General features: G+C 35.5%; 4 protein-coding genes across 11 annotated transcripts; all 4 read right to left on the reverse strand.

The window, feature by feature from the left end:
* Positions 1 to 16,578: 16,578 nt before the first annotated feature.
* LOC142506228 (transcription initiation factor TFIID subunit 4b-like) lies at positions 16,579 to 24,582 on the reverse strand. 3 transcript variants are annotated; one of them, XM_075619416.1, is made up of 17 exons: positions 24,440 to 24,582; positions 24,281 to 24,362; positions 24,036 to 24,144; positions 22,301 to 23,067; positions 22,089 to 22,184; positions 21,913 to 21,997; positions 21,727 to 21,803; positions 21,211 to 21,654; positions 19,785 to 19,897; positions 19,607 to 19,694; positions 19,342 to 19,477; positions 19,175 to 19,230; positions 19,035 to 19,091; positions 18,760 to 18,900; positions 18,598 to 18,663; positions 18,280 to 18,526; positions 16,579 to 17,318 (listed from the first exon to the last, which is right to left on the reverse strand). In XM_075619416.1, exons 2-17 carry the CDS (start codon positions 24,317 to 24,319, stop codon positions 17,149 to 17,151), a joined length of 2,691 nt encoding a protein of 896 aa, XP_075475531.1. In that variant the 5' UTR covers positions 24,320 to 24,362; positions 24,440 to 24,582; the 3' UTR covers positions 16,579 to 17,148. The 3 variants fall into 3 exon arrangements, with proteins under 3 accessions (XP_075475531.1, XP_075475529.1, XP_075475530.1); XM_075619414.1 differs by having other exon boundaries at positions 19,785 to 19,903; XM_075619415.1 differs by having other exon boundaries at positions 19,785 to 19,903; positions 24,281 to 24,348; positions 24,440 to 24,569.
* A 1,306-nt stretch (positions 24,583 to 25,888) lies between these two features.
* On the reverse strand, positions 25,889 to 35,519 carry LOC142504834 (methyl-CpG-binding domain-containing protein 2-like). Of its 6 annotated transcripts, none has more exons than XM_075617668.1 (6): positions 35,384 to 35,497; positions 33,711 to 33,890; positions 32,965 to 33,619; positions 26,977 to 27,030; positions 26,681 to 26,853; positions 25,889 to 26,258 (listed from the first exon to the last, which is right to left on the reverse strand). In XM_075617668.1, the coding sequence occupies exons 3-6, from the start codon at positions 33,609 to 33,611 to the stop codon at positions 26,029 to 26,031; spliced, it is 1,104 nt and encodes a 367-aa protein (XP_075473783.1). In that variant the 5' UTR covers positions 33,612 to 33,619; positions 33,711 to 33,890; positions 35,384 to 35,497; the 3' UTR covers positions 25,889 to 26,028. The 6 variants fall into 6 exon arrangements, with proteins under 6 accessions (XP_075473783.1, XP_075473782.1, XP_075473781.1 ...); XM_075617667.1 differs by having other exon boundaries at positions 33,696 to 33,890; XM_075617666.1 differs by having other exon boundaries at positions 32,965 to 33,649; positions 33,696 to 33,890.
* Positions 35,520 to 43,644: 8,125 nt separating this feature from the next.
* LOC142506177 (uncharacterized) lies at positions 43,645 to 56,570 on the reverse strand. Its single transcript, XM_075619347.1, has 5 exons — positions 56,476 to 56,570; positions 56,019 to 56,371; positions 44,477 to 45,040; positions 44,178 to 44,403; positions 43,645 to 44,073 (listed from the first exon to the last, which is right to left on the reverse strand). The coding sequence occupies exons 3-5, from the start codon at positions 44,546 to 44,548 to the stop codon at positions 44,060 to 44,062; spliced, it is 312 nt and encodes a 103-aa protein (XP_075475462.1). The 5' UTR covers positions 44,549 to 45,040; positions 56,019 to 56,371; positions 56,476 to 56,570; the 3' UTR covers positions 43,645 to 44,059.
* On the reverse strand, positions 56,541 to 58,811 carry LOC142506178 (uncharacterized). Its single transcript, XM_075619348.1, has 2 exons — positions 58,668 to 58,811; positions 56,541 to 57,039 (listed from the first exon to the last, which is right to left on the reverse strand). Exon 2 carries the CDS (start codon positions 56,976 to 56,978, stop codon positions 56,706 to 56,708), a length of 273 nt encoding a protein of 90 aa, XP_075475463.1. The 5' UTR covers positions 56,979 to 57,039; positions 58,668 to 58,811; the 3' UTR covers positions 56,541 to 56,705.
* Positions 58,812 to 72,089: the final 13,278 nt, after the last annotated feature.

Here is a 72,089-nt window from a genome sequence, read left to right on the forward strand (position 1 = left end):
CGTTAAATCATAAAATTCATAAACATTTTAAAAATGACAGTTTAACATATACATATCCATGAACATTTAAAATAATCATATTGTCATATAAAACAGCATTTAGAGCACTGCCGTGACATTTACTAATTTTTAGATGTAAAATGATCGTTTTACTCCTGGACGTAAAATTTCACGTTTTTGATATTTTCTTAATTTCATTGACTCTAACATGTCCCAAATAATTATTTAAGCTTACATTAATTTTATCATATTTTTATTTATCTTAAATCGAGGACTTTTAAATTAATTTTTAAATGTGACATTTTAATGCGTTTTATTCTCGAATTAAACCAAACCTTAATATAAAATTCCCAAATAAAAAATTTAGCCTTTTAATAATTATTTAAGCTTAAATATAATTTTCCATAATTTTATTCCGCTTAAAAATGGGCTTTTCAATTAATTCTTTAATTAGCGTTTCGTGCGGCGATTAAATCCCGGATAAATCCAAAACTTGTTATTTTGATTTATTCTACCCTTCCAAGTCATGAGCCACACCCGTGGACCCATGGATTCAATTTTAGCCTTTTAATTTCGTTTTTGACATATAATCGAACCACCGGAGCCATCTCCCAATTTACCCGAGCCACGCCCGAGCCACCTCGAGCCAAACCCAAGCCAACCAACCTAGGGACCCTACTAACCAAGCCTAGCCCAAAGAACCAGCCCTGGCCCACACAAAAACCTCCTGCCCGTGACCCTATTGCATGCACGTGTGTAAGTGTGAATCATAGTTGCTCTAGGACTCCTAGTTAGCCTAGGACTCTTCCAGCTGAGCCACCACCGAGCCCACCTTACCCTAACCTTCCTTGGACCATGCCTAGAACCTGCCCAGATCAGCCCAAGCCCCTGGACCAGCGCACAAGCCACCTGAAGAAGGCAACAACATATGCATGACTCTATGATGCAACCCTCACGTTTTCTGTTGCTAGTCACCCAACCATCGAGCCACCCCTTGAATCAGCCCCCCAATAACTCTCCTAGGACCCTAGGGACCTAACTAGCCCAGCCCAAAGCCCCTGGCTGAGCCCACAATCCTTCTGCGCGAGCTGTCCACCTGCGCCTCTCTTAGCTGCTCTCGGGTGGAGTCCTTGTTGGCAAGGACTCCTCCCAGCCCCTGTTTTTCGAGTCCTAGCATGGCTAGGACTCTTCCACTTACCCATAACAGACCCTAGCCAAGCCCTGGCACCAGCCGAACCCAAGCCCAGCCACCCTAGCCCTTAAACCTTGCCCCTCAAAAACCATGACAGTAAGGTGATTCCAGCTTGTGTTCTATTTCGTTTGCAGCGTTTTGTGTGTGTCTAAGACCCTTTAAAACGTGTAAAAACATTCTCTAACAATTCCTAATCATGGCAGCCCCTTTGACAACATAACAAACATGTTTTTGGATGAAAAATCAAGAGTTTAGATCACATATATGCATAGTTACGAAAATATCAAGTTGTGTGCCTTGTTTTCTTTCAAAACATGTTCCAATAAATATTATGATGTGATTGATGTTTGAAGGAAAGAAATATGATGTATCTTTGCGTTTTAAATGCACGAATTCTCGTTGACGTTTGCGAAGAACGGGGCAAGAATCTAGGCTTGAAACTCCCTTTGAAGCTCACGATTTTCTCTTGAATTTTGTGATGTGTGTGTGCCGTGTTGGAGAGAATTTTGGTGTGCTAAAATTCTGAAAAGTGGGCGTGTGTATGTGTTGGGTTTGGGGTGATTTTACATATTATATAGTAAGGTATTTTATTAACAAGGCTTTAGGCCTACTAAGAATTATTTAGGCACATTAATGCTTAATTAGAATTTAATTAAAATATTTAAAATAGCTTTGTAAAAATAAGTTTGTGAATTTAATATCCGGGTTGCCAAAAAATTCGTATTTTTGTTGAAAAACCAACACCGATAAAATTTACGTCCCAACGTATAAAATCACTTCAAACTTCCTTATTTTCAAAAATATGAAAAACTATCAACCATATTTTAAACAATTAAAATTAATTATTTAATAAAAACAGTTTACGTTTTTCAGCCCTCGGTCTGCGTTCCTCGATCGCAACTTGAATATCCTTTAAAAATATATTTTAATGCAATCATGTGAAAAAATATATTTTAAACATGCCAACACTTTAAGAATCTAGGTATTTAAGCTTGGAGGTCTTGGGTTCAAGTGTTGGGGAAGGCGAAAGAAATCACTTTTCAGGAGTGGGATATTCTATGAGTGGCGGTGCATGGGCATGAGCCTCGACCATCCTAACGACCCATGATCAGTATTGGTGCATGAGTATGGGCCGAGGCCCATGTTGGTTCAGCCTAACGGCCCATGATCGTTACATCGACGCAAAAATATCATAGCTTTTGCTTTTTTGTGATGATGAAATAACATTTTCTTTAATTGTCTCATTTAGCCCTAATGTCTCAAGATGCATTTCTACATCGAGAGTCAATGTCATATAATTCTTTCCTGTAATGTCGAGCGCAACGAATTCGAGCTTTGTCAAATTTGACATGGTAGTACTGTTAAAATAACAATGCATTTTATTAGTTAAGTTCTAAATCTATTAAATGTCAATACAAAGTAACGGATAAATTATAAGTACAAGCATTCTTAAAAATAAAGAAAACATGCGAGACAGATATTCTCCGATAAATACAAAACTAGTCAGCTTAATAACTAAAATAATTATGCAAAATAACCTTGAAAGAACCATCTTCTTCTTCGAAAAATCGATGAAAAAAAATTTTAGGGAGGAAAAGTAAGTTTGGATTGATTGAATGTGTTTGTGAAATCATATTTATAGGGTAAAAACTAACTATTTATTACCGTTTACAAAATCTTAAAAAAATAAATGTATGTATATGTATAATTTTATGGTAATAATACGATATATATAATGTTAATCATGTTAAATAATTATATATATCACATTACATTATTATAATGAGGTGTCAGAGACTCCTTTTATATAATACTGTGACATTATACAAATATATATATAACACAATAAAAATATTTAAGCAGTGAAATAATCACATCACATTATTATAATGAGGTGTCATAGCCCCTTTCAGGTTCTGAGTTTCAATTTTTATTTGAACAACAAAAAATATATAATTCATCGATTTAATTTCCACAAAGTTGAAAAAGGTAACAATTGCTTTATTGAACTAGTCCATAATTGATTCACTCCCCAAATGGACCAACGCCAATTCGGGAAAAATATCCATAACTTGTGTTTTGTCACAACAAGTCAATAATGGAAACACATGGACCTTCCAACGCTAAAATCATCTTGAGCTTCGCAAATCACAACGTAAATAATCAAACAATAATAAAAAAAGCAATAAAATTTTAATTTTATTGAAATTCTATTCCTTTCCCCAAGCTCGGAATCATCGATAGGTTTACTTCGAAATTAATAGCCTTTTGGATTCAAGATACTTTATACTTGTTGTTAAGAAAATATTATTCTTAAGAATTTTGGTGTATGACAAAAACAAATATTCAACTGCGGTTCTTATATCAGATATACAGCAGTTCAACCGCTCAGCTGACTGATCAAAGCTCAAAGCAGTTTCAACCGCTCACTTCAGACCGTTATCAGAACCGATCATTAAAGAAAACTAGTTATTACTCAAAGACATTCTCTGACCGGCTTAAATACATTCAAGTATTTACACCGCTTTGAAGTCAACAAATTCTTACATCAGTTCCAAGATTGATCTACATTTAATTATCTTTCTCAGAAAAAGGAAGACCAAGCATAGACCTAAAGTTCTGTTGCCAAAAATAGTTTTCTTAAAAGGAACTCCTCAAGAAAAGCGCTTCAGACTTAAACTGAGCAAAATGAACGTTTAAATGCATCAACAAATGCTCATTAGGGCGACAGCAACACATCTATTCAGGAGGATCAGGTTTACATTAATTGTCCTTCCCGACAGTTAAGTCATTCGGCTATATCAACAGAGAAGAATGCAAGTCAGAGACAAGCAAGCATTACTAATCGCTCTCACAGCTGAAAAACTTTTAGCTTGCATACCTGAAGATCTCAGAGCGCTCAAAAAGATTCATACACTCTCTTCGCTCTATCAGCACGCCTTGAACAGAAATATATTCGATCATCTCAGGATCATTTTTGTGCTACTCAAACAAAATCACCTTTACATATCAATAACCTGTTGGTTATTTGAATAAGTCGTGGTGTCTGGTGAACTAAGTGTTCTTAATATCCAGAAGTGTAAAGTGAACACTAAGAGTTCCAATACAGGCAGTGTGATAAGTCCTGGTTGGAGTGGGCTGTTGCAAATATTTTGTAAAGTCAAAGTCTTTTAGTGGAATCCTTCCTGAAAGAGGAAGAAGGGGTGACGTAGGAGTATTCAATCTCCGAACATTCATAAAAATTCTGTGTCATTTACTTCCCACATATTCATATCTTTTCAACCGCATTTTTTATTCAAGTTTGCTATAGTGTGTGAACTGTCATTCGAGAACTGTGAACCTTTTTCCGCACTTATTAGTGGTTCACGTTTTCGACCGTTTGAGAAAGAATTTTTCAACCGTCTGAAAACGGTTGAAAACAAATTTTAAAACAAGAAAATTTGAAAGAGTTCATTCACCCCCCTCTAAACTCTTTTCCGATCCCAACAAGTGGTATCAGAGCGGGGTTTTTCTCAAACATTGACATCTGTTAAATACTCATGGCATCTTTCAACAAAATTCTCATGTTCTCTAAAGAAGATTATGATGATTTGAAAATTCGCATGCAGGCACCTCTAGCAGCTCATGATGACGATATGTGGTTAGTAATTACTGACGGACCAATGAAAATCATGAAAGTAAACATAGCCGTCGCCACAACCGAAGGTGCTCCTCAAATGATAGAAAAGCACAGATCTGAATGGACGGCTGAGGATAAAAAGAAAGCAAATCTTGATAACGTTGTAAAAGATATCCTCTATAAGACATTGAATAAGAACATGTTCACCAAAATCAAGACATGCACCACCGCGAAGGAGATAAAGGAGAAACTTACTCAACTATGCGAAGAGAATGATCAGACTAAGGAAAACAAGCTGACCGTGGCTATTCAAAAGTTTGATAACGCAAAGATGAAGCCAGGAGAAACTCTTGCAGAATTTGATGAGCGGTTCAGTAGTATCATCATCGAGCTCATTTCACTTGGAAAAGAATATTCTAACAGAGAAATTGCTTTGAAGGTTTTGCGAGCTCTTCCCAGAGAATGGGATGTGAAGACTATAGCAATGCGAGAATTCAAAGATCTAAACAAACTAGAACTTCACGATCTCTTTGCTGACCTCAAAGCATATGAGTTCGAGCTTGGCATACGAACTGTAGAAGATCCACCCACCTCTCAGCAGACGAAGGCACTGCCAGCTACTATAGTGACTCTTCCGGTCGAAGAGTCATCAAGTAAGAAATCGGTCGAGCAATTAAGCAATGAAGTCATGTCTTTATTCGTTAAAAAATTTAGTAAATTCATGCGTAAAAATCAATCACAGATGAATAAACCTCACTTCAACAAGGACCATGCTGATGATGGTCAATCTTGTTTTAACTGTGGAAAGAAAGGACACTTTATTGCAGAATGCAACAGGCCAAAGAAAGATGAAAAGAAATCAAGTGATAAAAGATGATTTAAAAACAACAAAAGATACATCAAAAAGAAAAATCAGCAAGTCCTAGTTGCAGAAGAAGATAAAGGCAAATGGGCTGATTCAGAATCAGAAAAATCTATTTCTAAAGAATCTTCAAGTGAAAGCGAAGATGAGAAAGTAGAGTGTCTCATGGCCAAAGAAGATTACGAATCTACTGATGAAGTGGTATTTGACTTTAACTTTGATGAATTCACACGAGAAGATCTTATCACTGCACTTCACGATATGGTAGATGAGTTTAAGAGGCTATCACAGCAGTTCAATGAAGCCAAAACAGAAAAACAAAAATTGGAAAACAAGTTAACTTTTTCTAGCTGTTCACAGCAAAAAGAGGTTAACGGTTTGAAAGTGAAGTTAAGTCTGCTAACGGCTGAGAACGATGATCTGCGAAGATTGTTCCATGCTACTTTGAAAGAAAACAAACGGTTGATTAATATAGTCAACACTTGGAACAAGTCCTCTCTTTCTCTTAACAAGATGCATGAAATGCAGAAACCAGCCGGAGACAAAACCGAAATAAGCTATAGCATTAATGAATGCAGTATTTCCGGAGTATCAACTCAACCGCTACTAGAGAAAGACAGTTTAAAACCAATTAAATTTGTCAGATCTAGTATGGTATATGAACATGATAAGCCTAAAGTTCAGGGCACTCATAATGTGAATCTTGAGAACAATGGTAGGCGGCGTGGTTTGGGTTATGTCGAAGTTCAGAGTGATAAATCCAACCGGTATTGGCGCAAACCCAGGCCAAATTCAACCGTTCACAGCGGTTCTCACAGAAGGTCATGTTCAACTGGATATCACTCAAAAACTAGACCTAACCGTTACTACAACAGCCGACCTGTTCAAAAGAGGTACATATTGATTGACAGTGACCAAAGGCCGAAACAACATGTATCGTATACACAATCTGATTATGCACCTAATCATGCTCACCTTGGGACACGCCATGAAAAATACTTTAGGATAATTCAGGTGTGGATTCCTAAGGGTCTAATCAATTCAGGACCCAAATAGAAAAGGGTACCAATTTCTTATTTCAATAATTTCAGGTATTAAAGAAGAAGAGCTTGGGAGAATCAACCTGTTTTCTGGATAGCGGATGCTCTAGACAGATGACTGGAAATAAAGATCATTTATCAGATGTAGTCAACTTCAGAGGACCGACAATCACCTTTGGTGACAATTCTAAAGGTAAAGCTGTGGGTAAAAGTAAAATTATCCACGGCAAAATTATTATTAGAGATGTACTTCTTGTGGAAAATCTGTGTTATAACCTGATAAGCATAAGTCAGTTTTGTGACAATGGTTACACCGTGGAATTTTAAAAACATATATGCACTGTCAAAACCACCGCAGGTAATATCATGTTAATTGGTCACAAAGAGAAAATTACATACAAAGTTAAATGGAATTATGAATGTCTCAGTGCACCTACTTGTTTCGTCGCATTAAATGGAAACAAAAATTGGCTTTGGCATAAGCGTCTCAATCATCTAAATTTCAAATCCATTTCTACTATTAGTAAGCTTAATTTGGTATCTGGATTGCCTAACATTGACTTTGCCAAAGATAGAATATGCAATGCGTGACAACTAGGTAAACAGGTCCGCTCAACAGTCAAAAACAAGGGAAGAAAATCATCAGCAAGGTGTCTGGAACTTCTTATGGATTTGTTTGGACCTATACCGGTAATGAGCTTAGGGGGAAGGAAATACACCCTTGTGGTAATTGATAATTTCTCCAGATTTACATTGGTATCTTTCCTAAGCTCCAAAGATCAAACCGCTGGTCAACTAATCAAGCTGCTCAAAAGACTTCAAAACGAGAAAGGGGTAGCAATTGACAGAATCAGGAGTGACAGAGGAACTGAATTTCTGAACCAATACCTGTCATCTTATCTTGAAGATCATGGCATAAAGCATGAGTTGTCAACTGCAAGATCTCCTCAACAAAACGGAGTGGCTGAAGGAAGAAACCACACACTGAAAGAAGCAGCTAGAACCATGCTAGCAGAATCAAGTATCTCACAACGATTTTGGGCTGAAGCTATCAACACAGCTTGTTATATTCAAAACTGGTCCATGATCAATAAGAATCATGAAAAGACTCCATATGAAATCTGGACCGGCAAACAGCCCGAAGTCGGATATTTTCGCTTATTTGGTTGTAAGTGTTTCATTCATATAAATGGTAAGACACATCTTACTGCATTTGATGCAAAAGCTGAAAATGACATATTTCTGGGATATTCAGCAGTGAGCAAAGCATACAGAATTTACAATAAAAAAACACTCACTTTTGAATAATCCATACATGTTGTGTTTGATGAATCATCTATATGTCATGATTATAGTAATAGTAGCATGCATGATTTAATAAATAATCTTAAAGCTGCTAACCTTGAAGCTAGCAGTGATGATGAGATAGATCTCAGAAGAACAGGTGAAATCATCTCCAAAGAAAATCCAATCGGACAAGAACAAAGTCAACAGATGAATGAACCGGAAGACAATCATCAACCGCCGAATGTACAAATGGAAGAAGAAGCACTGGAACAAGAAGAAGACACTAATCAACCAACTGAGCCAAATCCATATGGACCGTGTCTCCGGTGGAAAAAGGATCATCCACTCAAGATGGTCATCGGTAACCCTACTGCTCCTCTTAGAACAAGAAATCAAATGATAAATGAATTTATGCATGCTGCGTTTGTCTCTCAGATAGAACCTAAGAAAATCGATGATGCACTACTTGACACAAATTGGATAGAACCCATGCAGGAGGAACTTAATCAGTTTGAAAGAAGTAAGGTCTGGCATCTAGTTCCTCGGCCAAATAACACTCATGTAATTAGAACTAGAAGGGTATTCAGAAACAAGATGGATGAAAGTGGTTTAATTATTAGAAACAAGGCTAGACTAGTAGCTCAGGGTTATAGACAAGAAGAAGGTATAGACTTTGAAGAATCCTTTGCCCCTGTGGCCAGGCTAGAGGCCATTAGAATATTTTTAGCATTTGCAGCATTTAAAGATTTCAAAGTATATCAAATGGATGTTAAATCTGCTTTCTTGAATGGTTTGTTGAATGAGAAAGTTCATGTAGAACAACCACCTGACTTTATTAATCACACCTTCCCTGAGTATGTTTATAAACTTGACAAAGCTCAATATGGACTAAACCAGGCCCCGAGAGCATGGTATGACACATTAACCAATTTCTTGCTTGATCATGGTTTCACAATCGGAACGGTTGATAAAACGTTGTTTAAATTCTCAAAAAAAATGATCACTCACTGTTTGTACAAATATATGTGGATGACATTATTTTTGGATCAACTAACCCTAAGTTGTGTGAAAGATTTTCCAAGATAATGCAGGAGCAATTTGAGATGAGCATAATGGGCGAATTAAATTACTTTTTAGGACTGCAAGTCAAGCAGTCCGAAGACGGTATATTTATCAATCAAGCCAAATACACTCGAGATATGCTAAAGAAATTTGGCATGGAAAATTGATCTCCAGCTTCCACCCCAATGAGTTCATCAATTAAGCTGGATAAAGACGAAGGGGGAATCTCTGTTGACACAAAAATGTACAGAGGATTGATTGGTTCTTTGCTATACCTAACTGCCAGTCGACCAGACATTATGTTTGCGGTTTGTTTATGTGCACGGTTTCAAGCTAAACCTACGCAATCTCATTTTACTGCTTCTAAACGTATACTTAAATATTTGAAAGGTACTGCTAATGTGGGTCTTTGGTATCCCAAATATTCAAGTTTTAACCTTGTAGGGTACTCAGACGCAGATTATGCTGGATGCAAGATTGATCGAAAAAGCACGAGCGGTTCATGTCAATTTTTGGGTGATCAACTAATATCATGGGCCAGCAAGAAACAAACGTCAATTGCTACATCAACTGCTGAAGCTGAATACTTAGCGGCTGGAAATTGTTGCGCTCAGATGCTATGGATACAGCAGCAATTAAAAGATTATGGAATTCAAGTTACTGAATCTCCTATATTTTGCGACAACACTAGCGCAATAGCTATCACATACAACCATGTCATGCACCCTCGGACCAAACACATTGATATCAGACACCATTTCATCCGAGAACATGTCTTGAAAAAGGAAATACGGCTGGAATATGTTCATACAGATCAACAGACGACCTATATTTTTACAAAACCACTACCCGAGGCTAAGTTCTCTCATTTTCGTAATACGCTTGGTTTGATTGACTTATCGTGATAAGGATATTTCTTGTGTATGCTCAGTTTTACTTTGCAGGAAATAAAAGAAAAGAGTAAGAGACAATTGGCAATACAAAATAAGTTATTTCATTAATATATTAAAAGAGGCGGGGTAGTACATTCTTAATTTCTTCATCAACGTACCCCCTCCAGAGTGCCAACCAGCCGGTCAGCCCTCCAGTGGAGGTACGTAAAAACTCCTCTGAGGTGGCAATCCTCCTCAGAATGCTCCTCTCCTTATAGAGCATGAGGAGATAAACGCCGTTGTCAGAAAAGACGTCAGCATTATCGGCAACACGAAGACGTCGCCGATATCTCCTCAGTACTGCCATCTTGCTGGAGGAAGCACCTAGTCCGCCCTCAAGGACGGACTGGAGTTTTTGGACCTTAGTCCACACGGCCAGCGTCTTCTCCAACACCTTGTCCTCCATAGCTGATTTGCGGGAAGCCACCGCTGCCTTCATGAACTCCTCCGCTAAGTCTGGACTGTTATCTCTCTCCATTCTTCTTATCTGATTCGCTTATGTGTTTCAAAGTGACTAAATCGCTAACCTATCTGCCTGTATTTATAGATAAAGAACCAAGTTCCGAAGTGTATGTAATCATGACTGCAGCAGGGAATGTGAAGCGTTATGTGTTAAGCAACCAACGTTTCATTTTCCAAAATTGTCAATTATGCATTTATTTAGGGGGAACAGTGGTTAAGAATAATTAATATATTCTTTAACCGGCTCCTTCCTAATCATATTACTTATCCGGTTCAAATTCTGTGGACATAATACCTCCACGTCATTTTCGTAAACATTACTCCAACTTTTCGACTGCTTTAGTCTGACGTGACGGATATCTCTTTGAAATTCGAAAATACTCATTTTACCGCCGTCCATATTTTTTCAAAATTTTAGAAAAACCCTCCACTAACAGTCCTCCACGTGGACTGACTGGTGCGTAATTGAACCGCACATACATACTCTACATTTGAAACAGCACTAAGCTTACTTTGTTTTTGCAACTCGATCGCACTCTCATCTAACTTGCAGGTGCTGAATTCAAACTCTCTCAGTAAATCAAGACAATGGCTGCCTCTATCACTCAGAACACTATCGCAGTTAACTTCGCATCCATCTTTGTCATGCCCAACAAATCAATGAAAGCTATGTTTCGAGATATAGAACACTCTGGGCTTCGCTCATATCTGGGCTGCAGCTATAAATATTCCGACACACTGCTGAAGGAGTTCTTCGAGTCAGCACACATGAAGAACGGCGAAATTATATGTGTCGTCCAAAACAAAAATCTTTTGTTCACACAGAAGATGTTTGCTGAATTGTTCAGCCTACCCACTGAAGGAGTGACTGATTTCTCCACACTGCCAAATGGAAATATTGATATCTGTCGCAATACTTTCTCAGATACAGACTCTCCAATCTCTCATCCAACTTGTCAAAAACGGAACTTAAAGATTGAATTCAGACTTCTGGCAGATATCGTTGCCAAAGGATTGCTCGCCAAAGCTGGAGCTTATGATAAAATCACCCTGGAAAAATTTCTCGTTATGGCTACTATCTCCGCCAAATTACTAGTAAACTGGTCTGACGTTCTTTTTCAGATATTGGTGGCCATGATCAACAAGGAAAATCAATCGCAAGGTTTTGCGGTTCAAATATGCCATATGTTGACTGATGCCGGGATTCAACCGGTTGATATGATAGATGTTGGCAAAACTAAACTCTTCACCTGGGTGTCGGTTGAAAATTTCATTAAAAAGAATCGGCCGACAGATGAAGTGTTGGTCTCAATCAAGACGGAATCCGGGGAAGATTTTGTGAAATAAAAGAAATCATCAAAAATCGGTTCGACCGCCAAGGCAACTAAAAGGAAGCTGGTTCTAAAGACCAGCTCTGATGAAGAGTCCACAGATAACGTTCCAGTTGCTCAGGTCTTTAAGAAAAAGAGAACTACACAACTAGCTAAGATCAAGCTGGTCAAGCATCTTTCGGCACCATTAGTCCCTGCCCCAATTCCTGCAATCGCAATCACTGAAGGGAATTCAAATTGCAGAACCAGAAATTCGGTCATCTTATTCTGGAATCCCAATCATTCTATCCTCAGACAAGGGCAAATAGGTCTTGATTGAAAATCCATTGCAAAACAATGCAGTTCATTCAACCATAGTGCTCGCAAGCGAGCGTGTAAATGAGGTTGTTCAGAAAAAGATCAAGATGTTTGATACATGGGTTCAGTACCGGACGGCTGTAACTTTTGATTCGCTACTTAAATCTGGAAAAATAAAAGCAGCCGCTAAACTTGAGCAGTCCATTTTGGAATGGGCAGAAACGGCTGATATTCAAACCGCTCTTCATCGACGAGACTCTCTGAAACTTCAAATGAAGGAAAGCACTCTCCGAATCATTATTCAGCTGAAAAGGCAAAATTTTGATCCTGTTAGCCCTACTGCCATGGATGATTCTGCAGTAATATCTCAACTTGATATGGATGCTTTGGCACTTTCTATGAGAGTCGCTCAGATGCGTCAGGATCTCAATCTTCCAACTACTGCAGATCAGGGCAAGTTTGATTCTGTGATGCAAATTAATGACGAATTGAGTTCAGAACAGTTTCAAACCATCCCTTCCAAAAAGAGTTCTTCATCTAAATCTCCCGGTACAAAACCCTCTTCACCAGTACTTACAATGTCAGCTCAACCGGGTGATGAAGAAACCACTGAACCTCCTTCTGAAAAACCCACGTCTGAAGATTTATTAAGCACTGAATTGCAGAGCCATCTGATTGACATTGATATTCCATCTAAGTCTCCAACTGTCTCTGTCATGGATATGTCTTCCCAACTGTCTCAGCCTGATTTTTCAGCTGCTCAAATTTTTTCTACTGATGAGGCAGAAAAGTTTTTATTCGACTTTGATCAAGTTGTAAATTTTCAGGATCAAACAGTTTCTCCACCAAGCTTTCCCACCAAAAATGATTCAACAATTCTTCAAGAACAATTGTTGACCTCTCCAACAGTAGTACAGAACATCGAGCTGATCACATCTTCACTGCCTGCTCAATCCTCTCCAACCAGTCCTTCATCAACAAAACCTGATCAACCAATTGTAACAAGCTACAAAACCTCGACTTTCACTGATGATATTGATAAAATCATTGAGAACATCACTGCTGAACTTCATGAGCCTGAACAATCAAACATTGCTTAGAAGCACTCTTTCCTCTGAACTGATTCTTCTCAAAGACAGATCACTATCAGAAGAAGGACATCTTGAAGAAGAAGAAGATCTAGAAACAAATCGTCAACAACAAATTTTGACTAAGTTGAGTACTATGGATCAATCAATTTTGGCTCTCACTCAAAGACAACTTGATCTCAAAGAAGACCTTCGATCAGTCAAGTTGGCTCTCTGAAATGATATCTCCACCATGGAAACCGGTTTCTCGATCAAGCAAGCTCAACACAATGCTAAACATATTAACATGTGCCTTGGCCTCTCGGAGCAAATGGCCAGTCTTCAGACAAATTTAGAACAACGCCTCGATGTCCAAGGTGCTCAGCTTGCGGAAATCATGACTTTCCTCGTACATGGTGATGTCAAAAAGGAGGAAAGAGAGCGTCAAAAGGCTATTCAAGCTGCTGAAATATCGATCATGAAGGAATTGCACAAGTTAAAAGAACAGGGAGATGAGGCGAAAAGCAGTGGAACGAAGTAAAAGGTCCATAGTAACTTTTCTTGCACATTTACGGCCAGTTACTCTGTTAATTATAATTTCATTCACTTAATGAAATACAATTTTTCTCGCTCTTATATATCTTCGTCTATATCTTAATGTTTCCTGAGCCATACAGCTTAGTTTTGTCATCACCAAAAAAGAGGAAATTGTTAAGAAAATATTATTCCCAAGAATTTTGGTGTATGACAAAAACAAATATTCAACTGCGGTTCGTATATCAGATATACAGCAGTTCAACCGCTCAGCTGACTGATCAAAGCTCAAAGCAGTTTCAACCGCTCACTTCAGACGTTATCAGAACCGATCATTAAAGAAAACTAGTTATTACTCAAAGACATTCTCTGACCGGCTTAAATACATTCAAGTATTTACACCGCTTTGAAGTCAACAAATTCTTACATTAGTTCCAAGATTGATCTACATTTAATTATCTTTCTCAGAAAAAGGAAGACCAAGCATAGACCTAAAGTTCTGTTGCCCAAAACAGTTTCCTTAAAAGGAACTCATCAAGAAAAGCGCTTCAGACTTATGCTGAGCAAAAGGAACGTTTAAATGCATCAATAAATGCTCAAACGTTTAAATGCATCAATAGATGCTCATTAAGGCGACAACGACACATCTATTCAGGAGGATCAGGTTTACGTTAATTGTCGTTCCCGACCGTTTAGTCATTCGGCTATATCAACAGAGAAGAATGCAAGTCAGAGACAAGCAAGCATTACTAATCTCTCTCACAGCTGAAAAAAACTTTTAGCTTGCATACCTGAAGATCTCAGAGCGCTCAAAAAGATTCATACACTCTCTTCGCTCTATCAGCATGCCTTGAACAAAAATACATTCGATCATCTCAGGATCATTTTTGTGCTACTCAAACAAAATCACCTTTACATATCAGTAACCTGTTGGTTATTTGATTAAGTCGTGGTGTCTGGTGGAACTAAGTGTTCTTAATATCCAGAAGTGTAAAGTGATCACTAAGAGTTCCAATACAGGCAGTGTGATAAGTCCTGGTTGGAGTGGGCTGTTGCAAATATTTTGTAAAATCAAAGTCTTTTAGTGGAATCCTTCCTGAAAGAGGAAGAAGGGATGACGTAGGAGTATTCAATCTCCGAACAACCATAAAAATTTTGTGTCATTTACTTCCCGCATATTTTATATCTTTTCAACCGTATTTTGTTGTCAAGTTTGCTATAGTGTGTGAACTGTCATTCGAGAACTGTGAACCGTTTTCCGCACTTATTATTGGTTCACGTTTTCGACCGTTTGAGAAAGAATTTTTCAACCGCCTGAAAACGGTTGAAAACAAATTTTAAAACAAGAAATTTGAAAGAAAAAGTGTAATTTTGGTTTGTTGTTTTGTGAATTTTATCTTCTATGTTGTTCGATTTTAGTTTTAATCACGTACTTTCAATTTTTGACAATTTTAATTTTTTTTTAATCGGAAATGTTTATGTCAGTACTTCGATGTTCCCGGAAATATAGCAAGACTATAAATATGTTGTGAAATCTCTAGGAGCTTCAATTTTTTATTTGAACAAAAAAATAACAAACAAAATCTCATCCATCAAATTAAATTCGGTAAAATATTAATTTTAGGTATACATTGAGGTATGATATTTTAAGTCATGTATATTTCGTTGAAACAATTATAGTCATGCAAATATGTTTTTGACGATCAATTTTAGTCTTCCTAGTCAAAATCATGTAATTAATTAACCAATTTCATTGTTAATTTTTTATATTATGTTTTAAACACATACATGTTACGAGAGATTTTTTTAACTATAACTATAAAATTTAATATGATATTAATTATTTAATCACCCGATTTAGATGAGAATAATTAAAATTGATCATTGAAATATAGTACAGAACTATAATCAATTAAATAAAATATATATGACTAAAAATGTCACACACCTATACATACACATCTAAAATTGACATTGTCATTAAATTCCTTTAAGTTGAAAAAGATAAATGTTTCATCAAATTAGTTGATTAATCACAATGTTGGAAAATTCGATGCCAATATCCAAAGACCAACATCCATGACTCGTGTTTTCTCACGACCTGCCATGCATGGGGCCTTCCAACGCACCTACAGAAACTAACATCAAGATTACCCTGATATAGAATTGAAATGATAAAAATCACACACAAATAAATGTGGTCATCAAATTAAAATGAAAAGAATCAATACAATAAAAAGAAAAGGCACTAATATTTGTTGAAAAATAAACCCTCACGATAGGTATACTTCAAAATTACCCGTCTTCAAAGTTTTGGATTCAAGATATTTGTACATGCAACTGCACATGCGATATGTAAAGATATAAATGTTGTATTTGAAGATTAGATTGTTTTTCACCGGACAAAAACTTGTGTGAGACAGACTCACAGGTCGTATTTTGTGAGACGGATATCTTATTTAGGTCATCCATGAAAAAATATTACTTTTCATGCAAAGAATATTACTTTTTATTGTGAATATCGATAGGGTTGAATCGTCCCACAGATAAAAATTCGTGAGGCAGTATCACAAGAGATATACTCTTTTCACTCTTCGGTTTTTGGGCCTTAATAACCTTTCGACTGATCTTTATCAGTGATGTTTAAAAGAGAAATACAAGAAGAAACGAGCAGTTCTTATGCTGGATTATTTTATTTCCAAGAATGATGTAATAATATGCGGGACACCCGATTACTAATGCAACCAAATATTATTTTTAAGCGAGGTATAACTTCTAGGAGTTATAAAAATGTGAGTGTAAACCATAGCGCAAGGAAAGACTTGGCCTGCAAAAACCAGTATTGGAGAAGAAACCAATCCAGCTTACCAATAACAGAAGCAGTGACCCTAAGGAAGGTAAGGACGACTTGATTTGCATTCACAGAAACAAAGCTACAATTCAGTGAATCCAAATACTAGGATTTCACAATCATCCATGATCAATCTGAAACTAGAAGAACCTGAATTACAATCATGATGAGCAACAACTACTTGAGCATCAATTTCTACAACCACATTCTATACTCGCAGACCTTTGAGCCAACTAATAAGTTCACGAATTCCCAAAACTTTTGCAATGGCAGTGACCGAGTGTATTTACTACCATGCATTACCTAGAGAATATTTGAGGATGCAAGCGTGAGGAGGGTTTGAATAGTTAGATCATAATACAAACATATGCACCTATAGCTTGAGCATTTTCGTATATTCTTTTCACGTACTTCGTTATCTACAAGGACCCCCACAAATGAATCACCCACAGACAAGTGCAAAAAAGAAAGTAAATCGTTTGACACGTCAAACCTCACAGCATCGTGGTTGCTATCATCATTTGAATGTCAGTGAAATACCAGGGCAGACTTTCATATTGGCACATTTTAGTTCCAAGACATCTTTGCGGCTGAAAAAATAAGCAAATTCGATCATTCGATGACAGCAGCATCAACACCAATCTTGTCATACAATCGGTATATCAGAGTAGATTTTGACATTTGAGGCTCCCTTTCTAAGACGGCAATCACGTCTTTAAGTGAAATGGTCCGAGCCACCTGAGGCACGATGATTCGATTTCTAGCAACTTTTCTAACAGATGCTGCATGTAAAAGACCTGTCAACAATCAAGGAGAGAACCGGTAATACAGCAATCAGTAATATCATATAACAAGCCTTCAAAGAACCACAGCCGGCCTACGGCATAAATTTAATTAATTCCCTTTATTTTGGAAAGTAAAGGAATCACCTCAAGAGATAATAATATAAGATGCTAAATAATCATAAAGCGACAATCACGATATATCTCGTCTGCCAAAAAATTTAATCGCAATTAAACCAGATAGAAATTTGCCAGAAAATGTTACAGATTTATAAATCCAAATAGATGCCTACAAAAGTGAAGGATGTTGTCTATGTCATTGCTGAAACAGATTTTTTGAACCTGCTGCCATGGATTCAAATTGTTGGTATAAAATTCAATGTCTTGTCATTCTATTACTTGAGAAATGGCTAATCCACTTCTCCCACTTCTCACCTAAAAGAAATTATCCGATGCTCTACAATATCTTTCAATCAAATGTCATTTCTACATTTCAACAAAAGACAATGCTTCGTATAAAAAGCACTCCGCTCTTCCTCTCTGAATATTAGTAACTTTTGAGGTATATGAATTTCTCCAAATTCAAGAACCAATGGTTTGATATACAAAAATGGAAAAAGTAAAATAAATCATGTCCCCAAAAACCGCAACTAAATCACAGGGTTCCATGAAGATTCTCTTCAGATTTATGGACATGTAAAACAATGCAAACCCCATACATTGACAAAACGGTATGCAAGTAGAAGAAACAACATAGCGATGGAAAATTTCTTAAGATAAATCAGAGGTATAGGCTCTTTCCTAAAACAGCACGCTAATTATTGTTTTTGAAGATGAGTTCCTTCAACTTCTCTGATACATTTCCACTACTTTGCTCTACTTATAGATTGAAACGAAGAAATGGCAACTTTGTAATTAGAGTATAAACAGTGTTTATTTCGTAATTATAGAGCCAACATACCAGGGGTGCTCTGATCTCGTTTTTCTGCTTCTTGATTTTCCCTGGTGTTTCTTGTGGATGTAGGTATAGGCATCCGTGTCATATCTTTACCAGGTTGGGAACCAGATCGCGTTTCAGTTCCTCCCAGTTTCTGCTTGGCCTCAATCATCAACTGCCATCTCGACAACATGTCACCAACTCCAGTAGCAGCTCGAACAGCAACATTTGCAGCTGTAGCACGCATTTTATCATCTTCATCCTTGTTAGCCTGCAGATAATAGAAAACTTATATATAAACCAGTAATTTCATATGTTAGGGGAAAAAATAATTGTCATTACCTTCGCTGATCTTAGTCGGCTTTCATCCTTATCCTTGTCACCATCAACACCAGAATCACTTTCTGTCTACATTCCACATAATAAAAATGATCATCAGTCAGTTTTTCATATATAAGAGTCAGAATCGACATAAAATTGATAACAAGTGTTCTGGAAGCTTACTTCATTCAGTTTTTGAGATTTTTCAGTTTCCGCCTGTTTTTTCTCCCATTCCTCACGAGCTTTCCGGTTGATAGTTGTAATTTTTTGCCGAATGTCCGAGGTGACAATGGTTCTATGCCTCAACTTCTCCATATCAACACGCTACATTATTAATTAAATCGTAGAAAAATATGACTGAAATTTTTAATTGAAATAGGAAAAACCTCCACACAACAAATGATAGAAGAGGAGGAAAAAATGGACACGGCAAATAAAATAAAGGCATGAAAATTAACCTGTTTTGACAGTCTGATTAGATTAGCTATAATTCCGCGCATTCTCTCTTCCACACACTAAGTTGACAAAATTCAACCAGAAATAATAAATAAAAAGACAAGCTTTTACAAAAAAGCAGTAATGGAGAATTTGATTTCACCAAGGACAGGCATCGCTCCACATCGCTGTTCATATTCTTTAAACCACATTTCGCCACTGCCAGAGAGTAGACAAGACACCCAAATTTTAACTTTTACGAGACCAGTACGTACACAAAATAAGATTTAAAAGATATTCTAAGCAAAGATCATTATAGAAAATACTGACTTATTTCCATCACTTGCTTCTGAAGTGGAATCTTATTCAAAATCAGCCTTTCTTCCTCTTCTTGAACAACCCGCCGAGATGCTTCTGAAACCCGGCTGTCTTCCTTGGAGCCCGAAAAAAGTTGTTCTTCCTCCTCCTATTCATGAATTCAGTTCATAGGAACCTTTAATCAATGGTTATACACACAAGGAGGGGAGGGGAGGGGAGGGGGAGGGATTGTGAGTGGATGAAAAAAATAAAAAAATTCCAAACAGTATGGAGTTACCCTGAGATTAACCCCGCTTACTGCAGTAACATCATTCAGTTGTTCAATGCTTTGATCCAAAAAGGCTCCAGACACCTTTTGCTTCTTACTGCTAAATATTTTACAACTCAGTTCTAGATATGCTCAAGCATTTTACTTTCAAGCAGATTTTCTAATGTATATCAATAAATGCCATAACCTTGATGGAGGAGAAGAACCGGGGGGTTCAATTTGCTTCTTCTGGCCAACCAGAGGCTTTTTGAGGGGGGCCTTGTAGTTTCCTGACCCAACAGGAGTGGTTGGGGAAGACATCTGAGACTGGTAGAATTAGAAAGGGAAAAAAGACAGAGAAAGATGTAAAAGCCAACATTTTATAACATTTTGAAACATGATAACAATGATGAAATCTTAGAGATAAAATTTATCAGAAGGAAAGCTTATCTTGCTCGAGGAATTAAATTTCCCCAAGAAGAAAGAAACCAAAAAAATCAGCAGAAAATTACATGACATGGGCAAACAGTTGTGCAGCTGAGAGTGCATTTGGTAGGCCAAATGAAAATTTCAACAAGTAGGGTGTATAGTCACTCCAAGCATAAATTTCACCCTAACTCCTAAGCTAGCAAATTGTTGCACAAAAGAGTTGTAAAGCTCTATTTATTTTCAAAAAATTAGCAAAGTTTTCCGATACGGATTAAAAAATGATTTCTCCAGCTGCACCACTCTATGAGATCAGGTAACTTTTGCAGCACAAGTTACATTGACTCTCTCCATTGACTGCTTGGAAATAAGTCCTCAATTTAACATCCATCTCACATATTTCCATTTATCATGAAGCGAGGAGGAAGAGATGAACAACAAGGATTAAACCAAAAACTTAGAGTCTCAACAGCATAAAGCATGTTTGTTTGGAGGGAGGCGGAATTTGAAATTTTACGGGGAGATTCATAGCATTAAGAATGAAATACGATATAAATAACATTAAACTTTTCATTAAGTGAACAATGAATAATCTTGTGAGACACAAGCAACTTTCATTCTTTAGGCAGAAGCACCAATTTTGGTCGAGAGAATTATTTTTACAAAGCAAAAAAGACTCTGGAGGTCAATTTAACTTCTTAGGAATGGATAGACTATTCAAGAAACTAAAAGAACACTACAAGAAATCACATTTAGTTCTCTTTTTTCACATCTGATGCAAGAACAAAAGATAACATGCAACAAAAGGTGAATTAATTTAACACATTGACTTGATAAGCATTAACCACTAACAAGTCAAATGTGATCACACCTTGAAAAACTGCTCAATAACTAACAGTAAATGCTACCGCTTTTGAGATGCCACAAACACCATTTTCAAGGGTTCAGCAAGCTATCTACAATTTAAACCAATTAGATTTTCATGTTACTGTTATTTCTTGATTTTGAATGCATCCGACTGTGACCGCCAAGTCCAAAACCATGAGTTCTTTATGTAAATTGGCATATAAGCTCGCACGAAGCAGGTCTGAAAGCCGAACGTCAACAAAGTATGATAGAGAAACGAGAGAGGCTCATAATATTTAAAGGTCACTAAAATATTAGGCCCATCAAACTTGGATAAATGAGGACATCAAGCTTGTAATTACCATGCTTTGCGCAGAAGACAAATTTGATAACCCCTGTGAGGAATTCAACTGGGCTTTGTGTTGTAGTTCACTTGATTGATCAACTGGTTCCTGCTTTGCGTAGGGTATTGACGATGAAACACCAGTGGATGATGCCCATTCCGCTAGATTATGTGGAGTTGATGTCCTTGCCTGCATTTTATTAGGATCGCTGAAAGGTGGCCTCTCAAACTTCGACAAGTTCATCACATTTGTATTCTGGGTTGTTGGCCTCAAGTGATTAGATGTCATGTTCTGATGAGCTGGAGCCTGCCTCATCTGTGAATCGTGAAGCTGTGGTCGGATAGATGTTGAAGAACTGAGATTTGTAGCAGAGAAAGGCGAATAATTACTCCCAGAACTTCCATATGTTTGAAAAGATGTTTGCGAGAAGTGTGGATGCTGCTGCTGCTGCTTATCAAGTCCCTGTATGGGAAATGCAAGATTCTTATATTATTGATTTAAAGCACCCAGACATGAAGTTCATAATTGAATTACTTGTAATCCTTGTGAATCCACTTGGCTTCCCACCACATGTGATTTAATTGTATTACTATCGCTGCTTGTTCTTAAATCTGCGGACATTTGTAATGGGAAAAAAAAGAAGAGAAAAGGAGTTTAGTCAGCAGAAATCATTCAGGTTAATGAATTGATAAACAAGTAGGGTCTCATCAAAAAATTCACCAATTGATGGCACTTGCAGTTCCCGTCCTGCCACTGGTGGCTGCAACTGCTGCTGATTAAGGGGAGTCTGCAAATTCTTGGCAGCCTGATTTCCATATCCTCAACTCAATCAAAACTCAAGTAAAAGAGTTTCGAAGTGAAAACATAAGTACATTTAACATTACAGTACAACATACCTGCGTCTGCAATTTATACACAGCCATCTTTAACATCTGATCCCCGACAAGGCTTCTCATATTTTGGACAAATTTGTCTTTAGAGATCTCATTTTTCTGGCAAAAAATGTCATTGCTATATGATATGAATAAAAAATTAGTATATTTTAAGAACCATGGTAAACATTCTTAAAAGGCTGCTGTTTAACAAGTGAAGAGCAACTGAAAACCACCCTAAGCTTGAAGTAAAGAGTCTGAAGTTGCACGGCTCTGTCATTGTCCAGTTGTGGCTGTATAATAGGAAGCAACATGCCAAAAGGAACTTGTTTGTTCAACTTCACTGTGGTACCTGATTGTTGATTGCTACTTGTCATAGACTGTTGATTACTCATACCCGAGGACATGGCCTGTTGGCTGTTCATCCCAGTTTCCATAGAATGCTGATTCATCGACGCCATGGCCTGTTCATTACTGACTCCCATACTAGATGTTTGTTGATTTCCTATTCCTGTAGGCAAGGCTTGTGGATCGTTCACTTCCGGTGCCAAGGGCACTTGATTATTTGATCCCATTGCAATGGATTGTTGACTACTCCCATCTTGTAATTTGTACAACTGTGATTCCCTTTCTGTGTATGACTCACTGTCGGGTTGGGACTCGGGCCCATGGACATGGATAAGATTTTCTCCAGATGTCATCATACGCATAGGTCGGGATACAGGTACAGTGTTATCGTCATCTCGTGGTTGAGGAGACCCATCAGTAGATGGCGAATCAAAGCTTTTAAACTCATGGGCTGAGTCATCTTTCTTTTTGTGGCTTTTGGAATAAGACTCATCCTGTTGCAACTCCAATGGAGATGGTTGCTGATCCTTTGGCTCCATAGACAAGATGTCTTTCCCACTTTGGAAATTAACGGTTTCGTCATGGCCAGATGATTGCAACTGCTGAAGATATTGACTTGCTGTATGACTGTTTCCCTGAGACAAGGCTGCTGCACCTGTTGAATTACATGCATTATGGAAATTACAGTGTACCTGGATATACTGAGAATCTTAACAAAGAAATTGGTTGCCAGAGCATATGAAATAAACTCTTATCGATACATTTAGATGTTAGCTCTCACGTAACTAATAAAACTTAAGGAGAGTTATGAATACTTCACAGGTAAAATATTCAAAGACGGCAGTTGGAAAAGCAGTTTCGATTCTATGTCTGTTGGAGGTTAAACTTGAGTTTGGCCCATTGTTATAAATGGGCTAGTCCTAAAAGCATCCCATTCCTACATAGTTGTATCAGATCCAGTTTGATTTCTTTCTAGAGAGATGACAGACAGCAGTAAAGTATCCTTCCAAGTCCCGAATATAGTTTCTCTCTATCTCCTTAGTCTTTGGCTAGTTCTAAATGGGTTCCTTATTCCTAAAATGTCCACTCACCACTGAATCAACATATTGTAAAAAAATAAATTGCCTCCATAGATAATTCCCATTACATTCAAAGACGACCAAAATCCATAACAAAATACATTTAACTGGCATACTATTTGGAGCAAACTTAGATGTCTCCAAATCCAAATATCAGTCCCTCTGTTCTTTTGACGAATTGGTTTTTTTTTCCCACAGAGTAATTTAGGAATAGAATGATACCATAAGACTTGAACTTCACTAAACCCAAAAACTTTGGCTCTCGTTTTTTACATGCTTAAGAAGCATAACTTTATTCCCCACTATAACTGATATTTGACCTATTTCATTTCAACCATTTCTTTCTTCTCAATTAGACCTCGAAAAAGATTATGCACGCATTCATGTAGTAACTCACCATATATCCATGGGTGATGGGACCAAAGGAAAAGAGTTGAAAATTCTAAAAGCAATGTTTTTTAAAATCCCAAAGGCAATTCAAATTTAAATAAAGGACCTGCTACAAATAAATACAAAAGAGCCACAAATGGGGAAAAACGATTACCTCTATCGGTATCAGAATTTTGCTGCGAAGTGGACGCATTTCCTTCGATGTCTCTGTTTAATTCAGCCGTGAATGCCTCCACATCAGCCCCAGAATGCATTGTTTCATCCTGGGAAACCGTCCAAGTAGGAAATCGAAAACAAAAATCATAAAAAAGAAGAAGCTCTTGCAAAAACTCCAAGATCACAGCATAAATGGACAAAGAAATAAAGGAAAGAAAATTGTGCACAGAGATTGCGGGAAACCTCGTCTTCTTCAAGTAATTTCATGATGTTAGGATCCATCAAAATCAGCTGCTACAGCCCTAGTATCTCTATAAGAAAGATACTACAAAAAAAAAACGATCAGTTTAGGGCTGGATTATGAGAATTTATGAGATGAAAACAGAATCAACGCGAGATTACCACAAAAAATGTAATCGATAAGCAGCAATAATCGAATTCAAGGATTTGATCGGGGTAAAATCTTCAATGCAGTAAGAGGAAACCATATAGAATCGGGCCCCTTACCGCTTTGATACTTCACAGCAGAAGTGTACGTAATTTCATTGGCCCCCTTCCACTATTTGTATTTTCACGGACCCCCCCTTCTTGCTTAGATTGTATATTATGCATGTGCACACACCATATTAAGAATGATTACTAATTAGTTTATGATTACTATTAAAAAGAATTTAATTCAAATTACATATTTATTTAGGGAAAATTTTATTAAAACCATTGTGGAAACCGAAAAAAATTTATAAATCAAAGATATTTTAAAATCCATGATTTTAAAAATCAAATGTAAAACCCACTGCGTATTTGCACGTTTGCCTAAATTTCAAAATACAGGGTTTTATAAAAAAGTAATTTTATATCGAGAATTTTACGTTTCTTTTTTTTAAAAAAATATTTGACCTCTGGTAAATAAAATATACTTTTAAAATTTTATTATAATATTTTAAATCTGGTAAATTAATCTATTCTATTTTATTGAAATTGAGAACATGATAATAACCACCTAAAAAACACACCAAATTTTTACCCTTATATTCTAATATTACATTTTTTTGTTTGTTTTTTTTTTTAAATTTCAACACTATTTTTTTAATTTTTTATTTCAACAATTCAAATATAAATTTAACACCTCCATAATTTGTCAACTTTCACTTTAATAGATTAATAATGATAAAAAAAATTATACAATCATCGCGTATGCAGAGTAACTAGTTATTATCAAAATTCTGACCCATTTCTTTTGCAATTTTCATTTAAATATTGTTTGAAAAAAAGAATTGGGATGGGCTATTGGGGCACAACTTATTATACTAACTGGATTGGATAAGCCCACAAACAGGGCTAATATTTTTAAAGTCCAATCCATTCAGGTCAGGCTAAATTTGATTGAAAACCCCGACCCGTGACACCACTTCTGTTCATCTCATCTCCTCTGCCTAGAGAACTAAATATCTGTTTGCCTTCCCTAAGGCTTGAAAAGAAGAAATTCTTTTCCAGGGATTTCTGTTTCAAGAATTTTGATTCTTCAGAACCACTACCACCTACATAGTAATCTCCCTCGGCATTGACATGAACATAACATGTTATGCATGGCGTATTTTGTATCTTCAGGGATTTCGTGTTGGCAGAATAATATATATGCCATGAAAAACGACATAGGGAGAGGAATGTGCAGTTCAGTCAAGACACCTTAGTATATCCAAGAAAGAAAAGTGAAACCAAGCCAAGATAAAACAGTAATCTTAAATTTGTATCTACCTACAAACCATGGCAACTAGCATGTCAAGTATAACTCAGACAAGATTGTGTGCTTTAAGTTATAGTTAAAGTGCAGTTTTAGTTAAAGGCATATAGTTCAAACATAAAGTTCATACATCTCATACCAACCATGAAAATATACCTCCCCAAAACGATATGTGAGTTCAAAAAGTTGCAAAAGTTTAGCAAAACAAGGGTTCTCAGTATGGTGGCTGCACAAGAGTAAAATGGGGGAATTACGGGCAACCAGACTGAGGCATATGTGTCTCATCAACGTTGACCCCGTTTCGATTATAAACAATTAAACAACCACTGCCCCTTCTTTTAGCAGGCAATTTCCTTTTCTTTTTTGATGGTTGAATTTCAGGGTTCAAACCAGGAGCCTCAAAATTGGGCGTCGAAAGCTTTGGTCCACTCAGATGCAACTCTGTGCCGACATCGGACTTTCTCCATTCTATGGCCTTAACTGCAAAGAATGATAGACCTGTATTATTAGTTAACTGCGAGCTCTGTCTTTCGAACAAACAACCAGTAAATTTTCACCGAATCAAGAAATAATTCAAGAGCACGAGAAATTTTATAATCACTAAAAAACTTAAAAATATATGGGTGCATACATCCATTGAGTATGTTTTGTAAACACGTCTGAAAATGAAGCAAGTCTACTAAGTTCATTTAATAGAAAAGCTTTCCAGTGACTGGGCTATATTAATGGCGGAACAGTCAAAAACTTCAATTATTCTGTGCACAACAAATATAAGGTCTCAAAGAAAATAGAATTTCATGATTGACAAAAACCACTGAAGTTTAACCAAAAGACTCCTTTCGTATTTTGATTCAATGCAAAAACTGTGAAATCTAAATGCTGTGAAAATTAAAATCTCACACCTTCTGAGGGATCGAGAGATCCTGGCATGCTAGGATCACCACCACCATTTGGAGGTGCAGGACGAGTAGGCCGCTTTCTCACATAGTTCTCTTGCAAAGGTTTTGGAATTTGAAATGAAAACTGTGACAACCGAACCCCTTCTTCTACACACTTGGGATGCTCATTAAGATACCTTGAAAGATAGTGTCACAAGACAGAACAAAGGCATGTAGGAAAACAATAAATCAACACTCTAAAATAGTAGACACCAGCATTTTTATACATCAAGTTTATACTGGCGCAGAAAAAATTGTACCTCTGAATTTCCACCGTCGACCGTAGCCTCTTGCCAGATGGTGCAACATAATATCTGTAAAGAATGGTGATAGAAGAAAATACAATAAGAGCGTCGTTTCTTAAACATAGTTAAAGTTAGAATAACTACTTAAATAGAATTATAAGTAACATTGATGCTGACAACAAAAAATAAAGCCTCTCCAAGTGAGCTATTCAAGTAGGCAATCAATTTGAAAAATATTTGTCTAAACTCCTCTTCTCCTCCTTGAAGAACTCTTCCATATCTATTCGGTAAGTGCCATCCCTGGTGCAAACTTCCACAACAAGCAGAGTGCAGATTCTGCCACAGAGGAATTAATTCAAAGGCTAAAAATTTTCTCTTTATTTACATGTATTCATTACACTTTTCGTTTTTGGTTGGGAAACTATTTGTAACATTTAATGCTTCAAAATGCCCACAGGAATTCCAAATCAGGATGAATTCAACACCATATTTGAAATTTCTACATCAATTGACCACACCTCTAATTTTTATTCTCTCACCAACATAACTACCAAAAATTCTTGTCCCGTAATTCCCATGTGCAAAATAAATCAGTTATATAGTATGTTTATGTAACTATTTCCACATAATATACAAGTTGGGTCATGATTGGAAGGAAAAGAAAATTAAATAAATATTTGAAGCACCAGATTAAGATGAATCTGAAGTTTGATTGAGCTCCGAAATCTATTTTTAAGGATAAAAAATAATGATTGGAAATTTTTTTGGTAGGAAACTATATTATATTTATTAATTAGAAAAAATAATTACAGAAAACGGACAAGTGATACACACTGAAAGAGAGAAAAAAGAAAGCTCTGGTCCGATCAATAACATATATAACTCCAATTCCTCAATAAGTTTGAAATCGAGAAGTTCTTAAACTCTATGTGCTTCACAATCCAGCTAGAAGCACGACTCTTAATCTTGACGTAACATTTTTAACCGACTCTTCTATACTGTCAAATATCCGTCTATTTCGCTCCAACTAAACTGAGTAGCAAATATAATGAACTGTTACTATCCAAAAAATTCTACCCTTCCCACCAAGATCGCGTCCAAGATCTGCGGCAAATAGTCCGTGCGAAGATCTTGGAACTACCCAAATCAATCTATCTCCTCCAAAGATTTGAATTAAAGACAACTCATGAAGAAACAATGAAAAAGTAGATGATCCAGATTCTCTACATCATCCAGCACAACACACCAATTCGAACAAAGAGCACACGAAAGCTTTTTTTTTTTTTTTGCATCGTCTCACAACTAAAAAAACTTACTCAGCACCGCGGTCCACGAGAAGATTTGAACCTTTGGTGGAATCAAAACTTTTCAAATAACATGAAAGAGAGAAAATAAAGGAAAACCACTTGCTAGAACGAAAGACTCATGGAAGGATTTGACTGAGAACACTCCAGAAGGGTCATCGTCTCAAATCCTGATATTATCAACCCCCTCAACCAATCTGACCCTCTCTAAAGATCCTAACAAAGAGCTCAACTGGTTTTCACTTCCTCATCCCCCAGATCCCTCCGCAGATGTAAGTCCCAAGATAAAGGCAAAGAGGACGAATAATCCTCCAACCGGACAAAATGAGAATTGGTGTATTATGAACCGACGAAAACTGAAATAAAATAGGATAATGATAGGAGATTAAGAAATAAAAAAATAAAATTTGGACCGATTATCCAGTTTGAACATCCAAAGGTCATTTGGTTGGGTCAAAAGGACGTCTATTTGGTCAAATGGTCATCTCGTTTGGGCAAATAGACTTCCGTTAGGTCAATAGTACATCCATTCTGATGAATAGTATCATCATTCACAGGGCAAACGTGGTGTTTCGGCGTCTAACGGCTATGCCTCTTCAAAAAAAGCCACGGGAACAATATAGAACCATCCTAAAACCTTTGGATAGATATAAATGCATGACCGATGATTCAAATGATAGAAGTGTTGAGTTCAAGATCAAAGCAAGTTTTCGACAAATAATTTGCTTGAACTTGTGCTATCACTTTTTCTTTCTATTTTTATAGTATCGGGCTTTTAGGTGAAATCTTGCTTTAACAATTTGAAGGAGTGTAGTGTTTGAATTTTGTGTGTAGGCATTGGAGCCTAGAGATTAAATTTCCCAAACCTATTAAAACGAGGTGGAAGAATTTTAATATCTTAACATTTTCGCAACTTTCTATTGAATCTTTTACATTCAAGTATTGTTATTTTCACTTAGCTTTATTTGAACCCTCCATTAGCTACATTGATGCAGCACAAGTTTATTAGATTTCATATTATTCATTTCCTATTTTAAAATTATTATATTTTTCGTATTAGGATTTTTATAGTTTAGTTGTTTCCATATTTTAGTTGAATGAGAACGTCATGTAAGTCTATTACTTGTATCCAAATATAGAATTCGACATTAATAATATTTCAGTTTCATAGTATTTTCTCTCCATTGAGTTGGATTTAATTGTTTCATTTGAAACTCCTCTCCCATTGCACCAAAATTGGCAATAGAGACCAGGATTTTCACCTAAATTTGATGGCCGAGGATGGTTCTAATGGAAAGCAACCAGTCGACGACAAACTACAGATTGACACAGTCGAACGACAAATCAACAGAGCCAAAATACGATTCGGTGGCATTGACGAAACACTTCGCAATCTCATGCAGATGATGACCGCGTTGATTGAAGAAGTGAGGCATGGACGTAGAGAGAAGCTGCCAGATGCAGAAAAATAATTGCATGGAGAAAAGCAACTCCGAGAAAGATGACGACGAGGCGATTGGCTGCCTAGAAAAATCTATGCACGTAGATCCAAATTTGCAAAATCCTAGTGGCGATGGTCGCTTAGATCTATAGTCTCCGCAATTGAGTTAAATTTAAATAGCGTACCACAATGTTCTACCAAAAATGCATTTTCCGAAGTTGTCTGCAGTAGTGCTCCGAAGCATACCACGGATTTGGTTCATTCTCCTACCGATGTTGGTCATGATGAAGAGGAATTTTCAGAGCCTATCCAAGGGGTTAATAATGAGTTGGAGAAAATTTTAAAGGAGGTTAATATTCAACAAAAGTTAACAACTAACAAACATGGCCTTGAGAAGTTTTTTAATAAAGGAAATTCGGGTTTGGTGGATTTGTGCAACAGATTTCCAATTAGCATTTATAACAAGCTCAAGTACAAGAAAATTGGTTCTGTTAGAGTTCTAATGAAGATTGGTGATAATGCTTATAAAGTTGATCTTCAAAATTACATGAATATCTCCAATATTTTGAGAAAAAACGACTTTGATCTTTTCAACTACTTTCCGCGAGGCTAGTAAACTCAAGGACAGGTATTTTTCAAGAGGAGGAGATTGATGCAGCACAAGTTTTAGAGTTTCATATTATTTATTTCTTATTTTATGATTAATCTGCATTTGGCATTAGGAATTTTTTATTTTAGTTGTTTCCATATTTTAGTTGAATTAAAACTCTATGTAAGTTATTACTTGTAACCAAACATAGAATTCAACATTACTAATATTTCATTTTCATAGTATTTTCTGTCAACTGAATTGAGTTTTATTATTTTGTTAGAAACACCCATTCCGCTGAACCATACATTGAGATTATATACACAATATTCGGCAACGGAATAGTCTCAACAACCATTCAAAGGACCAAGTCCGCAAGATAACGTAGTATCAGCTCCTTGTAGCAGCAGAATCAAATGGAGGCTCCATCTTGATATTTATTCAAAAGCTACCTGACAGGTATTACTCCATTGCTAATTAGAGTTTTCATACACTCCGTTAGTTTATTGCAGTGTTTTAAATAGCACGTGCTATAGCGCATTCTAGAGAGCGAGCGCTACATATCGCTCGTTCCTTTGTGTTTTACATGAATAGTGTGCGCTATTCGTCGGCGAGGCGTGCCTTTGCGCCAATAGCGTGCTATTTACGCCAAAAATTAAAAGCCCGATCCTCTTATCTTGATTTCTCGGTGAATGGGATCCTGATGCATATAGATACAAATGGTCCAATGGGAGCAAGAATTTCCAAGAAGATTTGGAACATTTCAGGAACCAGCGCGACTCTTCTCTTCTCAAGAATCCATACATATCTTATATGTGAATGAACAGCTATCTCTCGAGTACAGGTTCGGCCTCAATGGAAAAAGAAAATGGAGCACCTAACAACACATCCTCACAGACCAAGAACTACTAAGAGCCCTGGCTCCTCCCACTGCTTGGGAGCTTACGGTTTCATGTTCTATTTCACTCCCCGATGGGGGTTCTTTTCACCCTTCCTTATTAGATACCGAAGTAAATGGTATTTAATAAGTTTTTTGACCCACCCTCCCTAAAATATTATATTGATTTTTTATTTAATTTTGGAATTCTGTTGTATCAAAATTGGATTTTGTTTGATTGAATTCACTCGACAAAATCAAATCTAAAAACGATTTAGAAACATAACTTATTTTGATTATTAGAACGAACCAAATAGTTATGAAATCATATTGACAACCTCTACTCTTGCCCTAGCCCTGCAACTCAATTCAAACAAGTAACCAATTAAACTACTAGATTCAATTCATCGGATATATCAAATGATTTCGAAAGCCAAAAATTAAACGTCCAAGCTACGACACCAAGCTCCTCAAGGGAAGAACTCGGCCTCTAAGTATTCAGGGCCGATTTCAGACTCGAGAGGTGTGCCTTCCGTTTTCCAGAGCACGCGAAATTGGAACCCTAGATCCGATTTGGTTATTTCGATTGACTTATTTTGGCATGGCATGTAAAGATGAATTATTATGGTTTCATGGCTGATTATCTCACTTATTTACTTATATAAGTATATTTCTACTTTTTAAATTAAATAAATTAAATAATTGACTTGCACGAATAACTTACGCTATGCAATGCGCTATTACGCTACGCTATGACAGGACAAAAATGCTCAGGCCAACACTACGCTTTTTAAAACATGGTTTATAGTAAGACAAACCAATTGGCATATTTTGGTGTTCTTAGTTGTAATAAGGAGTCAGATCCATCTTGGTGAATCAGAATGAAAGGTTTCACTTTCAGTAAAATAGTCCAACCAGTATCAAAGAACACTTTAAAACTCTTCATCACCTTGCTAAAACAATGATGCTACATTGCAACTGTTCATCCAATAAATTAATGCTTTAAACAACAAATTGACTAAATCCAATACATGGAATTAACAGAAAAAATGCATATATAACACAAGGAGACAAAAAGTCCAGAAAAAAACGAATATGATGAAATACTCAAAAGGAAAAAGGCCAGTATGAAATAGCAGCCATCTGATGTTTTTCTTTTAATAGTTTTTTTTATATATATAAGAAACGATATTATATTGATTAATAAAATGAGTTACAAAAAGCGAACCAGAAGTCCACATAAGACGAAGTGATATCCATAGTCAAAATAGAATAACATAATACTAGACCCAAATTCCTAGTTTTTCTTTTAATAGTTTATATTTGAAGAGCTCCATTGTATTGCAACAATTAGATGGTGTTTAAACTATTAAAGAATCATAATTTATTTTTTGGCACATAGCTAATATAGAATTTACTGACTAAGTCAACTTTTAACACAAACTGCAATTTTCAGCAGCTTATTTACACATCATTATATCCATATAACTTCAAAGAAAATGTTTCCTTCTATAAAATGAATAATAATTCATAAGAGGGAGAACAATCTATCTTGTATAATTACTATTCAGAACGTTTTTCAATCACATTAAACGAAATTCGATTTGCACCAGGTGCTAAATTAGAATAAAATTCCTATACTTTAAGTATTTATTTGAATCAATCAACTACTTTCAGATTTAATTTCAAAATAATTCAACGAGTGCAAGTTTTCATTGAACTGTTATCTCTGCGGTTAAAACATATAACACAACTTGAGTAAACAAAGAATTGAAAGTCATTGGATACGTACACATCTGCAAACCTAGTGCTTCCTTCACCTCTGATTCTCAAAAGTCGTTGCCACCCAGGAGGGGGTTGAGCAATGCTCGGTTTGTCGATCGCCCAAACCCTACTGCCATCTTGCGTTATATCAGGAGGATCATCACATGATATATCTGGCCGCCATTCTCGAGCATTTTCACAGATAAAGGGTTGTTCCATTATGTGTTCTCGTATTTCTTCATACTTTTCCTTTGTCGGAATGAGTCTCCATTTAAAACAGTCGGCGCATTGAACAGTGAATGCCCCTATAGATGGCAAAACCCTTGGTGTTTGATTTGAAAAGGGATGCGGTCTACGGAAAGATATAGGTCTACAACCAATGGGGTCTGGAACAGTTTCAACTTCATCCGCAACAACAGAAGGATCATAAAGCACCAACTGCAAATGAGAGCTATCAGAAGATGGATTTTCTTTATCTACTGTCCCAATATTTTCCTTTTTGGCAGGACTAATATCTCCTCCATTCTGAGAAGGATGGATAGAACAATTTGAGGCATTCAGTTCTCCATCCACATTTTTCAGGATATCGTCACTTGCCGAAGAATTGATAATATTATTCTTCCTCTTCAACTTAATGGTGAGTTTCAATGAACGCGGCTCTGTCTCAGTCTCCATCACTTAATCTGCTACAATATGATCAACAAAACATGTACCTTTAAAACAGACTTCAAGAATTTATAGAACATTTGATGAACTAACTTGCTAGGAAATTACTGCGATATATCGTGTATCAATTAGCGAAAGAATGCCCAACTCTCAATTCAGAGAGCGGTAAATTCTCAATAACTTGTCGCAGTCATTCTTTACTTTTCCCAATGATTCATCCCCAGAATAGTAAAAATAAGACCAATTGCCTCTCCCTCTCAAGGAAATAGAAGTAAAAATCTGCAGAAACTGATTTAAGTAACCGTTTGTAAGTCCCTCCAAATGAAACTAAAATGCAGGATTTAATTAACTGATGGCCATTAACCATGCTAGACGCACCAATTTATTTTCTGGGAATCTATCAAATAATAGTAGATAAACATAATAGAGTTATTCGAATATACAAAGAAAAATTCTGATTGAAAATGTATTCAAAGGCAATTAGGACGATTTTATGACCATCCCTTGATGCCAAAAAGATATGAATGCTCTCTAAAATATATAGGTGGCAAAGAAAATACAAAATATAGTGGTTGATGACTCCATAGTAAATTAATGTGGACACTCCGCTCAACAAAGAGGGCCCAGTAAACAACACAGCTGACATATTAGGAGGCCAAGAATTATTAAATATATTTACACTATCTTTGTTTGAATTCAAAGATAGTTCCAGCATCGCTAAACCACTTTCATAAATAAAAGGTAAGGTACTGCATGCCATGCGATCAGATATGTAAATCCTTCAATTCAGTTTCTCGAAACTTGTGCTACACAAATTATTTTGTAAAACGGAATAATCGAAAAACAAGTCTTCTCCAACATCGATAAACCCAAACCTATTCCTTTGAAACTACAAGATCAAAAATTAAATAGCCCACAGCATACCGCAAAAGAATGTTGTTTTACTGGCAGATATCTATGCCTAAATTACACAGAACCAGTTAATAATACTTATGAAAAACATTGTGATTGAAAAATGGATAGATGATATTCTTTCGAGAATAACACAGCTCGAGCAAATAACTTTTATGCTGCCTTTGAGCTTATAAACGAAAAAAACGGAGTCTCAGGTCCACGATCAATGCCAAAACATTTCTTCCTTGAAAGCTAATAACAGATACTAGAACATTAGCACCCCATTGGTAAATAGAGACACGAAGAAAAACAGTCTCAAGGGACACAGACCACGAAAGCATACGCAAAGAAAAAATAAAATTTCAGACTCAAATAATTCATATTTCAATTACTGGAAAAATAACTTGCTGAGAAATAAAATCATTTTCAAGAAAAAAAGAAAAAAGGATACATAAAGGTAGCACAAGAATGATCAAAACAAAACCCATTTTCAGAATCTATAAAAATGACACACACACACACGCAAAACAAAACCATTCATTCAACAAAATAACTCAAACATTCACGACATTACCCAAAGACAGATACTCAAATGAATAAGAAATCTTTATCTCAAAAAAAATGCACAAGAAATCCAAGAACAACAGAATCATACAAAACCCTGAGTACTAACATCAAAGATCCAACCAAGGCAGCTAAACAAACAAGTAACCCGAGTAAAAATCTTCGAACAGTGAAGCACAGAGACAATATATAAACACGAAGTCCCAAAATGGCCAGTGAAAATTACAGAGAAAAGGATCGGAGGAACCGGAACTGAAATTAAACAAAAACCCAAGAATCATTCGATGAACCAAAGCCAATCTGGTGCAAAGAATTCATTTTACCTGCTCTTGTAATGCTGTGTTGCGGATGTTTTCTCCTCCTCGGGATGTGAGAGAAGAAGAAAGGAGGAAGAACGGAATTGGACGTTGTTTTACATTGGATTTCTTCATTAAAGAGTAAATTGTGGAAAATCCAGATATTCCAGATTATTGTAATAAAAATAGTAATATTTTCATTTGTTTTTTTTTCCAAAGAAAAATTAAATAATAAGTAAATAAATGTGTATTTGAATATAATAGTTCAAAATAATATTTAATTTTTAAACATAAATTGAAATACAAGTGACAAAAGCTATAAATATTTATTTTTTTACTTTATAAAAGTCCAACTAAGAATTATTTTCTTAAATAAAATATTTTTTCCTAAAATTTATCATTTTTTCTTTATTCGAATATTTATCAATTTTAGCACACTCGATAGATTACATCAATTAATTTTTTTAAAAAATAGATTACATCAATTTGCCATTTGATTTTGGAATTACAAACAAAAGTATACTAAATTATGTGCTAAATTCGCAAATAATAGGTCTCTTATGAGACGATCTCACGGATCTTTATCTATGACACAGGTCAACCCTACCGATATTCACAATAAAAAGTAATACTCTCAGCATAAAAAGTAATATTTTTTCATGGATGACCCAAATAAGAGATACGTCTTACAAGATACGAACCGTGAGGCCGTCTCACACAAGTTTGTGTCATTCACAAAATTAAGTAAATATTTACTTAATATTATACGGTAAATTATTGATTAACTCTATTTCATATGGTTCACAAGAAAAAATAAACTAAGAAGCATTATCTTTATATTAATTCAGAAAAGATATTTAATTTTTTGAAAATTATACGCTAGAAACGGTAATTTATTTGGTAAAATGTATTGAATGAATTAATATTTTATTGCAAAATATTTGTGATTTATATACTTATTTTAAAATATAATACATTGTCCAAAGAATTCACAAATATCAAAATCAAAGAACCAAACCTTATTAAAGAATTTGGAAGATTCAATGGACTAAAACTAAACATTCTATATTACGAAGGTCTGAATTACGATTTAGTTTTGTATGTTTCTGATTGCGTTTGGATTAATGAATTGCAAATAATGATTTTAAATTCTTTGTCTTATTTGGATAGAATAAATTCAAAAGAATTCAAATACATTTTATATCATGTTAAACATTTCTTCTATAAAATATTTATAAAAAAAGTTCATAATTATTTTTTTGAAAAATATTTGCAAACACTGCATTAATTGGTCTTAATGTTTTTGGGCAAGGATTTGATGAAAATAAATAAATTTATTTTAGCTATTTCGATCAAATAAATTTTTGATTAATTTTTTAAAAAATACAGTATTTAATTATTTCAATTTGATTTACGTGAAAATAGGATTGATTATTCGATCAAAATCTCTATCAATTTTGATAATGATGTCTGATTTCCAAATGGTTTAATAAACACCCATATACATACTGATAATCTCATGTTAAAAATCCACCATCAAAGATTTGGTTACCGTAATTTATTTATATTTTCAATTGAATTATTCAATAAGTATAGAAATCTGTATTTTTTGTCCAGCAATTTTGTCACATTACAATTTTGGTCCGCTGTGTTATCAAATTTCAGTTTCAGTTCTGCATCTTTTGATTTTTGATAATTTTAGGCATTTGCCATCGAGAGCGTTGATCTGAACCCATACACATCAGCGCATATTGATATAACATCAGCGTCATGTCTGAAAAATGACTAAAATTGCAATAGACTAAAACGAATAATTGATAAATGGATGATCAAAATCGCAAAAAGACAAACAGAAAAAACTAATAAAACAATTTTTCCTAAAAATTATAACCAAATATTAACACATAGATAGTTCTTGTAAATTTATATATCTTGCAACTATAAATATTATTGAGAAATTTTTCTTAATTAGTATATATATATTTTGTTAAACACAAAAAAATAGAATGATGTAGAATTTTTTTGTGTGGGAAATTGGTTTATAAACTTTTGTTGATTACCAACAATTCAAGGGCACCATCTGTGCCAGCTTCCAAGTTCGAACTTGAACCTGTGTCCAAGTCCGAGCAATGCTTTTCAATGTTGCAAAGGTCGCATCGAGCTTCCAATGCTCAATTTGCACTTCAATCAGCAGATGCGTGTGATCGATCGCTAGCTAAATGTCGTCAAAATTAAATTGGAGACGAGGAATATGATGCATCCAAATCGTTGGATCACAATCGGATGAATAAGATCATTGGTGTGTATCATAATTATAATAAATCACTTTGTACCCATAAAATTGTCGGCAAGAGTTTTCTAAGAAGGTGGGACAACTTAAAGAAAATTAAAATTGAAAACGTGGTTGGAGAAATTTCGAGGAAATTTCAGAAGACGCGTTTTATACGCGTCTTCACACTGACAGAGGCTCTATAAATAGAGCTCCCCCCTTCATTCTGAAATCATACCTTCTTCGAGTTATCTCTCATCTTATAAGCATTTGAGTGCTTAGTTCTATAATATTTGCGAGGTGTTTTGTTCTCCTGTATTAAGAGAGTGTGTGTTCTGTTTGGAAACACGGTGAGTGAGTCGTACACCACAAAATATTATAGTGGAATTCTTATCATCTTGCCCGTGGTTTTTACCCGAATAATTTTAGGGGTTTTCCACGTAAATCTCGGTGTCCAGTTTATTCTTTATTTTCGGGTTTTATTATCTCAAATTCCGCACGTGGGACCAACAAGTGATATCAGAGCCTTGGTTTAAAATTTCTTAAATTTCTAAGTATGCTCTGTGGTTGCAGCCTAGACTGATCTTCCATATCAGAAAAGATTTTTTGAGATTTTTTATTTAAGGCGAGATTAATTTTGTCCAGTCTACTAAATTGTTGTAGACATAATGGCGGGAAGGTATGAGATAACAAAGTTCAACGGAAGCAATTTTATGCTGTGGAAAATAAAGATACAAGCAGTTTTAAGAAAGAAAAATTGCTTGGCGGCTATTGGAGATAGACCGGTGGAGATTGCGGATGATGGAAAGTGGAATGAGATGAATGATAATGCTGTTGCTAATTTACACTTAGCTATAGTTGACGAAGTTTTGTCAAGTATCTCTGAGATAAAAACAGCCAAAGTTATCTGGGATACTCTGACAAAGATGTACGAAGTCAAGTCGCTACACAACATGATTTTCCTAAAGAGAAGGCTTTATACTCTTCGGATGGCGGAATCTTCATCGATGACCGACCATATCAACACACTCAATACTCTATTTGCCCAATTCACTTCCATGGGGTATAAAATAGGGGAAAATAAACGTGCGGAGCTTCTACTTCAAAGTCTACCAGATTCATATGATCAACTTATCATCAACATTACCAACAATATTCTTATGGGCTTTCTAAGATTCGACGATGTCTTAATTGCGGTTCTCAGAGAAGAAAGCCGGCGCAAGAATAAGGAAGACAGGTTGGTAACTTCGAAGCAGGCAGAGGCTTTGCCGATGATAAGAGGAAGATTCATGGAGCGTGACTCCAGTGGGAGCCAAAGGCGAGGTAGATCAAAGTCGAGAAGTAAGAAGAAAAATATTTACTGCTTTAAATGTGGCGGTAAAGGGCACTTCAAGAAAGAGTGTACGAGTAACGATAAAAGTTCTCAAGGAAATGTGGCCAGTACTTCAGGCAGTGGTGAAATATTATTCAGCAAAGCGGCAACAGTTGCAGAAGGAAGATACAAATTTTGTGACACATGGATTATGGATTCAGGAGCGACGTGGCACATGACGTCTCGGAGAGAATGGTTTGATCATTATGAACCAGTCTCAGGAGTATCTGTATTCATGAGAAATGATCATGCCTTGGAAATCGCTGGGGTTGGTAATGTCAAAATTAAAATGTTGGTGGCACAATTCGCACCATACAAGAGGTACGACGTGTGAAAGGACTGACGAAAAATCTTTTGTCCTTGGGGCAATTGGATGACATCGGGTGCAAAACTCGTATCGAGAAATGGATCATGAAAATTGTGAAAGGCGCACTTGTGGTTATGAAGGCGGAAAAAGTTGCTGCAAATCTGTATGTACTTTTGGGAGAAACACACAAAGAAGCAGAACTAGCTGTTGCATCAATTGGTTCAGGAGAACAATGAACAGTGTTATGGCATAGAAAGCTCGGGCATATGTCAGAACAGGGGTTGAAAATTCTCTCAGAACGGAAGCTGCTGCCGGGACTTACAAAAGTGTCACTACCCTTTTGTGAGCACTGTGTTACCAGTAAACAACACAGATTAAAGTTTGGCACTTCTACTGCAAGGAGCAAAAGCATATTGGAGCTGATTCATTCGGATGTTTGGCAAGCATCGGTTTTATCCTTAGGAGGAGCGAGATACTTTGTCTCGTTCATTGATGATTTCTCTAGGAGATGTTGGGTGTATCCAATCAAGAAGAAATCAGATGTTTTCCAGATCTTCAAAGATTTCAAAGCGCAGGTTGAACTTGATTCAGAAAAGAAAATCAAGTGTCTAAGGACTGACAATGGAGGAGAATATACCAGTGATGAATTTGATGCATATTGTCAACATGAGGGCATCAAGAGACAATTCACGACGGCTTACACACCTCAACAGAATGGAGTGGCGGAGCGGATGAACAGGACCTTGTTGGACAGAACAAGAGCTATGTTGAGGACTGCGGGTCTAGAAAAATCATTTTGGGTGGAAGCAGTCAAAACCGCTTGTTATATTATCAATCGTTCTCCTTCAGTGGCGATTGATCTGAAGACTCCGATGGAGATGTGGACCGGGAAGCCGACAGATTATTCTCATTTGCATACATTTGGAAGTCCTGTGTACGTTCTGTACAATGAGCAAGAAAGATCAAAGTTGGATTCGAAATCCAGAAAATATATCTTCTTGGGTTATGCTGATGGAGTAAAGGGGTTTCGCTTGTGGGATCCTACTGTTCACAAGCTTGTCATCAGCAGAGATGTTATCTTCGAGGAAGATAAAGTAAAGGGAGACAAAGGCACATTGAATTCAGAAACTACTATATTTCAGGTGGAAAATAAGACGGACGAAGGTCAGGTTTCTTGTGAAGCAGTACCAGAGCACGAAGAACAAGAGCATGTTGAGTCTGAGATTTCCAATGTGAGGCAGTCAACTCGAGACAGAAGACCACCAGGTTGGCTTTCAGATTATGTCACTGAAAGCAACATTGCACATTGTCTATTATCAGAGGATGGTGAGCCATCGAGTTTCCACGAGGCTACTCAAAGTTCGGATATATCCCTGTGGATGATAGCAATGCAAGAAGAATTGAAGGCATTGGACAAAAATAAAACTTGGGATCTTGTTACATTACCACGAGGGAAGAAAGCCATTGGAAACAGATGGGTCTATAAGATCAAGCGTGATGACAATAACCAAGTGGAGCGGTATCGTGCTAGATTGGTGGTAAAAGGGTATGCTCAGAAAGAAGACATTGACTTCAATGAGATATTTTCTCATGTGGTTCTATTTACAACAGTCAGAGTAGTGTTGGCATTGTGTGCGGTGTTTGACCTACATCTAGAACAGCTAGATATGAAAACAGCATTTCTTCATGGGGATCTTGAAGAAGGATCTATATGCTCCAGCCAGAAGGTTTTGCGGAAAAAGGAAAAGAGAACTTGGTTTGCAGGTTGAAGAAATCTCTGTACGGTCTCAAACAGGCGCCGAGGTGTTGGTACAAGAGATTTGATTCCTATATCATGAGCCTTGGATACAACAGATTGAGTGCAGACCCTTGTACGTATTTCAAGAGGTCCGGTGATGATTATATCATTTTGCTGTTGTATGTGGACGACATGTTGGTAGCAGGCCCCAACAAAGATCATGTCCAAGGATTGAAGACACAGTTGGCTAGAGAATTTGATGTGAAGGACTTGGGACAAGCAAACAAGATTCTAGGGATGCAAGTTCACCGAGATAGAAGTAACAGAAAGATTTGGCTTTCACAGAGAAATTATTTGAAGAAAGTCTTGCAACGCTTCAACATGCAAGATAGTAAGCCAATCTCGACCCCTCTTCCTGTTAACTTCAAGTTATCCTCCGAGATGTGTCCTAGCAGTGAAGCAGAGAGGATGGAGATGTCTCGAGTACCATATGCATCAGCAGTGGGAAGTTTGATGTTCGCCATGATCTGTACAAGACCGGACATTGCTCAAGCAGTGAGATCAGTTAGTCTGTATATAGTGAATCCTGGAAGAGAGCATTGGAGCACTGTTAAGAGGATCCTTCGATACATTAAGGGTACCTCGTATGCTGCATTATGTTATGGAGGATCAGATTTTACACTCAGGGGCTATGTCGATTCAGATTATGCAAGTGATCCTGATAAGAGGAAATCTACTATTGGTTATATGTTTACACTTGCAAGGGGAACAGTAAGCTGGGTTTCAAAACAGCAGACAGTTGTGGCGTTATCTACAACAGAGGCAGAATACATGGCAGCTACTCAAGCTTGCAAGGAGGCAATATGGATTAAAAGGTTATTGGAGGAGATCGAACACAAACAAGAAAATGTTCCTTTGTTTTGTGATAGTCAGAATGCCTTGCACATCGCAAGAAATCCAGCCTTTCATTCCAGGACTAAACACATTGGATTACAATTTCACTTTGTGCGGGAAGTAGTAGAAGAAGGAAGCGTGGATATGCAGAAGATCCATACGAAGGATAACATAGCTGATTTTCTGACCAAGCCAGTGAACACTGATAAGTTTGAGTGGTATAGATCCTCAAGTGGCCTAGCGGAAACGTGGAAATGGCAAGATTGAAAGGATGTGTGGAGATGTGTTTGATTCTCAATCAAATCTCCAAGTGGGAGAAATGTTGGCAACAGTTTTCTAAGAAGGTGGGACCACTTAAAGAAAATTAAAACTGAAAACGTGGTTGGAGAAATTTCGAGGAAATTTCAGAAGACGTGTTTTATACGCGTCTTCACACTGACAGAGGCTCTATAAATAGAGCTTCCCCCCTTCATTCTGAAATCATCTCTTCTTCGAGTTTTCTCTCATCTTATAAGCATTTGAATGCTTAGTTCTATAATATTTGTGAGGTATTTTGTTCTCCTGTATTAAGAGAGTGTGTGTTCTCTTTGGAAACACAGTGAGTGAGTTGTACACCACAAAATATTATAGTGAAATTCTTTTCATCTTGCCCGTGGTTTTTACCCTAATAATTTTTAGGGGTTTTCAACGTAAATCTCGGTGTCCAGTTTATTCTTTATTTTCGGGTTTTATTATTTCAAATTCTGCACGTGGGACCAACAAAAATTACCATCAAACATATCATATTCATTTGGGTCGAAAAAGTTGTAGTGGAACCCGAATTCCGGCAAACCTAACAAACTAAAGCCCACAAATTAGAGGAATTTTAGACTTATGAGAAACTGGACATAGTTACAATATGTCGAAGTTACGATAATCGTGGAAATTATGGTGAATCGCTTGGAAGAATTTGAACAAAAGCGAAGATGAAACATTAGAGGAGGGGACACAACTCATCGTCATCAACAACTCAAGCATAAAAAGCTTTCTCCAAATCATTCGAATTTAGCTTAACTATTTCGCATATATCGGATAGATTTTCCACTATTTCCTTCTTGTTTTAAACCTATTTTTTTCCTTATAAAAATGTTTATGGGGTGTATTCAATGTAGAGATTTAATGACTTTCAATGATTTTTTTTAAATGATAGATTTCCATAGATTTGATAGATTTTTATTGACTTTTGTAGAATCTCACAGATTTATAAACAAAATTTCATAGACTTTTGTAGACTTTTTGCAAGATTTTGATAGATATTTGTAGACTTTTGTAGACTTTTTGAAAAAAAATTACAATTCAATTTAACAAAATCAAAATTTCAATATATATTATTTCTTCGAACTAGTAATTATTTAACATAAATAACATCTTCACTTTGAAATAAATTTACTTATTTAAAAAGTAAATATATTTAATATATGAAAAAAATCACAATTCAATTTAACAAAATTAAAATTTCAATCACCGTGTCTATTCAACATGCATAAATAATTAATCAATAAAATTTTATTTTATAAGCATATATAAATAAATTTAATCAATATAGATAAATAGCTAATTAAAACATTATGAAATTTGATAAATTATAAGCAGTTTTTTATGGAAAAAAAACTAAAGTTCGTTATTGTGAATATGATCAACGTCACTCCACATTCTGTTTGCTATTGTATCTCTCCATGCATTTGCATTTGCTCGTTGTTGTTCTTCAGTGCCAAATATTTGATCAAAGTTGTTATCCTCGTAAATTTGTTCTGATGAAGGTTGTGGAACTTCATTCTCTGGTTCAACTGGAAATTCATCAGACCGACACTCCTTTCGAAGAAAATTGTGCAATCCGGCACAAGCCAATACAAGCTCCGCTTGTGTTGTATATGGAAATGGAGGAGCAATTTTGAATATTTTGAACCGCGATTTAAATATACCGAATATCCTTTCAATGACGTTTCTCAAAGAGGCATGACGAAGATTGAACAACTCTTTTGCATCTTCAGGGTGACGACCTTGGCCAGTGAATTCTTGGAGATGATAACGAACACCTCTAAAAGGAGCCAAGAATTGACGTCTATTTGCATATCCACAATCCACTAAAAAAATTTACCTATCGAACATTATTTGTAGAATCAAGTAACTAATGAATAACATATATAATCTTGAAAAATTACAAAAATTTTAGATGTATAACATATAGAACAAAAAACATACCTTGTGGCACTTTAAGCCCGTTATTTCTTGATAAAGCATCTGCCAATATGTTTGAATCATGGGCAGATCCCTCCCACCCACTGAACACATAAATAAATTCTAAATCAAAGTTACTAGCTGCTAAAACATTTTGAAAAATTGTCCCGTGACGATTACGATAACTGTTAGTATCATGCCCAAACACTATTGCTGGAATATGAGTGACATCAATAGCCCCAGTGCAATCCTACAATAAGAAAAACATAATAAAAATTGTGGTACTTATAATAATAACAACTAAAAAGAATTTAATCACTTACTTTAAAATAAGGATAAAATCTTGTACTCTCTCTTATTTTTTCTGGAACTCCAGATCCAGGTTTGACCATCATATCTGCTGCAATTCTATTCAATGCTCTCAACACTTTGTTGAAGTTTTGGCTAGTATTGTATTGTGATCGACCGAATATTTACGAATCAAGCAATATCGAGTATTTTGACCAACAACAAGTAAAAACATGGCAAGCATTTCTTCAATACAAATATATCTTGTATCTTGCAATGGTGTTTTTTCTCTAAGGATGTTGCACAATTTTAAAAATACATCAGGGTACATTCTATAAATTTCTCGAAAGTTTGTTGGATCCTCTTTTAATATTTTATGGATATAATCGTATCAACTTGAAGTTATTGGTCGTCTATTTAAGGGACGATGGACACGTTCGTCATTCATGGTAGTTATATGATTAGTTAGCACATAGAGAATCCCAAGAATTTCCCTCAACAAATACCTAAAAGTTTCATGTAATTTTTCTTCGAATTCCTCTTCTTCCATTTGATCTTCTACATCATGTACGTTGATATATGACATTTTAATGAACCACCTGATATCAGACAAGGAATTAGAATAAAATAAATCTATGAATTTATTGAACATCATTCCATGTAAAACTCAAAATTTATATAAATAATCCAATAATCCACAATCAGAAAACAAATAAAATGAATATGTCCAGAAATTAAATCACAATATAACTCATTATTGATCATGTCCCTAAAAATACTCATTCATTTAATTTATAGTATATCCATCCCGAACGCTCTTCAATTGTCATTTTCAAGAAATCCATCTTCTTTGATCTGGTGTTAAGTAAATCAAGCACTTTGTATCGAGTACGATTATCCAAATTTGGGACCTCTTTGATAGCTTCCCAACAAGTATCACCTGCACTCCCTATTAATTCTATCTTAGAAACTACCTTCTCAAGAGTGTGAGATATTTCACATATATAATTTGGGTCTGTATTCTTGAATGTGCTTGATTTTGCTTCAAACTCAGTCCTATCTCGTTTTTTTGTAGTTGGTGGAACCTCTGAACTTCTGGTCTATTTATAGTAAAAATAGATTTCTTTTTTTTTCTTTTCTTTTTTCCCAAGGTAATTTTACTTATTTGTCCTTTTGGTGATCCTAACCTATAAGATGAAAATATGAAATCTTTACACTGTCGCTTTGCGCTAAGCACACTGTATTTGGCAAATAAATATATTATTTCAACTGCTATTCAAAATAATTGTACTACTTTCTCAATTATAACTAATTTTGACGAAAGCTATTCTTTTCCTTATGAAATTGTTGAAATATTATTAAAATTATTGAATTAAAAATGGTAGCTTAATTTTAATTTATCTAGCAATATAATTGGTTTGAATTTGTATCTAAAACTAACAAAACATTAGTTGAACACCCCTAGATTAGATGTATGTAAGTATTTTATGAAAAGAACTGTAATATATGAATTGCCATAACATATACCAACGACCAGAAAGCTTCTCAAGTGTTCTTTCAAATGGCGCCATCTTTTTTTCTCTCAGAATCGTGGAAAATCCATCAACTCACCATGATTTGAATATATAGAAATCATAATATATTTTTTTATCAAATCAATAACGATTCAAGAAAAGATTCATACCTTTGAAATTTGGAGAAACCCTCGATTTGTCTTTAGAGAGGAGAAAACACCGTCTTTTGAGTGAGAAAGAGAGATATATGGGTGAGAATGAGAAAATGCCGTCTTTTTATTCTATTAAAAGTCTACCAAAATCTCTAGGGTGGGTAGAAGACAATTTTTGAGTTTTTATAGTTGTACCTAGAGTTTTAAGGTTTGTACATAGAGAATTATATTAGAATCATTGTAAATCTATGGAAATATTGGATACCTATAGATTTTTAAAAAGTCAAGTTTGAATACCACTATACTTTTCATGACTCTAGAAAAATCTAATTTGGATACCACAAAACTTTTATAGAGTTTATAAAAGTCTATGTTCAATACCTCTAGACTTTTAAACTCTACAAAAGTCAATAAAAGTAATTAAATTTCCAAGGTTGAATACACCCCCTTTATTTCAATTCATGATAGCAAAATTAATTTGGTTGTTATTTATGAATTATTCTTCTAATTCAATTCACTTTATTGAATCAAATTTTTAGTTTTTGTGGCTTACTGAGAGAATTAGAAATAACAACCGATTCGAAGATCGCATCGTTTGATTTTAGAAGTCTGATTTTACAATTTTGACGCAATTTTATATCTCGTATGCACACCACGCTATTATTTTTGTGTGCAAACAGTTGTATCCCTTCACAAATTGACATCACAACTCTTGATATCTATGAATAAGACCCTGAAATTCTTCAGTTGCATTCAATTAATCCGTTGTGCAGAATGGCATTTCTACATACAATTTCTTTCATTTTCCATCATTTATCTGTAAAAAGAGTTCAAGAACACCTAAACTTGGGAATTTTTGTGGTCTATAGTTCTACCAGTATTTTAAAAAGTGGTAAGAGGTAGGTCACCCACCACTTAGAGCCCTATTTGGTTTTTTTCAGAGTAAATATCAAATTCTTCTTATTCATCTCCATATTTCTCTGATAAAATTCCTCTGTATCGGATTCAAACTCAAAATCAATGACATATCCATCATTCTCATCCGATATTTAAAAAAATGTCTAAGCATGACCGCCTAAGCGGATTTTGAGCCTCCGCCAGACCGTCTAGGCAGCCGATTAATGTAACAATGCTGAGATGTATCACTTTCTAAAATCGAGGCGGTAGGCAACCGACAACACCTTGACGGTTCCTACACGGTCCCAGACGGCACCTTTTAAAAAACATTTGTTCTATCACAATAATAATTGCCGTGTCTTATAAACATCTTAAAAAACAAGAATACAATCGTTTCTTCGACTTTAAACCAACAAACTAATATTGTCATTTTAGAACTACTTCCAGCATCATTCACCAACAGTTTGTTCAAAAAAAAAACCTACCACACGTCTTAAATGATTTTTTTTTTCATTCATTTCAATACAATTTATTGGTAGTTGGTCAATTACTCATTGAAGATTATTATACACCGAACTTAGTCAACAACTTAACTAATCTACGAGCAACTTTATATCCATCGACATATATGGGATAATTTCATATTTGGTCCTCAATGACAATTCCTAATACAGTCTTCTTTCTTTACTATCCCAAAATAATCCGTTTGTTTAGACATTGACTCAATTTAGTCTAAATTCCCATTTTACCCTTGATTTTTTTTTTATTTACTTTTTTCTACATTGCATTTTTTCTGACTCGTCATTCTTCCGTAAAAAAAACCTAAATCTCATATCTTTTGACCAAAATTATAGAATTATCTTCACAACCTAACCACATAGTAACGACCAATGGTTCTGTCACTGATAAGATCGTAATAGTTTGTACTTTTGTTATCAAATTTATCATTATTTTAACTTCTGACATGTTTAATTGATACGTTTTTGTGTTATTTTATTGTATGAGTAAATTTTATGGTCTTGGAGCGAACGTGAGCTAAAAATGTGATTTTTATCACATTTGAAGTTGTCAAGATAAAGTTGTGAAAAAAAGACAAAAACATAAGAAGTCTAGGAAGAAGGCGTGATCACGCCTTGTGACTGCTCTTCTGTTGCCTATGAAACTGAATCTGGCAAGAATTTCAAGGAGTGAAATTCGAAATTTGTGAAGATTATGCCAGATTTTAGAGTTCTAATTATGGCTGTTTGACTTATAAATTTTTTTTTTTAGAGATAATCTGTTATTGAGAAAAATAAAATCTAGATAGAGTTTTATTTCATAAAAACTCTATATTCTTTTCTGATATCTTTTTAATATTACATTTTCTTTTAGTTAATAAGCATTTTCTTTGGACCCAATTAACCATCTACACGTGAAAAGCAAGAAAAAACACACAAAAAATTGGACAGAATTCTACCATCTACACGTGAAACACAAAATAGACGGCGTGAGAATTTTTCTTTCTTTCTCCAAACAACTCTAGGCTAAGTTTTATTTCTGATTCAAAGATATTTATATTATTTCAATTTTATCACTATGAAGTTTTTACGCTTTAATATAATATTCTTGTTTTGTTCAAGTATTTGTTGGTTTATGATTTATTTATATGAAAGTTGTATGTTGATTAATCTGACAATTTAATTCGACATATAATTTAACTGTTATCCATGAATTCAGTGATCCGTAATTATTATGAACGATTGGTAATTAATTAGCAATTGATTATGTGTGTTGTGCTATCATAGCATATTTAATCTAAATAAATCAACGAAACTAGATCTATCAATTGCCAATGTATGATTATTATATTTTAGGATTAACAGTTTTCACAAAAAGAAAATTCTATTTTAATTAATATGGAATGCTATCGTGCTCAGTAGATTATTGATAAAATTTGACTAGATGTTGTGTTGGTCAATTAAATTAGAAAACACAAAGATTTTAACAGCTATTTCTATAAATCTAAGGTTAATTATTTGTGCGTAGATAATTGTAACCATATACATATAAAATGACAACAATGGAATGCCAATCCTCGGGCTTTATTTGTAAAGTCTCGATTCCTTGATAATCAAAGCCTAAAGATCTATGAATTATCCCATGCTTCACCAGCCAAACAGACAAACGACCCTGCATCTTTTTTATGTCCCCAATTTTTATTTAGAATATTTCACATTCTCGATCAAATTTATGAAGATTGACCCACTACTTGTTATTCTGTACCAAGGAGTCCTGTCTAATTCACTAATTTGTGAGAAGATACTGAACTCTTATATTTAAAAAAGGTTTCAGTAGGGATCTCTGACGTAGATGGCGGTTGATAAAGGAACTACGTGAATAAATAATATATTAGCCGATGACCAGTGATATAACTGAATATTAGAAACCACATAAATCAGAGTTTGGTAATATTAAATTTTACATTTCATAGTTATTCCTCTTGATGGTTTATTTATTTTTGCATGCTAAATTAGTCGTAGTATTTTATTTATTTATAATAAAAAAAATCTTCTTTTTAATTTGTTTTTCCTCGAAAGAAACAAATCTCTCGTTTCCTGTGGATTTCACTCTACTCACCATTACACTTATTTTATTTAGAAAGTAGAAATTTAAGTTTGGTGGCTCAATGACAGCACATTAGTCACAGATTCCTTAAACAACACCTATCATAGTCTTGTTTCATTTCCTACCTCTAATAGTTTAAATTTGAAATAAGCATAACATGAAAGGGGCAAAATCCTGATGATTTTATTCATATATACATATTATTACATTAGTAACCTCATGTAGAGGAAGATATAACTTGTTTGACCACAAAATATAGCTGGAAATATAATACACATAAACTGAAATAGAATATTACAATATTTATTTGAAAGAAAATTGAAGAAAATAGTTGATGCCTTTAACTTTATTATATTTTGATATATCTAAATGTCTTTGGTGAATTTGAAATCCGGACTTCAGAATCAACTGATAACTTTATTGCTTGTCAATTGTTGCGCGTTATATTTTTGGCAGCTACTTGTGAAGTGACCCCACCCCCCCTTTTTTTTTTCTTTTGTCACCCATTCTTGATAGTGGTTGAGTAGTCCTATCTTCCACTGATGATAGTGGTAGAGTCACACGTCATCTTTAAGTTTGTTGGGAAATGTTTTACTTTTTAGTGGTCTCCAAGGAAAAAGTGTTTTGTGTGGTCCTTCATCATTCGGACTTGTCTCTGCAATATGATTTCAGTCATATATTGGCCGAAAACCTTTATCAAAGTATGACTCTTTTTAGTTTGGGTATTCTGGACATATATCTTTTTAACATCTTCCAATTGGAGTCATGTTACAGAATTTCTAGGGGGTCTCTTTGCTTCCTGGCATCTTGCTATTTCACATAAAGATTTATTTTATTTCCAAACATTTCTTCTATAAATCTTGTAGTTTTTCATGTCATTGTATTTAACATGAAAGATCATTTAACTGAATTTTAATTTGACAACACATAAACAGAAACATGACTTTGTTTATCTCTGTGAAACAAACCCATAATCTCCATGCTCTTTCACTGATATGTCATCTTCAGAAACAACGAGGAGTGTTTCATTTACTAGAGAATCTGTAACGCCCCGAAAATTTTAAGGTCCACGTAAACCACATGCATGCAATTATTAAATTCTCTTGTATTTTAATTAAATGTTTTAATTGCATTAATTAATTATGTTGTGCATGATTGCATGTTTAAAATATATTTTTCTACATGGTTGAATTAAAATATATTTTTAAAGGATATTCAAGTGACGATCGAGGAACGGGGACCGAGGACTGAAGAAAACGTAAAATATTTTTATTAAATAATTATTTTTAATTATTTAAAAGATGGTCGATGCTTTTTAGTATTTATGAAAATAAAGGGTTTTTGAGGTGATTTTATACGCCGGGACGTAAATTTTATCGGTGTTGGTTCTTCAACTAAAATAAAAACTTTTTGGCAACCCGACTAATAAATTCACATGTTTAATTAATCAAAACTTTGAATAAAATTTTATTAATCCTAATTAAAGCTAATGGGCTTGAATTTGGTGGCTTAATAGGCCTAAAGCCTACTTAGTTAATGAATTAGTATTTAAAGTGTTAATTGTATCAAAAACCCTACACTTTGCAAAAGAAAACTCACGCCTCACTCTGAAAACTCTTCCCTCCCCACACCCACACACACACGGCAGCACACACTTGCAATTAGGAAGGGGTTTTCGAAGGTCTATCAAGAGCAAACCGTAGTCGTCCCTCCGTTCTTCGTCGTCAACGATTATTCGAGCGTATACTACGCAAAGGCACACCTTAATCTCCCTTTTCTCATCCATTACATCATATTATTGTTTAAAGTATGTGTGCATGAAAAGCTTGAAGTCATACATGTATATATTCAGAATTTTCGAAAAAAAAGGAGACCATCTTGTACATGCATTGGAGTTGTGATTATATGCAATTTGTTTGATGCCATGACTCACGTTTTTTTTATACTAAGGGGCTGCCATGATGTCTAGGCATGGATAGGTAAGTATTACACGGGTTTTGGAGTCCCACACACCACACATGAATCGACTAAAACCAAGAAAGAGAGACGAAACCAGAACTCGTGCAGGAACCGGTTGTTGCTGTCAAGTTTGGGGTTCGGTTTTGTTGTGCAGGGACGGAGGGCTTGGTTGGCTCGTTCCAGGGGCTAGCCAGGGTCATGAGAGAGTCAGGAAGGGAGTCCTAGCCACGCTAGGACTCGCGCACTAAGGCAGGGTAAGGAGTCCTAGCAAGCTAGGACTCCCACCCGAGAATCAAGGGGATCGCGTGCAGGGTTCTGTGCTTCGCACAAGCTTGGGCGCGCGGTTCAGGGGGTCTGGGCTGGGTCAGGTCTAGTCCTTAGGGTCCTTAGGGGGTGAAAATCAGGTTGGTTTGGTGGCTGGGTTCGTGGTTAGGGGCTAGGCAGCGCGTGCAAGAGACCTTGTCCAACAAGGTTTCTCGGCCAGCTTTTGTTCAGGAAGTAGAGGGCTCGTTTTTGGCATTAGAAGGGTTTCCTTGATAAAGTTAGGGTCCAGTAAGTTAATTTATTATGTTGGGCACCTTTTGGCTCGACATAGTTCGGGGGTAACTCGTGAAAATCGAGAGTTGGCTCGGGGGTGAAATTTAGGTGTCAAATAGGGTTTTTAAAACAAAGGAAAATTGGAAAACGACTCACGGGGGTCGAGTCGTGGTCCATAAGGGCTAAAATAATATAAAAAGACTAACTTTGGAATTTAGGAATTTTATATTAAATTTTGGTATTTTTCGGGATTAAAACACCGTTAAAACAATTAAGAAAAGATAATTGAAAAAGTCTAACATTTAAGCCAAATAAAATTATGAAAAATTTCACGTAAGCTTAAATAATTATTTGGGACATGTTAGAGTCATGAAATCAAGAAAAAAGTCGAAAACGTAAAATGTCGAGTCCAGGGGTAAAACAGTCTTTTTACACCTAGAAATTAGTAAAGGTCATGACAGTGCCCTAAATGCTATTTTATGAAAATATGATTATTTTTAAATGTATATGAATTGTTCATGATTAAATGATGATTTTTAAATGTCTAAGAGATTTTTATGATTTAAGAAGACATTTAAAATACATGTTGCATGCTTGGTTTCAAAAATGAAAAATGTAATGATATTCATGATTTTTCTAAAGTGATGTGAATGAAAAATGTTGAAGGATGTGAAATAATTGTGACTAATTCGTTAATGTTGGCGACGTCGTGAGGGTTATGGTCCCAGTGGGAGCCCGACGATCGTGTTTCCATCATTGCGAATATGTGGTAACGGATATGTGGTAACGGTTTTGTGGTAACGGAAGAATGTGAATATCGTGAGGGGAAAAGGCCCCAGAGGGAGCCCATTTATGGGAAAAGGCCCCAGAGGGAGCCCCGACGATCGTATTTCTATTCGAATCATGATAGGCCAGGGCCCAGTTGACTGGTGAGAGTGTTGCTGGTGTCCCCCGCCGCCCAGTACTGTGGTTTTATGTAGATGGATCCATCGACCCTCATGAGCATGATCAGGAAAGTCACAATTAACGATCTGAATTCAACAAAAGGAAAAAGGAAAAGGAAAAGGAAAAGGAAAAGGAAAAATGTTTATGATCATGAAAAATGTTTTATGTCATGTCATGTTGAGGAAAAAGGGAAAAGGTTAAGGTTTATGATTGCATGTCATGAAAAAGTATTTTACGAAAATGTTTATGTTTAAAGTTTTATGCATCATGAAAATATTTACAAAAATGTTTATGTTTATGCATCTTCATGAAAACGATATTTTAAGTACATATATTTTTCACCGTTATATGTTGACTGTATTACGTATTACTCGTTATAAAGATTATGGAATGTTGAGTCTTTAGACTCACTAGGTGTGATGGATGCAGGTGGTATTGAGGGAGGACTTGATGAGTGATTTGACTGGACTAAAGGCGCACACAACCCGAGGACCAGCGCTACATTTTCCGCATTATGCTTTATGATTTAAGTTAAAGATTTTTAATATTATTTATTTATGCTTTTAAGAGATTTTTGAGAGGTTTAGTATGGGCTTTACCTTTCAAATTATTGCTTTCTAGGTTTGGTAAAATATGCGACGATTTCATTTGATCACTATTGCACTTGGTTTTTAAAATGCTAGTTGGTTAATGTTTAATTTTAAAGGGTAAAATATTTTATAAAAATATTTTCATGTGAGAAAGGTACATGGCCGAAAAATTGAGTGTTTATAAAAAAAAAAAAATTTTCTAGTACTTTTAAAGCAATAAAAAGGGCAGGACGTTTCAGGATCTCTAATGAATTTCTGGACATTCATATTAGCTTCCCGAACTTGATGAAAAGTAAGTCTCGTGTGAGCATTTCACAACTAGTTCTGGTGCTCCACTAAAGAAATATAGTTCCAAAATATCTTATCTAGACAAACAGTCATTATTCGTTCATGTTTCATGAACAAATTCATAGATCCATTTTGTAGTGCAGACATATCTGGGAAATTGGGTGTTGTGGCATAGACCGAGACAAGGGCCTCAAATTCATATCAAAACTTGACCTACTTTTCCCTGCGTTTCATCCACATCCTTGGATGTTTTTCTATTGTGTCAACCCGACCTGTAGCTGGGTTAATTCTTGCTCTAGTTTTTAGTTTCTCTATGTTATGCAAATATATCTGAAATGGAGAAACTAAAAGCTCATTAGTACCAACATTATCTCTCCATCTTCAATCTTCGAGGTGAAGGGTTGACCTGATGACTGGAGATAAAGATATGGAGTCTCAATTTTTGTTTGGACTGACTCATCTAAAGATGATCCCGACTTAACACTTATACTAAGGATACTTTAATCCCATGCTCTAGGTATAGGGGCCCTGTAATCCAAAACTCTCTTATCGAGAAGTCAATGGTTTCTCAAGGCTTTTACAATACAAACCATAAGTGAGTACAATCATGTTAAAAAATGTATAATACGATCGGAGACAATGACCTTATCAACTTGTTTTAACCTACCAACAATTTCTGCATTTAGGGCAAGCTTCTTGAACTCGTTTTGAAGCATTTCAAGGTATTCCTACAAATGCCTCTGATTTTCATGATGACATCGACATTACTGTTGTCCATATCTTGTCAGAAAACCAGCATGAATATTTTTATGAGATTTAATAATAACAATATCAAATATATAATTTTGACATAAAGCTTGTCGTCTAAATAATCTAGCATTCTCGGGTTTAAATTCAATTCTATTTTTCAAAAAAACTTAAACACGTGTATTATCAACTTACAAGGTAACTTTCTTAGCAAGTAAAAATAATGGAAATTTTTCAAAAACTTTTTTTACTTCTAGAATTCTTTTTTGTTGATGTGTCATCTTATGACATATGCATTTGGGAATAATCAACGGCAATATCTGCACGATTGTTCTCCTTCTAATGTGACCTGTGTAAAAACTATTGTCCACCAATGATCAGTGACATCTATATATAATACCAGATCATCTTCATCTTGTGGAATAATAATTTTTGGAAGGTTTTTGCAAATCTCTTTCAGTTGGCTAAGTCTTCTGTTGCAAATCTCTCTTCAGTTGGCTAATATTTCAATAATCGAGCTATTGTAGCTCAACGATGATCCTCCTAATCGATCTCATCATCTATAGTGCTTCAAGAATTTCTTCTTGTTTTTCATGATATTTTCAATTTGTTGTGGCACATAATATAGTTGATTGTCATAATTTTGTACCTGGATTTTTCTAAAATCTCTTTAGAGTTTAGAGGAATCCGCGACTATTTTTTGGAATTTAGTATTTTCTTATCCGTTTCTAGTTGCTCCTGATCGTTAACTTAGGTTAGATCTCCTTGTTTTAAATATTTCAAAATATTAAATAAATCTTGAAAATAATAAATCTCGAACGTATGTTCAGACTCATAATTTGAGAAAAATCTCCTCCACAACAAGATAAGTTATCTAATAATAATAATGTTATATATCCGATATAACAATCTAGGCTTTGATACCATTTTCACGACAATTTTATTTTATAATAATAATTAAACCAAAGTTCTCTAGGGTATTTTTTTGATATTTATAGTTGAAGGGCCAAATTGAGAAAATTTTCGAAAAAGGATTAATTTTAGAATGTCCAAAGAAAAAGGATGAAGTTTGACTTTTGTTAAATATCAGAGATCAAATTGGGGTTTTTGTCCACGTGGTTCACTAATTCATTGCAATCTTAAATAAATATATCCCATTCCAAACATACGGTATTGAATTAATGGTCTCACCAGAGACAATAGGGTGGTTAATTCATAAACATTTGGCACTTTCACAAAATCCTTGGCTGATTGCGTCAATGGAGTTAAAAAGATTAAGGTTTGGGCAGACCCTCAAAATATACTAAATAAAGAGATGACCTCTCACTTCGATATAAAAAATACCTGATACTCACGGGAAATTTAGGGTCCGCTCTCAGCAAGTGTCACTAGTGCAGACGCAGGGTTTTGAAATTGTCCTGAGCCTGAAATCACGAAAAAACCGTTAAAAGGGGGCCAGGAGGGTGTCCTGGCGTAGCCCCTCCGACGCTCAAGTCAGTAACTGAGGATATATAGGGAGAGCAGCTAAGGGTGCTGCTGAAAACAATATAGTGAATTCAATATCATACGCTCAAACCTGGTATTTATAAGAGAATACCTGGGCCCTTGATGGGCTGTCTTCCACTTGGGCTAGGGATGGGCCAGGGATAATGGGCTCATCCATGGGGTATCAATACCCTTCGATAAAATTTTGAAATCTAGTTGAAGATTTTAATATAGTGGTATAGTATTATCATTCCAAAGAACAGAGTCAATGCAAAATCTTTCAATCAGCCATGCAAAACCCATGGTGAAGCCTTACTTGAATAATTTCTTCAAGAAATGGGAGAATGGAGACTGAAAGCAGAAAATTATACAAATCCGGTCTTGATGATCGCAGCATATAATCTACGGCAACTCAACGGATTAATAAAACTCAATAATATAGACTGCACAAGAATTCTCCTAATTAAACATCCTTATTCACAAAGTTAAGGCAGAAGATTATCCAACACGATACAAGATATAGAGGTGGAAATGTAAGATAAGTATTTATTGTATAATTTTGGGGAATTCACCTTTTTTTAAGATACTAAGTGCGTACTCTGCACATCCGATAAGATCTTCAATGTTGTGAAGGGATCGTTCTTCAGAATGTAGTAGAAAAATGGCTCGAGCCTCGGCTTTTTTCGCTAGCCTTGCTGCTAAGTTGAGTGGCAAATCAGGTGAATTGATGCTCCTCAATAGTTGGTGATACAACATCAGCACCCTACCTCGGTTTCGTGACAAATCCTCTGCAGTTGCCCATATCAAACCTCTAGCCATTACGAAATATCTCTTTCAATTATCGGGTGACTGTATGTTAAACCCAAGAGGATCATGCAATCTGCGCAGAATATTTAAAGCAGGGTCATCAAGATAATAGAATACACACGACTTTGTAGAAGTAAAGTAAAAACAGGCACTTTGAGCGCATATAATGACAAACTGAGCCAACTTTTGGTTTCAGGTCAAAAAGAAAATTTATCATGTAGTTGTTATATGCGTAGAGTATGGCTAGAAGTTTCAAGGTCCGATCTGTGTTCTTAATAGTTCTGCAGTGTGAAGTATTTAAGGTTATGTTAGCCAGAAAAAAGACCATAAATGATTAAATGTCAAAGATATCTCTCGGACCTGAAATCAATCTGAAAGTTCACTCTTTATTGGCACTCTCACCCAATATAGTGGATATTCGTCAAGTAGAATTTACTCTTAACAATCATGAGTTTCTAACACACTCTATGGGATAGCAGTTTGTAGGTTCCATAGGTCTAATTCAATCGATTTAAATCAATGTACTTTGTAGTATCCAATCCAACTTTGAAATATTGTAGCATCATGAATGAGTTTATAAGTGTATTCAATATATTCTTCTAGCAACTTTAGTTGGTCATTTTGTGACACAAGTAAGAAAGACAATTTAATTGCTTGCATGGCCTGGTATACGAAGTCTCGCTTGCACAGTCCCCACCCTAACAAAATGGAATCAGAACCGACCACATACATAAGATCTGGCTGAATACCATGTCCAACATATGATGATTGTAACATTCTGTCACGTATTAGAATGTCAAACCCATGTGTGGATTACAGCGGTATGCAAAGGAGTATTGTGTAACTTTTGTTAAATATTTCATAGCAGAGCCAATTGTGTATGGTCTTCCTTGGACGGCCCAGCAACCCGGGGCTCAGGGCATAACATAATTCCTTCTCGGTTACTGGTTTACATCGTAGGTGGCTTTAACGCTTAATATCCAACTATAACAATCATTACAGTAACACGGTTTCCAGAGTTTAACCAGGTCAAACAAAGACACGCAAGAAATCTATTTCGTGGGAGAATCCATATCACGGGTCCAGCGCATCTCGACTTGATAAAATCACAAAGTCGTGACTTTTCTTTTCTTCTCTTTTTTCTTTTACCATGGAGATAAAACCCATTTTTAATTTAACAGAAATGAATTAAAGAAAAGAACGATCGATGAAAATGTATTTAATTGATGATGTATCATCTTCCTCTAATACAAAAGGATCAATGTTAATCTATATATACAACTGTATATTCTTGAGAAGAAAGAAAGGATCAATCTGTTACAACTATAATCATTCTATTGCAACCAAAAATGGTAGTGTTTATGCGGGATAAAATATCCCTTAGGTCTTGAAACAATCTGCTGGATTCCTAATACTCGTGCACTTGGGTAAGTTATCCTCGGTATCCCTTACACTTGTGCACTTGGACTCATGTTATCTCCTCAATCAAAATGGTAAAAACACGATCAATTCAAATCCTCAAACTTCCAAGAATTTATATCGACAGTTTCATTCAGGAATTTTATCAATCATGTTGGCCTCATTCAGTTGGCGTCCGTAACAGGATCGCAGCTACGAAGGTGGATAACGTGCAGAGAGATATTAACGACGAAATTTTGAAGTGTTTCAATGCGGAACCAGCCATTAAAGATTAGTGGTTACCTCAAGAAGCGTAGATGCTTGCCTGCTGACTCCTGACCTTGAGGCCGGCGACTTTCTTACAGGTCTCCCTAGTGTCTTGGTCCACACTTTCCATTGAATTGCATATTTTGTTAAAACAATTTAAATCAAGGAAAAATTAGAGATAAATTTCAAACACAAACTTATTTTTTGTCCCTAGATAAAATTAATTTATTTTGCACTCCCCACCTCCCCTTCTTCTTTAGTTTTTAATCTCTAATGTTATTAAAAGACTTAAATATCTTTTTTAATTACAATTTTTTCTTATTTATTATAATTTTCAGATCTTAGTATATGATGTTGTTACAGCTATCAAGTATACCCAAAAGCATAGGGCTATGGAAAGTTTCGAACATATATACCATCGATCTGAATTTTTTTTCAATTGTCATCATTCTTCTATAAAATAAATTAATTATTTTACCTCTTTGACTGGAATGTCGTCGGATAGTATCTACCGAGTTTTACAGATCACTCATCACAGCTTAACCACACATTCGCAACAGATTGTTCCTGGCGTAGATCACTTTAACAGCATTTAGCATAACTCTGTATCGTAGCATAACTCTGTATCGTTTCCTAGCTCAGGGTGTGTAGAAAATAGATTCAATTTGAAAATAAAGAGAAATCGAATTCCTTGATAATTTTATTCATACATACAAAATATTATTACATAGTAACCTCCTGTAGAGGAGAAACAACTTGTTTAACTAATTATTGTAGCTGGAATTAAAAAATACATAAACTTGAAAATATTACAAGTTGTATTTTAAAGAAATGAAGATGTTGAATGATGTCTTCATCTTCCTTTTACCTTGATATATATAGAAGTCTTGGTAGATCTGAAATTCTGACTTCAGACTTGAATTATTTCTTCACATTATTGCAAGTTGTGGTCGACAAAATCTTGTTGTAGGTGGTCCGTCAAACCAATAGTTAGTGGTTCGTCCTTTTGTGGTGGTTGAGTGGCTCCACCATTGGAGTGGTTGGATCACATGTTTTATTTATCTTTGTCGAGGAATCTTTTATTTTTGTATGGTCCCCGAAGAAAACGTGACTTGTGTTAACCTTTCCATTTGGGCTAGTCTCTCTTGTACGTTTATGATGAGATCTTGGATGAAAACTTTTCCTGGATTCTGGATCTTTTTGATTCGGATATTCTGGAAAGATTTTTTCTTATCATCTTTCCACGTGAGTTTCTTTACTCCCCGATAACTTATTATCCCACAATTTTTTTTTCTTTCCAAATATGTCTTATGCGAAACTTGTAGTTTTTCATGTCATAGTATTTAACAGAAAAGATACATTTACAGAATTTTATAAAACTTAAATGAAAATTTGGCTTTGTCCATCTGTATAAGACAGACCCATAATCCCCATGTACGTATAATGGAGATGTCGTCTTCAGTGAGTGATTAAACAAGAGGTGTTTCATTTTCTGGAGGATCTTTGATGATCTTCTGAACGTTTATGTCTGGTCTCCTTAGCTTGATGAAGTGAAGTGCTTCATGTGAGCCCTTTTTTGCTGGTTCTAGTGCTACACTAAAAAATAAAGCTCCAGAATATCTTCCTTGTACAAATAATCATTGTCTGCCCATATTTCATGAACAACTTCCCGAATCTATTTAGTTAGTGTTGAAATTTCAGGGCAGCTGGTTAATATAGTATAAATCAAAGAAAGAGCCCCAAATTCATACCATGTCTTGACCTCCTAATGGATAGAAATTTTGTTTCATATATATTCTAGGATATTTTCCAGTTATATCAACCCGAATTGTGATTGAGTTGATATTTAATATCTCCCAGCTCTGATGATATACTTGAAATGGAGAATATAGGCTCGTTAGTACCAACCTTAGATTTTTCATTTTTGGCTTGAAGTCTAAAGTTGATCTCTCCCTCTTCAATCCTAGAGGTGAAAGGTTGACTTGATGGCTGAGATAAGGATCTAGAGCTTCAATTTTTACTCTAGGTGTAGAGCCATATACTCGAAAAATCTTCTTTTGAGAAGCCATTGTTTCTCAAAATCCTAGAGAATATGCTTTTGCAATACAGATCATAACCGAGTATAAGCCAGTAAACAACATGTAATTTGATTAGAGACAGCGCTCTTATTAACTTTTTGTAGCCTACCCGCAATATCTGTATTTAGGGAAAGCTTGTTGAACTCGTTTTGAAGCATTTTAAGGTATTCCCTCAAATTGCTCTGCATTTTCATGATGTCGATTGTCCGTCTCTTGTTAAGAAATCTGGAAGAATGTTTTCATGAGATTTAATAATAACAATATAAAAAATATAATTTTGGCATAAAACATATCATCTCAATAATCTTTCCTTCTCGGGTTTAAATTCAATTGCATATTTTAAAAAAGCTTTTACATCTGTATTATCAACCTTTAAGGTAAATTTCTTTGCAGGTAAAAATAATGATCGTTTTCAAAAGCTTTTTTTACTGCATAAAATTAATATTCATTGATATGTCATCGTATGAATTCTACCTCTGAGAATAGACCGCTGCAATACCTGAATGGTTGTTTTCCATATGATGTGACTTTGCAAGAACCTCTGTCCACCAATGATTATTGGCATTGGTATATAATACCTATATAATACCCTATTATCTTCATCTTGATGAATAACAATTTTGTAATATTTTTATAAATCTTTTTATTTGGCTAAGTTCTTTAGTGTGTTCATCTATCTATATGAATCTTGCATCTTTATTTAATAATGGAGTAAACAATTTTCTTTATTTGCTAGATTCTTAACGAACATTTCAGCAAAGTTAACAAATCATAAGAAACTTTGAAGTTTTTTTATTTCTTTTAGTTCATTTGAAAAATTGTGCACCTTTTCCACTATATGTTCTTGTAGAATTATTCTTGGCTCATCGATTTCCAATCCTAGGAATTCAATTTTCCTTGTAGCTATGACCGCCTTCTTTTCAGACATGAATAGTCCTTCACTTTTACAAACTTTAGAGAAAATCTCGAAGTGTTTTATATGTTCATCCATATTTTTTGATGCTATTTAAATATCATCTATATAGGTAAACATAAAATTTAAATAATCATTAAATAAATTATCCAATTTTCTTGATAATTAATTACTAATATGGGTTTGTTCATTTTGATTTCACCATGGTTTCTTACCAGAAAACCTACACTGATGTATGGTGATATTCCTATTTGATAAAATCAAGATCCAAATGTTCTTTGATGATAGTTTGTATATCCTTTTGATCAACTATGTTAATGGGAATAGGCTTGTATCTGACAAACTCATATTCCTTGTCTTCTTTAATTTTAGGGTAGCTTGAAGTTGGTTCCTTTCCCACCATGTTTAGTTATCTTCATTGTAGTTTTTTCTGATATTTTTCCTAACATCTTCTAGGAGACTTTTGATTCAAACTCTACATTTTTATGATGTAAAACTATCTTGAGGAATTTTATTTCTTTTGGTTGGAGGTTTTGCTAGGCTCTTAATTGGAGCATTGTTTCTCCAAACCATCTAAAATCTTTGTTGGAATATTTCATGTTCGCAATCTTGATTTTGATGTTAACAAAACTTGTTATTTTATTTATAACATATTTACTCAAGTGTGAAATTGCGAACACAAGAAGCAAACTGAAACTGAATTTAGCCAAACTGAATTTCTAGCTAGATTTGGTATTTCGATGATATCTCTCATCTGAGTGATTCAAATGACAATCCGCAAACTTATCTGATAAGAAAACTCAATTTGGAACATGTCGTATTTCACGTCAGTTGGGAATAATCGGATGCTATCAAGGTCTAACTGATCGCTGAATTACCAAACTGATTGCACGAAAACAGCAATCAGTTGGGTATGAGCAGTTGCGGTATTTTGGTCATATATCTCAGCTCGGTTATTGGAATGAAGCAATTCAGTATGCGTTGGAAAGATAAGACGATGATCTACAAATCATATTCAGAAGTCAAAGACTGAATCGAAGCTTAAGATACTAATAAATGAATATGAATCTACTGGTTTTGCACAAACAGAAATCAGCTAGGCTGATTTCAGTAAACCAGCTGAAACTGAAACGAACCAGACTAGCTGAACTGAACCAGACCAGCTGAACTGAACTGAACTAGTTGACCACTCGGGAAAATGTCCAGCAATGCGAATTTGACTGTTACAATTTCAGAAACGGTACAGAAAGTTTCCAAACGGTCATATTCTTGTATCTAACGTATATATCATTGTTGGAGTCTATAAATACAATATCTTAAAGATCAAACAAAAGCTATTGAAGGGGATTCAAAGTATAGGCAGTTAGTATGAAGAAATCAGCTAGTTGAGAAAGCAAGCTCTTGTGTGATGATACATTTGAGACGTACACTGTAAATGATAAATTCCTAACACACAATCACTCACACATATACAAGAGAGTTGAACTTTAATGATCAGTTGAGTGAGTCTTGCACAAATACAATAAACTTGTGTATGTAGTCTTTGCATATGAGACATTGAACAATATGCTGATTGTGAGGTGCTGCCTGCAATCTTGAGTGATAGGAGTTTCAATCAGGCAAGAGATAAGTCCTAAGTTGAAATGGGTTTGTACAAGGTGTTGTACAAATCAAAGTCTTCCAGTAGATCATTCCCAAGGGGAAGAAGAGGTATAGTAGGAGCATTTGAAGTTTCTGAACATCCATAAACAAATTCGTGTCTATTTATTTATTGCATTTACTTGTCATTTTTATAGTTTTAAAGATGCATTGTTGAAGCATTTTATGTGTTCTTCAAATACCAAAATATTGCATACCAAGTGTTTGATAAAACGCTTCAACCAAAATATTTTTACTAATTTAACTTGCATATATTTTAAATGATTTATAAAATATTTAATCGGTTTCTACGAAGAATTATTTCGAGTTTTTTCCACTTGGTTTGAACACCAAACTCGATCTAATTCATCGGTGTTCAATATTTCAAGAACCAAGCTATTGTAACTCAACGATGATCCCTCTAATCGATCCCATTAATCCTTCATTTTTTGGTATAGAAGTTTTCCTTCATCACCACGCTTGATGCAAAATTGGATTGACATTTTTCATTAAAACGTTTATCTTAGTCTATGGACTATGACCTTGTGATCACTTTTTGTTGTGAAAATTAATTGTCTAGTCTCATTTTCTTCTTTATGAGATGTAAAAATTTATAGAAAATTGTTTCCTAACAATATGTATTCTCATGTGTCATGAAAATAAATTGTTATTGTTTTCACTTTGTATCAAATGTACCTCCAATTAGGATTCTGTTTTTTTAATCCATTTCCATAAGATTAAGATTCGATTTGAGAAATATCGACCAACTATTTGAGGTAATTATTCCTCCAATTCTTTTGGAAAAATTCATCTTTTCGTTGTATATATTTCAGCTCATGAATCAATATAAGCAGAAAAATATTCTGCTTATATTATTCATATAATATTCCTACTTGGATGTAAAGTGAGAATAGACTCGTGGTCATTGAATTTTCCACATCATATCTTCTATCATGAATTTCATTTTATTTACTAGATGTTTCCAAGGTTTGTGTTCCTCAAAAAACTCTAATCCAAGAACCAATTGTTCTGGTTCTTTTCCTAGAATTCCTTTGATATGAACGTCCAAATATCCGATGTTTATTATTTCATGGTATGTTCCTATCAAATGTTGTTCCAAACAGTACATGGTATTACAAGGAATTAATTTTTTTGTCCTGTAATATCAAATACTATTTCGATTTTCCTCTATCTTTACGGACATTTAAGCTTTCTTAATATTGAAAAGCTTCTTGGTACCGGTTGGGTTTATTGGATGTGTTTATTCCCATTGTGACATGTGCTTCTATCTCCTTGAAAAAATAGTCTCTTTGGTTCCAGTCTAGGACTTTGATTCTTTTGTAGAATCGATGTCTTGTATATGGATATATTGAAACGTCTACTACTCATTTTTTTAAAATACACTAGAATTTTTTTTCTTTTTATATTTCCATTCGGCCGAAATATATTATACATATATATATATATGTATTTTTAAATATAATTTTGTACCATTTAAAATAAACCAACCAATTTATTATTTGAAAATCCAAAAGAACATAATTCAAAACATGAAACCGTAGATCGTCAAACCAAATCTAAACCTAACATTTTCAAAATGGCAAAAACTCTAAAATCCTCTCAAAAACATAAAAATCATAAAATATTTAAAGTAATCTTAAATCATAATAATGCAGAAAACTATCAAAGGTTCTCGGGTTGTGTGCACCATCAGTCCAGCTAGTTCAACCATCAAGTCTTCAAACATCATCAAAATCATGCTCACCTGCATCATTCACATGTAGTGAGTCTAATGACTCAGCTAACCATAACCATGATAGCAAGTAATACATATACATCCACGTGCAACAGTGAAAATACTTTTAATAAAATAACTTTTTATGAATATACATACTTTAAACCTTTTTCCTTTCATCATGAACATTTCCTTTCATCGTATACGTATACGTTTTACCTTTTTATCGAATTCAGATCATTAATTGTAACTTTCATATCAGCTGTAGTTCGATGGATCCATCTACGTATAATCATGGTACCAGGCAGCGGGGACATCAGCGACACTCTCACCCGTCATCTAAGTCTTGGCCTCACATATCATCATATCATCGTATTAGTCACAATCAAGTCACCACCTTCAATTTTCATTATTTTCATCACTTATAAAAATTTATGCATACATATCATTTTTCTTTTAAAACCAAGCATGCACACGTCTTTTAGCATTGTCGTTTCTCATCATAAATTTTCATAAACTTTCAAAATAATAATTTTAACTTTCATTACAGCATCAGGGTACTGCCAGGACGTCTAATATTTTTCAGGTGTAAAATGACTGTTTTGCCCCTGAAACCCTAACTTTCTCAATGTATCCTTAGACATAAAAACGACGACCCAAATCCATCCAAACTTAACATAACACCTTAAAATACCCCTATAAATATTTCTTAGACATAAACTTACGATCCTTGACTAATTTCCCAATACGTTTTAAAACTTAAACGTACGTCTCGATTTAAACCCGAATAAACTCGAAACTTAACCAAACTTGAACCATAGTTTATTAATACATAACCATACCCTAGGCAATCCAAACTAAGCCAATTAAACCCTTGAATAAGCCTATGACACCTACTGAATTTTTTTGCACATAATTCGAGAACCCTAGACCTAAGCCATCTTCGAGCCCTTCAATCCTAGCTCTTGACCGACCTGTCCACCCCCTATGCAACCATCTTAGGACCACCCTCGAGCCCTTAACCACCAACTGGACCAAGCCCTACATCCCTAGCGCATGCAGCCCTAAACCCGTGCACCACCTTGCCTCACGCGGCTTCACCCTACTGCCCTTCCTCCTTGCACCAGTCTTCTCTCAAGCCATCTAGGACCATGACTTGACCACCTAGGGACCCTCTGGATGTGACCGAAATGCTGTTAGCGACTGCACCCTTCAAGAGCCCTTAAGCCGTGCCATAGTTTTTCCCCCAAACACCAAAACATGTGGCCCCTATGTTCATGAACCCTAACCAGCCTGCACCTTGCAACTTAAGACCCTTGAACCTACTGAAATTCATCTCTTTTTATGCCCCTTCCATTGCAGCCCCTTAGTGCATCAAGGACATGAATTTAAAAGCATAAAAACTCAAGTTTCCTCATGTGCAAGCCATAAAAATGAAAATAAAAGGAAGTGATTCATGTTTTCATTCACACATGTATTAACCATAAAGTATGGTATGAACGATGAGTGAAGGAAGATTAAGGTGCGTCTTTGCGTATTTTATGCACGAAAAACAACTTGCAGTGCGAGGATTGTTAGCGGAGAGACGAGGGATGAAACCTAGCTGGAATTCTTCTTCAAACTCACGTGTAGTGCTTGAAATTTAGTGCATGGCCATGTGATGGCCGCTAGGGAGAGTCCTAGTAATTTTTTTGATGTGTGTGTGTGTTTTGAGGTGTAGTTTAGGGTTTTGGAACTCTAGTTTTGATATAAATAATAAGGCACAAGTTTAGGCCCAATAACCTAGGTATAATAGGCCCATTAGAACCATAAGATAGTAGGAAAATTATTTGTTATATTAGCCGAGTTCTCAAAAAGTCCTTATTTTTGTCAAAAATCTATTATCGGTTTAAAATATGACTCGGCGTGTAACAACACCTTAAAAGTTGCCGATTTTCGAAAATATCATTTAATATATAACATATATTTAATAATTTAAAATAATCATTTAATAAAAATATTTTCCCTTTATGGTCCTCGGTTCTCGATCGCATCTCGAATAACCTTTAAAAACTCAGTTTTATGCATTCTAATATAAAAAACTCTATTTTAAACATGTAAACATGCCTACCACATTCAATTTATGCAATTACAACAATTCAATTAGTCATTTTCTATTTTTCCTAGATTTGCATGCATTTGGATTATGTTATCGTATTTTGGACCTTATATATATGTTTCCTGTATTTAAAAAACTTTATTGTTTCTGGACAAATTGTTTGATGAAATTTTCCAAATATTTCTGGAATTTTTATGAACTCATTTCTAATAAACAATTCCGAATGATGTGTATTAGAAAGAGAATATGAAATCTGATAAGTAATAGAGTATGGTCTATTACATCATTTCATCAATATTTTTTCCTTAAAGTTTTTGATGCAACATCAAGGCTCGACTGAAATCTTGATATACCAAGTTGTAGGCAATTTTTGTGTAGATCACTTATACCATCTCACCTGCAGAGAGATTTTCCTGAGATAGTTCCCAGTATTGAATCTTGAATATTACTCATTCATTTATCGCATATAACAATATCAATAGGTGAATATGTTTATTTTTTAAAAGTATCTTTTATCATGATCTGGACCGCTCCAATATGAATCTAGGACATAGTTCTTGCTACTTCTGTTTTGAGCTTTTGTAATTCCACTTTTATTGCTTCAAAATAAATTAACTACATCTCCACCTGGTTTTCCTAAATTTACATTGGGATTGTCATTTCCTTTCTTGAAACTTTATTAATTAGATGATGTTTTTTGACGTTTAGGAAATATTTCCTGAGAGCTTTTCTATCTATCATGCAGAGAATTCTTGATATCTACATAGACTATGGTTTTTTCATGATCTTTTGGAACTTGTTATGAGATATAGTTTTCTGGCTAAAAAATAAGACAAATCTTCGTGTGTTTCATGTCGAAACACTTCGTCTTCACTCGGATTCTGATTCTGACTCCCCATCAGAACCTTCTTGACTCAAGACTTCTTCTTGTTCGTATATACTCTAATCTGAGAGAATATTCTCAAACTGGTATATTGATAGGTTCGTAATAGTTTAAATTTTTGTTATTATATTTTCCATTGTTTTAACTTCCGACATGCTTAATTGATACACGTTTGTGTTATTTTGTGGTAGGAGGAAATTTTATAGTCTTGGAGAAAATTTAGGCTAAAAAAAGTTATTTTATCACATTTGAAGTTGCAAATGTTAAGTTGTGGAAGAAGAACAAAAACAAAAGAAGTTCTGTGACAAGGCGTGATCACGCGTTATGTGGGGCTCTTAGCTCCTAATCGTTATGTAAAGGCCCAGTAACTTCTTGCTTGAAAATTTGCGGAAAATTAAAAATTTTCTTTTTAAAAGAACTTAAATGGCCTCATTCATAAAATCACTGGTGAATCAAGTTCAATATTTCAAAATATTGCAGCGGAAGAAAATAAAGTTTGCCAAAAATCACAATTTAAAAATATCCAACGACTGATAAAATGTTTGCGGAATAAAATAACAACTGCTGCACTGAGGTCCTCGGGTGCCACTACTGCCAACCCAAGCTGGCTCACTGGTCCACGCCCTCGGCCCTGGCCTCATCAGTACCTACAACAATCAAGTCTAGTGAGCCTAAAGACTCAGCATGCATATATCGCAGGTAACGAGTAAAAATCTGAATTAAAATATGCATGAGATAACATATCCTGTCCTGAGGCATGCTGAAAATAATCTGTACTGAGCAATTATAATACGTGCATAACTGAACTGATAATCACAGTAAAAAAAATGTTTGCTCCTTGGAGCCTGTACTGAAATAACTGGTAAAATTTTCTGTTGAGATTATGTTTTACGCCTGTGGCCACTGCACTAAGCTGAACTGATCGGTAACTGGCTACCGGGGAGGCTGAAACTGAACTGATCTGGCCGGTCACTGGCGACCGGGTGGTACCATACTGAACTGATCGGTCACTGGCGACCGTATAAAATAACACTCCCACATAGTGAATGAACCACAAGCCATATCGCATAAATCTCAAAAATAATCATTTTCTGTTTTCATGCACGTAATATAATTAACTGACGTAATGAAAAATCCTGTAATTTTACCAACTGGATTGGATTGGATCATCCCCAGGCTCGCTGCAACCTAACTGGGCTATGAAAAATATGCAATAGCTTAAACATGACCAACTACGCAATTTACGTTCAAAAGATGCGACTATGATGCCTAATGACTTCGCATTTAATCATGACTCCGAGCCAACCTGAACCGACACCGAACCGACGTATAGTCATGATTAAAATACGCTGAAAAATCATAAAATAATGCTCCTAAAATGATAGGGTCGAAATCTAGGTGGAATGGAGGCCAAAACACGAAACGCTCTTTCGAGAGTCAATTTGGCACATCGCACCGTAAATTCTCGTACGACCTCAAAAATGATCCAAATGACGAACGGTCAAAAACATGACCTTCCTAACTCAATGAGGCACTGTCCAGTCCAAGGCCATGGGCTAAAAGCCAACCAAGAACTCGAACGAGCCACCGAACCGACACAACAACTTGCTGTAATTTTCCAGCAACTGTACAATCGTGTAACTTGTGTTGTTTTCGAGACTACCGGCCATTGGGGCGTGAACCACCGACCAGAGACTCTTACCAACATCCCAAGGAGTGATTTGAACCATGGCTAAGGGCCCTAGGCCAGCCACAATCCGCGTCACACCAAAACTCAACCGAAACTCCAACCGAGAACCAACGTGCATGCGTGTGTAGTGTTTTGCTTAGATCGATGTCTTGCGTCGTTCCAGTGGCCATTTGATTGACCATGGCACGATCTAGACATATAGGGGCATGGTATGAACCGTGGCTATGGGCCATAGGCCAACCAAGATCCATACCAAGCAACCAAAACCGAAACCGTTTATGCTGAAATTGTAAGGGCCGAAGGGACATAGGGGCGGTTGTGATGTTTTTATTAAAAACCGATGAGCCATGGACCAAGCCACCAAAAGGGCGACTTAGTCACGTCTTAGACATGCTAGGGGAGTGATCTAACCATGGCTAAGAGCCCTTAGGGCAGCCAAGATCAGCTCCTTCCTCCTTGCCAACAAGCTGAATTTCGAAACTCAAATGGACCAAATGAGAAGTTGCTGTCCATTTCTGAATTTCCAGCAACCAGGGGCTTGAACGAACGGACCAATCTGATCCTAATGCATCCTATTACATGTATTGAGGTCGCCTTGGGAGCCTGTAGTCGAACCAATCACCTGAAACTCACAAACCAAGAAAAACGTGAAGCTTGCCAAGAAATATCAAAAATTCTGCATGTGTTGTTTTCAAAAGTTTTGACATGGATCTCGATTTTTGCTTGAATAAACATGATCATGTACTGAAAAATAAATGATAATATGACTTGATTGAGGTTTAGAAAGAATCTAGACATGCCTGGTTATCGTTTGAAATGAAAACGAAAAGAAGAGACGAGACGGCGCGGAGGAGACGGAGTGGCTTCCTTTTCTACCTTACCTTGCTCTCGATTTTTCTCTATTCTTTTTGGCTATGTACCTCACGATTTTTACCTCTGAAAATGAGTCTAAATTCACTCTGAATTTTCGAAAAGGAGAGGGGGGAAAAGATGGTTAGGAGGGTGAGGGAAGTGGGTGCAAGATATAAGGAAGATCCAAGACCAAGTCTTCCCATTTTAAATTTTGAATTCTAGTTTGATATCAAATGAGTTGGTGGATGTTTCTAGAGGTAGTGGCCGATTTTTTACATGCTAGACTAGGATAGGATAATGCTAATTAGATCATTAAATGGTGCTAGAAAGATTAAAGAATTATCTTCCTAATTAAATACAAGAAAGGGTCAAAGGTGGCAAGGCAAATGAATTGTTTAATAGTCTAAGGGGGTGGCCGAAATTCACTAAATAAAAGGAAGGGAAAAATAATTATCTAGTGAATTAATAACCCTTAAAACTTTACTAATCCTTTAATTAATTTGGTGAGCTAACCCCTTAATTATGCAACTTAAATGAGCTTATTTCTTAATCACCTTAAATAATTAAATTAAATCCTCAAACCTCCCTTTCTAACTTAAATGAACTTACTTGCTAGCTAAATTAACTTCTGGAAATATTTTCTGGATCTTAAATTCTATCTCAAAACTCCAACTCCAGTCCGACCTCACTGAAATAACTGAAATGCTAAAAATCAAACTACTGAACTGAAATAATAAAATAATTAACTTCAAAGAAATGCATTTAAATAATCATGCAATGAAGTCAATTAAATTTAAAAAATCTAGAATTATGCATGGCTTATACGTAGACTGATTTACGGGTTCTACAATCCTTCCCCCTTAAAATAAATTTCGTCCTCGAAATTAGAACTCACCGAATAACTCGGGGTATCGATCTCTCATCTCCGGCTCAGACTCCCACGTAGCTTCCTCCTCAGAATGGTTGAGCCATTTGACTTTGACTCGCTTAACCAGCTTGTTCCGAAGCTTCTTCTCCTGCCTGTCTAGGATCTGCACGGGTCTCTCCTCATAAGATAAGTTCGGAGTAAGCTGCAACGGCTCGAAATTCAGCACATGCGAAGGATTCGCCATGTACTTTCTCAGCATGGAGACGTGAAAAACATTGTGTACTCCGGCCAGATTCGGCGGAAGAGCCACACGATAAGCAAGCGTCCCAACTCTGTCAAGGATCTCAAACGGTCCAATGAATCTCGGACTGAGCTTCCCTTTCTTCCCAAATCTCATGACACCCTTCATAGGTGCCACTTTCACGAAGACATGATCGCCCACTGCAAACTCTAACTCTCTCCTCCGCTGATCGGCATAACTCTTCTGTCGGCTCTGAGCAGTCCTCATCCTATCACGGATCTTGACTACTACATCTGCTGCCTGCTGAACAATCTCTGGGCCCAACTCTGCTCTCTCTCCTACTTCATCCCAATGAACAGGAGATCTGCACTTGCGGCCATACAGCGCTTCATACGGAGCCATACCAATAGAAGACTGGAAGCTGTTGTTGTAGGTGAACTCAACCAGTGGCAAGTTCGACTC

Source organism: Primulina tabacum, chromosome 10 (assembly GCF_025594145.1).
Source record: "Primulina tabacum isolate GXHZ01 chromosome 10, ASM2559414v2, whole genome shotgun sequence".
Lineage (NCBI taxonomy): Eukaryota > Viridiplantae > Streptophyta > Magnoliopsida > Lamiales > Gesneriaceae > Primulina > Primulina tabacum.

Excerpts from the sequence above, each read along its gene's own strand:
- LOC142506228 (XM_075619414.1), bottom strand. The coding sequence starts at position 24,319 with ATGGATCCTAACATCATGAAATTACTTGAAGAAGACGAG. Across the intron at positions 19,904-21,210 it reads TGTCTTCTGCGCAAAGCATG|TCTCAGATGTCTTCCCCAAC; the intron begins GTAATTACAAGC and ends TAATTCTACCAG. Across the intron at positions 18,527-18,597 it reads GCCGACTAAGATCAGCGAAG|GCTAACAAGGATGAAGATGA; the intron begins GTAATGACAATT and ends TATTATCTGCAG.
- LOC142504834 (XM_075617670.1), bottom strand. The coding sequence starts at position 33,611 with ATGGAGACTGAGACAGAGCCGCGTTCATTGAAACTCACCATTAAGTTG. Across the intron at positions 26,854-26,976 it reads TCGACGGTGGAAATTCAGAG|GTATCTTAATGAGCATCCCA; the intron begins GTACAATTTTTT and ends CTATCTTTCAAG. Across the intron at positions 26,259-26,680 it reads ATCTCTCGATCCCTCAGAAG|TTAAGGCCATAGAATGGAGA; the intron begins GTGTGAGATTTT and ends CATTCTTTGCAG.
- LOC142506177 (XM_075619347.1), bottom strand. The coding sequence starts at position 44,548 with ATGATGGTCAAACCTGGATCTGGAGTTCCAGAAAAAATAAGAGAGAGT. Across the intron at positions 44,404-44,476 it reads GATTTTATCCTTATTTTAAA|GATTGCACTGGGGCTATTGA; the intron begins GTAAGTGATTAA and ends TTCTTATTGTAG.
- LOC142506178 (XM_075619348.1), bottom strand. The coding sequence starts at position 56,978 with ATGGCTAGAGGTTTGATATGGGCAACTGCAGAGGATTTGTCACGAAAC.